This window comes from Mesocricetus auratus, unplaced genomic scaffold, assembly GCF_017639785.1.
Source record: "Mesocricetus auratus isolate SY011 unplaced genomic scaffold, BCM_Maur_2.0 Super-Scaffold_100018, whole genome shotgun sequence".
Taxonomy (NCBI): Eukaryota; Metazoa; Chordata; class Mammalia; order Rodentia; family Cricetidae; genus Mesocricetus; species Mesocricetus auratus.
Genome location: NW_024429199.1, coordinates 29,604,947 through 29,677,035, shown reverse-complemented (window position 1 = coordinate 29,677,035; position 72,089 = coordinate 29,604,947).

Genomic DNA, 72,089 nt, shown 5'->3' with positions numbered 1-72,089 from the left:
CCCTTTGAAGAGTAGGAGAAACATATTTCGTAAAAGGTCTATGTAAACAATCTACCAGGGAAACTGCAGATAAACATATCATAAATGTTTGGAGAACCTAAACAACTGTTTGTGATAGAATTCACCCCTGACTATACATTTTGTGTCCCTTAAGTCATGAAATTTTTGGTGCAAAGATTTTGTAGTGTGAAAGCTATAAAATAATATAACTAAGTATTTTATCTTTAATACTGGCTTCAATGTCACTACAACCAGGGCTTCATATTTCTCAGCAGAACAAGACATTTATGAAATAACACAGATGCCAAAATTTACTTGGTTTTCTATGTTAAGTGATTAACACAGCTATTGTTTATACTCATATGTAACAACATTGAACCAGAATTCATGTTCTTGTGTGTGCATGTCTTTTCTCTTGCTTAGCAAGTAATTTTAAGCAACAGAATTATTTTCTGTCTCCTCGTATTCAACAATAAAACAAGAAATTTGCATTTAATGAAGAATCTGCATGCGTCATGATGATAGAACAAAAAGTCCTTGGCAGTGGTTTATGCCACAGAAGTAGTCTATTTTTATACTGTACATTTAGCAAATAGTATAAATAAAAATTCCATAAACTCCATCTCAAGAACAAAAAGAACAACAACAAAAAAGAAACCCAGAAAAACTTGCAGGCAGAGACCTATGTTTAGTTCTCTTTATTATTGTTCAAGAACAAAAATAGCAGTTGTGATGTCATTGTAATTCCTTTTAAAGGTCAGTGATTTGTGAAGATTTCTTTTACAGGGAAATTTAGAAGAGAAAAAAAATCAATGAAAGGATACTAGCACTGTTTTCTTGATTACTTGATAAATATTGATTTAATGTTTAAAGAAAATCAGAATTCATCTAAGGAACATCTTTAGATAAAGTATTGAGGGGAGAAGAATGTTATATTTACCTTTTTTAAAGTAAAAAAATTAATACATGTTATTATCTCAAAATAGGACATGTGGTAGTGCTGTAATAGAACTGAGAATTTACATTGAATTGCCTTGGTAGAAATTAAGAAATGGCTTAAATTTAGTAATAATCAAAGATTATACTGAATTTAAGAAAAATTATATAATAAGTTGATAAATTATATAAAATGTTGTAGAAAGTAACGAACAGATTCAAATGACAGAACTATGAACAAAAGTCATTTGGTAGCTTCTCAGTGTGATTTCAAGGAGGGTAAATTTACTTATGATTAGATGTTTTACTTCTATTTTTAGATGAAATGACATCAAAAGTCGTACTTCAGTGGTAAAATTAATGTACTGAGCCACACAGTAACAAATCAGAATCACCAGATAAAATATAGAAAACAGGAGTGTATACAGGGCGATCTCTTAAAAATTCTTACTGTAACTTGTGCAAGGAACAGTTAGCTCTGATTCTTTAAAGTTACAATAACTTCATGCTTCTGTCAGACTTCTGTGTAGTTCTACCTACAGCTGCAAGCAGCAAGAAACAAGAATAATAAAGCAAATCTATGACAGCTTGCCTGAAATTGTTCACAGCAGTCATGTGTTGGCCAGTGCTTCACAGGGCATCTGGGCTTTCTAGGATCTAGTGGTGTTACCATGCTCAGCATCAGGAGTCACCACCTCCAAGAAAGTGAGAGATCAGGCCATTTTATTTCTTATCATTATTGTTATCAATGACTAATCTTAGGAAATTATTTTGACATTACAAATCCTTTCATTAGTATCCCATTATTATATTTTATTTATTTAGCCCTGGAATCTAATGCCAACGTAACACTTGTTTGTTGTTTTTTTTAACACCATAATTTTTAAATCTGTGTGCCATTTTTTTATATTCTGTTCTCACCTTATGCATTTCCATTTGGTTTTGTTTAGACACAAGCAGTTTAAACCTATCCTAATGTGACATCCTTTCGATAAGAGTCATACATTGATACCTTCCACCAAATGGTATACTACACATGTCTATGCTAAATACCTAAGCACCCCACCAACAATGAATACAACACATCTGAGCATGTCATTGATAAACATCTCCAGCAGCTGCTCTGCCTATTTTATTTTTAACTATCATATGTTCCAACAAGTATGGTAGCAGATTGGTGATTTTGATTGCACTTCTTCCCCAATGAAGATTATTTTATCTTTTCATTAGCATATATGGTCTTTGCATCTATACTTCTTGTTATATATCCCTTCATACTCTTATGAAATCCAGAGACTAGTCCATTATGTGTTACACCATGGTGTAAGCTGGGTCTTCCTATGTCAGCTAACAATTGAGACACTTTTCCTTCCACACGCCCTTATACCAACCAAATTGTGATAACTCTTTAATTGAAACACTCATTCCAGGAGAAGAGGTTGTGCTAAATTGGCATCAAAAGTCTAAGAAGTTCACGTTATATCACCACTTGATTTTCTAAGTATTTTCCTGTGCTCTTTATCTTTTTTATTTTATAAAGTCCAGTGATTTCATAAAGAACAGCTTCACTATTCAGATTTTTTCTAGGATAAGTGCATTGGTATTTCTGAAAAATGTTATTAATCCAAATCCTGGTCAGCATTTCTCTTCATTATTTTCTTTGAAACATTTCATGAAATACTAGGACATCAAGCATTACTTAAACTGGAACAAAACATACATCCTTGATTTGTTCCTCATTTTTTAAAGAAAACTCTTTAACTTCTCAATTATCAAATATGATATTTATAATGTCTCATGTATAAAATTTTATAATACAATTTGCTTAGATATTAGTCATGCAATCAAGAAATGTGCTTGCACATAATTGCTTAGTTTTTGAAATCTTTTATCATGAATGGGTACTGGATTTTATCTATTTTTATTCGTTTGTAGTATTTCTTCCTTAATCTTTAGAGGAATCTAAAATGTATGAAAGGCACTTAAGAAAGTGGTCAACATCCTTAGCAATTAGGGAAATGCATTTCAAAAAAACTCTGAAATACCATCTCACTTCTGTCAGAATGGCTAAAATCAAAAACACCAATGACAGTTTATGCTAGAAAGTATTTGGAGAAAGGGGAGCACTCCTCCACTGCTGGTAGGAATGCCAACCCCACAGACACTTTGGGAATCAGTGTGGAGGTTTCTCTGGAAAATTGGAATCAGTCTATCAGAAGATCCAGCAATTTCACTCTTAGGAATGTACCCAAAAGATGCACATATATACAACAAGGATGTCTGTTCCACTATGTTCATAGCAGCATTATTTGTAATAGCCAGAACCTGGAAGCAGGCTAGATGCCCCTCAACTCAAGAGTGGATAGAGAAAATGTGATACATTTACATACTGGAGTACTACTCAGCGGATAAAAACCAATGGAATCTTGAAATGCACAGGCAAATGGATGGCACTAGAAGAAACCATCTTTAAGTGAGGTAACCCAGTCACAAAAAGACAAGCATGGTATTTACTCACTCATATGTGGATTTTAGACAAGGATCAGGGTAGTGCCAGCCTACAATCCCACTGCCAGAGAGCCTGGGAAACAGAGAGGACACTGAGAGAGACATGCATGGTACCACGGAGAAGGGGAATGGGACAGGATCTCCTGAGTGAACTGGGAGCATGGGGTAGGGGAGAGGGAGCTGGGAAAAAAGAAGGGGAGAAGGAGAAGGGAAAGAAGGACATGGAGCAGGAAGGTTGAGTCAGGGAAAGAACTGAAGAGAACAAGATGAGAGATACTATAATAGATGAAGTCATTAGAGGTTTGAGGAGAGAACTGGCAATAGTGAGATTTACAGAGATCTACAAGATGACACCAACTGGCAATCTAAGCAATAGTGGAGAGGTTACCTTAAATGCCCTTCCCTAATAATATGATCCTAGAGCCTTCATCCAGTGGCTGATGGAAGCAGAAGCAGACACCCACAGCTAAACACTGAACTAAACTCCTGGAACCCAGACCAGAGAGGGAAGAGTGATGAGCAAAGGGATCAACAACAGGCTGGTGAAACCCACAGGAACAGCTGACCTGAACTGTTGGCTGAGATACCAGCATGGGACTTATCCAGACCCCTAAATTTGGGTGTCAGCGAGGAGGGCTGGGCAATCTATGGGGCCTCAGGTGTTAGATCAGTATTTATCCCTGCCATATAAATTTATTTTGGGAGCCCATTCTACATAGAGGGATGCTCTCTCAGCCTAAGCCCTTCCCTGGATGATATGACATATTTGGAGATCCATCATGGAGGGACTCACCCTCCCTGGGGAGTTGAGGGGGATTGGGTGGTGAGTAGGAGGGGTTGGGAGGCGGGGAGGAGGAGAGGGAAAGGTAACTGGGATTGACATGTGAAGCAAGCTTGCTTCTAATTTAAATTAAAAAAAGAGTAAAAAGAATAAGGTCCATTCAATTAGACAACCAATTGAACGTCGATGGTAAGATAAATCCTTAGAGATTCTAAGATGATAAAATGTTTTCATGAACAAGTATCATCTACGAGATCAACATTTCTGGAGGACAAGATTTTGTATGTTTACTGATTCAATGTTTTTAAAAGCAGCAATTTCCAGTGAAAAGTTTTATAGGCTATAAAATTACCCTTCCTTGTCCAACTTATGTTATTCTGTCAGAACACCATGAATTTTTGGAAGAAGTTGTCGCACCTGCTGTGCGGCCTGCATCTGAGAATGTAGCGAGGTGGTCGGGATAGATGACACAGAGACCGGTCGGTTGCTTTAAGAAAACTTTATGCTTCCCAAGTTAGCTTAGGAGGAGATTTCAAGTCCACTTAGGAGAGAGAAGTCTCAGGAGAAGTCTCCCCAAGAAAAAAGAGCTTCCCTTTTTAAGGACTTCTGCCATCCATTTACATACCATTCTTTCCAGACTTTTCACCCTCCTGGCTGGTGGTTTAATCTCCGGCCTCAGAATCGGGGAGACACCGCGGGGGGGGGACAGGAAGAGGCATCTAGCCTTAGGGGGTGTGAAAGTCATGGTATCTCAGTGAGTGAGCCCTTATCTGAGCCCTATCAAGAGCTTTAAAGCACTGAATTGTTTTCAGTAAACATTACACAGATGCCTGCTCCCAGGCTGAAGGAGAAGTGGGTTTCTGCTCAAGGTCTGGTGTCCCCACAATTTACCCCTTTTTATTTTTAAATGAGGCACTCCTGTCTTAGGTCAAGTAGGGTCACCCTCCCTGGCCCGTCTTTGGGGGACCTTGAACCCCTGTCTTAGGTGGGAGTGGGTCTTCCCCACAGAACAACTCTAGTCAATCTTTGAATTAAAACAAAAGGTTGAAAAAGTCCTGTATGTCCCTCGTCATTTCTTTATTAGAGAAGTTTTGAGCTACACTCAGGGGCTACAGCCATACCCACTCCTTGTAATTCTGTAGATGCAAAGTGGAAAGGCCAGGCTTTTGCGAAAAGTTTTTAGAGATGACTCACAAAATTTAATAACCTACCCTATATAAATGTAACCAAACATTTTTATTTTATATACCTTTGTCTTTTTCTTTACTGAATACTAATACCTCATTTATTAACTGTTATTAGTTTATTTAATTTACCCATCTTAATCTATCTTTTTATTGAGGATGATCCTCCAATCTACCCTCCAACTGAGGGCAACTTCTTATCTTAGGTTTCCTTTCTTTTTTGACCTTTGTTAGGTGAGGGCCTAGACATTTAATCCAATCCACCCTTCAACTGAGGGTTTAATCATGGAGATATTAAATATTTTTAATAAAGTAGAGATTCCCCTTTTAGGAGGGGGAAACTCAGACTCTCGTGTTGGCAGCAGTCACTCCCAATGTATTTATTAGTGCTATAAAGGCGATGAATGGGGAGCTGTAGTGACTAACTGGCATCAAAACGGTGGGAGGGTTTTTTCTCACCAGTGCCCATACTTCCCTTACCTGAGTTTGGCAATGTTTGGATCATTTTTATCATGGCGAGCATTCCTAGTGTCGGGAGCAGAGTCGGGGTCAACATGCCTGATGCACCGTTTGGGGACCCAAATAGGCTTCTCACTTCCTGGAGGGAAAACACAAACAGCCCCTCGGACCCTAGCTAGTAGGGGAGTGGGTGGCTCGCTTTCACAATCTCAGTGGAACCTCCAATTGTCACACCTGCTGTGTGGCCTGCATCCGAGAATGTAACGAGGTGGTCGGGATAGATGACACAGAGACCGGTCGGTTGCTTTAAGAAAACTTTATGCTTCCCAAGTTAGCTTAAGAGGAGATTTCAAGTCTGCTTAGGAGAGAGAAGTCTCAGAAGTCTGACAATACCAGCAAGGGCTAGAGAGTGCTGGCATAGGCCTTTAATCCCAGCACTCGGGAGTCAGAGGCAGGCAGATATCTGTGAGTTCATGGCAAACCAGGGCTCTTACACTGAGAAACCATGTCTGGAAAAACTAAAAAAAGAAAAAAAAAGAAAGAAAAAAAGGTCCCAGCAAGGTCTTTGATCTACATCTCATCTGTGGGATCATAGAATCATAGATGGAAGCAGAATAGTGAGATGATGCTATAAACCAGCAATAGAGACTTGGAGACATGCTGAACTCTTGCCATGAATATCTCTTGTGTAGCTATTTATTCCAGATAGAAACATTATATGCGATGAGGCAATTTCCTGGGGATAACGCTGAATTTTTAAGCTATCTGAAAGGCAGAAGCAGAGAGGTCCAGAGATTACTCTTTTGCAGTTACAATCCATGCTGGGGATGGTTTTTTTTCAGTGATGCACCTGTTTTTGAGTCATTCGTGCTCCTATAAGCAACACCTCACCTAAACTCCTATGTGTGACTTTTGAATCAGTAGTCTGAAGTCTTGTCCCATTATATCTGGGAGAATGTTGGTTCCATAATTGAGATGATTAAATAACCCAATCCCTTCAGGAAAAGTTATATAATACAGATAACATCTGATTAGGAAACAACAGAATCAAAGGAGGGTAGAGGAGGATATTGTCCTTGAAATTCATACTAAAAGGTACAAAAGATGGTTATGCATGTGAGGTTGGAGTGTTCTCAGGAGCAATCCTGTCAGAGATTCACTCCTGAATGTGTTATGGGATGATTCATCTCTGTGTTTTATTTGTGCTTGTATGCTTCCCAAAATGGATGATAGAACATACCATCAAAGCTAAGCCATGTGAGAGCAGGCTTTTCTGGAATCCCACGATGATTATCTTCCTCTACATTGTATTGGTTACCATGGCTCCTTGATGGATGGAGTTCAACATATGAGTAAATGATATCATTGAACTGCTGATAGATTGAATAATATTTCAGTCCTTGAAAATTATATACATGGTAAATGATAATAAGCAGGCTGTGGCATTAGCCATTTAACCTTAGTTATGAAGGAAAGGTATGAACTATAGGGGGAAAAGTACAATCTATAGTAGTAAAAAAAGGAAATTATTCCAGATACTTGCCTGAACAAATGACTCAACAAAACTGTAGATACAATAGTGCTTATTATTAGATTACTAAAGAAGAGTAAGGTACATACACAAAATGTAATATACTGTTTCACCTTACTTTTCATAAAAGATGTCCACATTTTAAATGATAACAGTAGATATATAAACAAATAGTAGAATGCAGTTAGGGATTACACTGCTTTTGTTACAGGTCATCTTCATGTTCTCTGAGATTCATGATTCATAGCCCTGGTTTTGTTTCTAGTATCAGGTATGATGTCCCTCTTAATCAACAAGACTTAAGTACAATAGAGCTGTTGGCTACTGCCAAGGTGTGTGTGCCACTATCCCACCCACAGGTTAATTATGACTTGGGGACTATTGTCACGGTTCTTCATAGCTGGGTAGTACTGTTGGTTACTTCCCTCCATTTAAAGATTGCTAGGTGCCAACCCATATCAAGAAAGTTAATTCATGTGACTAAGACATTCAGATCAGAGAACTTTGGGCCCTATATTTGAAGTGCATGGCATCTTAAACAATAGTGAATTAATTAAGGGCAATCTCAAGGGCAATAACACCAGCCTATGTTTGTAAGTCTTTTGGACAACCTATACCAACAGCTCAAAAGAGGATTTCTCAAAGCTGGTATTGGGTTTTTGATAGATATCTGTGGTTCTTGTGGTATTATTGTCATCCCAGAGGGAAATTTTTATTAAAAGAATATATGTATATTTGTATAGTTCATGTATTATAAGTACATTTTGGTAGATTGTTATTAATAAGACTTTTCTAGGCATCCTTAGTTTTGATTTACTCACCTTCTTGTTATTCTTATTTGTCTGTCCCCTTTGTAATTATAGGCCTCTGTTTTTCAAATTTACCCTTTCAAGTCACGTGTATCTTGCTACCTATCTTTCTATTGCTGCCGTTGAACCCAAGACGTCAACATGTTTTACTTTCCTAGGTTCTTCAGTTACTCAATGCTATGTACTCACATCTAAAGATTTTGAGCTAGAATCCTCAGATGAGTGGGAATATGCAGCAGTTGTCCCCCTGCATCTGAAAGTGCAGTTCTTCCCACATCAAGAAACTCATGCCAACAGACAGAACGAGTAACAGAAAAGCATAACCAACCAAACACAGGGTTGTGGAGCCCAGATACAATTGATACATTTATAACACATTTCTTGCACCTAAGGCTCAGGGTATATTTAAGAAAAATGGAGAGAAAAGCTATAAGAGTTACAGGAACATAGAGTATGTCTCCTAGGAATGCAGAATCTAAGGCTGTAAGTATCATCAGCACAATTGCCTAAACATGAGCTGAACAGGGAAAACATTAAGAGACAGGTTAATGTTGATGGAAGAAAGCTGAGAACACCCCAACTCCACCCAAAGAGCTACATGAAACTAAGGAATCCTGTGTTTAAGAGAAAATGTCTTTCCCAGAGAGGAGCAGGCATATTAGCTAGTCACAATCAGCCTAAAACCACAACAAGTATCATTATACAGACTGAGCAGTTGTACTTATGTATTACACACACATACACCACCACCCCAAAACAATAACAAAAAAAATGCAGGGAGAGAAAGAGAGAGAGAGAGAGAGAGAGAGAGAGAGAGAGAGAGAGAGAGAGAGAGAGAGAGAGAGAGCAAGGAAAGTATATGGGAGGGCTCCGAGACAGAAAGAAGCATGTGACTTATTAAATACAGACCAAAGTATAATGAGCTACAAATTCATGAGTAAAATATTTGACCCAAAGATTTACTCTCACATAATGTATAAAATGTGATGAAGCATGATTATAGCCATGGTAAAGGCAAACATCTTAAGAATACTTTGTAAAATAATCACCAATAGAATGAACCAATTCATCAGTAACCTACCCATCACATGAATGAAACCTATTCATTTCAAATGCAGAAAATATTTTGTGAAGAATATTTCTTTAGTCAAACTGGTCAGGTTTATGTCCATGTTTTATTGTTAGAAATTTTTAATGTTTTATTGTACTTGACAGGGGCAGAAACTATTGTAATTTTCACTATTGTTATTTGACATATTTTAGTAGTGATTGTTGGAGTTTTAATGTAGCAATTGAATTCAGAAGCATATTTGTATAATATAAATGGAATAGCAGAGGCGTTTAATCTATACTATTTTTGGACTAAATTTCCATTGCTATATTGTAGGTGTGTGATGGCTGAATTGTGATTGCTTTATTTCCCCTCCCAAAAGTCCTGAGTTGATGCTATAGTCCCCACTTCTTTCATTAAGAGACACTATATTTAAAAGAAAAGTTTAATTAGAAGAAAATTACTGTTGGAGTGAGCTTAATTCCACTTGACTGGTGTCCTTGGAAGAACAGGGACTTTGGGAGTAAGGATAAATATAAAGTGTTCTGTGGGCCGTACTTGTACATACAGAGTAATGACCATGTAAGGGCATAGAGAAGGCAGCCACACCCAGGCCAAGAAAAGCAGCCTCAGAAAGAAACCAACCCTGCTAAGCCCCTGCCCAGCTTTCAGCCTCCAGACCAGTATGAAATAAATTGCTATTGTTTAAATTATTCAATCTGTGATATAATTTTACAGTAGTGCTAAAAAATTAATAGTGTTGCTCAAATATGTGTTGTTCAAAGTAAATATTTTTTCCAGAAAATATTATGTGTGTAATAACCCCGGCAGGGGTCCTTATCACAAAGCTTGTAGGACCTCAGTTTCCATGTTACTATAGAAGCCACACCTTTTAGAGGAATTCTAAATTATGTGACTTCTATCTCTAATTTCTTTTGCTATGGGGAATTTGTTCAACTATTTATAAATAATTCATTTTTAATGGACTAGGTACAAAATCCAACCAGTTTTTCCATAACCCTAAGAATGGGACCTCAGACTCATTTATCTAAATGTACTAAGGCAAATGTAGGGCATATTCTCCAGGGATTACAAATATAAATATTATTTTTTCTACTACAGAAAGTGGTAGATAAAATATTGATAAAATTAAACAAATGATATGTATATTTGATACCTTAATACAATTTTTACTATAGACAGACACACAACATCAATACCATGGAAACATTTAAATTTCTGTGTCACTCATATACACAAAACTATACACACAGACAAACAAATCTGAAAACATTTAGGTAAATAAAATGGTGGAATTGTTTTCACTTCTTTTACTAATTCAAATCTTGTAGAATCAAATATCTGATAGTAAAGATCTCAAACCTAATTCACCCTTACAATTTAGCTAAACATCTATTCCATGTAGCATGCAGGATTATCTGTAAACTTAAAATACAATGTGGAGTAGACAATTAGTCAATACTGCATAGAAAACAAATAGCTGGGGATAAAGGCAGGCAGAAATGAGAAATCTACATAACTAGATGTATAAAGACATAAAAAAATGAAATAAAAACGTGTAAAATTTCATCGAGTTTAGTCCCGGTGGCTTGTTTTCTGTTGTCGCTGTTCTTCACATGAAAATTTAAGGCTCATCAATTTTATAGTTTAGAAGGTCGCAACCTGAGTAGATATTTGTTCCTAACTGTGGATTACATTCACACTTTTCAGATGTATCCTGTTAACACATGAATTTCCTATAGGAGATACATGTAATTGTTTATGTACTTGAAAAATCTAAGAAATGTCTCAAATGAGTTCACTGAATAGCACTTAAATTAATAACAATAATCCCTTCCCAATAATTATGTTTTGATTTTCTGAGGTTATAATGCAGTGTATTTAATAACCAATAAAATGTCACAGATGAAAAAGAATGTAATGTTTGTGTTCCTGTATATATGTGTTAATGTGTATGCATGTGTCTTGAGCTACTGTTATCAGTCTGCCTATTCTGATGAACCACAGCAGCTTCATGGTTCCTATAAATAGACATCTTGCCAAATCCACCCGATTCTATTATTAGTAATTAGATAGATAACAACTAATCATCACTAGCTTTTCTAATTACACTGCATCTGGTTTCTTGAGAGACCCCTGCTATTTTCTCTTTTATAGAAGAAAAATGTAAAATCTATCTCTTGCATTTTTTGAAATTTTGCCAAAATTATGATTTAATAGTAATAGATTTTGTTTTCTTTTTAACAGATAGGCATTTCCCCAAGTTTTTATCCTAAAGTCACATCAAGGGAACCCAAGTCCATGATGAATGTCTACATTAAAGCTATCATTGTTAATAGTATTCCATATCATTTGTCTTTGGTTCCGTGGGACCAAATTACAATCACCACATGACTGTGGCTTATCTTGTGATTAATGATGGTTTTACTAAGTCACTGACAGCGAAGCTTCTGGGAGGAAAATGTTAATATGGTTTGAAATTTTAAATTGCACATTCAAAAAATCATTACCTACTTCTCTCACAGATGCTTAATTTGTGCAAAATAGGTGGTTAAAAGAAAAATAAAAAGACTAGTACTTTTAACCACAATAGAGAAGAATTTCTAAAGGTAATTATTCAGGTCGTTAAAGGTTGAAAGATACTCTACATAACAAAAGGTTTTGAAAAAAGTCTCAAACATATCTAAGATAATTTACCAAGTTTCCTCAGATGAAAAAACTTCACAGTAATATGAAAAAGGTATGAAGATTCAGAAGGAATCCCTATAGTAGTATTTGGTTGGACAATATGTGGGTGTATTCTGAATGACAGATTACAGATTCAGGAATTTGCTCTGCATCATTTCCTTGAGAGTCATTTGTGCACATCCAAGCCATTAGTAAGGGAATACCATCAGCATCCATTGCTCTTTTGATGCTTCCCTTCTAAATTACCTGTTTCAGAACTAATATGAATTTACATTATTACTACTGAGACTAATTGGCACTGTTTCTGTTTAAGCAAAGAGAGACATTTAAATTCATTTTGCCTTAGGAAATAGGTGGCCAATATCAGGGCATTTATTTTGATTGCAACTTTATCTCTTTTCCTACATGAAATTCAAAATGTATTTTGCAAAAGTACCTTCAGTGAAATTCTATGATAATAGCCTATTTGCAACTCAGATGTACATAAAACAATCTTGAAATTCTAAAGATATGCCACAAATGGCTTTTTGTCCTCTAGTTTGGTAAAAATAGAACAGTTGGATCTGAAACTCCATTTCTAACCCTTTCTCCAAGTCAATTGACCGTAACTTCTATGATTGAAATGGTCAAAATACGTCCATTTTTCAAATGCCCATAATCAACCAAGTAACTGCAATGCTAGCAACAGCAGCTCAGATTGTTATCTGATTTCTGTGCTTTTCATGCTAGGTTAGCTACAGAAAAATATTTTTTGGTAGCATGTTTATCCTCTATACTTGGGCTGAAATATTTCATCTATTGTTAATACGATAATTCCTGTATAATATAAATATCCAAAATTGATATTCCCTTGACATGATTATTTGCTACACAACTGTGGTTTTGGTTATTAGTGAAAGTTATCAAAACGTTGGGGGCTTCATTGAGAAATCTGGGCACGTGATCAAGCCTACTTGTGCTCACTCTGCTGTTAAAGAGACTAATTATTGTAACAATATCCAATGATTTTAATGTGGTAAGAGAGCTTAATGAAGACTGTTAAACATTTATTGCAAACATATTCGCCTCTGTAAACCTCTTAAAGGATATTACTGCATTTTAACAATCCACTTCTTAGTGATGAGGATGACATTAATATGTTCGTGCTTATAAATATGTTTGAGTTTCCTACTACAATCATTTAATGTAGAATTCCAAACAAAGAACATTGAATAAATAATGTAGCTAGTTGGTATGTGGGTGCAAGTATGTGGGTACTGTATTTATGTGAGCAAGGATTTAGGGAAAGACGTTAATTTCACATGTTGTTCCCAAGCGGTCTACCTGATTTTGGAGACAGGGTCTTATTAGCCCTTAAAAGGTTATCAGGTTAGTTTACAGTAGCTTACTGAGAAGTCACATGTATCTATGTACCTCAATGTCCCCAAAATGAGATTAAGAATCTTCTCTCCTTCCTGGATTTTAGGTGGGTGAGAGTTGGGAGGTAAAATTCAGGTCCTCATGCTTGTTGCCAAAGATATTTCTGACTGAGACATCGTCTAGTTTTGGGGTATTAGTGTCCCTCTCCTGCCCCCAGTAAAAGATACTTTTTCTTTTTTTTTTTTATTTTACATACCAATCCTAGTTCCTCCTCCTTCACCTTCTGCTGCTTCCCACCTCCCCCCATCCAGTCCTAAGAGGGGATAAGGCCTCTCCGTTGGGGTGTCAACAAAGTCTTTGAAGCAATTATTTAGAAATGAAATAGTATCCATGAAAGCTAAAATGAGAAAACAAAATTCATCAACTAGAAATATCAAATTTCCGAAGTGTAAATAGACAATGAAAACACATCAGTTTGTGGAAATCTGGCAGCATTCACAAACATTCACTAACACCATGACAGTCTAAGGTATTTGAATTAAGACTGTTCTCTCAATATAATTTCCCAGGTCTGCTGATGGTAAAATCCAATACAGATTCATACAATCAAAATCATGGGTTCCCTTCTCCGAGCTAAAGACCTGCCTTCTAAGAGAACTCATATAATAGTATTTCTCATCTTGTCAGTCATGAAGTTGACTCACTTTTGTGCAAAAGGAGGAGATTTCCTTTTCTTGTGAATGGAATCTCTATTTTGAGTATTCGTACTGAAATACTGGGTATTTGAACATCAGTTGTCATGCTTGCTTGGCAGTTAGCACATCCTCAAGCAATATGCCTCGGAAAGTTGAAGATACTGTATATGCATCCCTTCACCTATCATTCAGTTCTCATAGAGAAGATGTCAAGAAGAAAACTCCCTTGACCAGAAACACTTGACAAAATGTAGTTCACAGACATGCTATTGGCAAGGGAAGGGGCTGAGGAATACGATACAGGAGACAGAAGAAAATCATTGTTTTTAAAACAGTAGCTAATTACATTTGGAATAATTGCAAAGGCAGATACTAAATATGATCTCAGTAACAGAATATGATCTCAGTAACCGTGGGGACAACAATGAAGGGATATTGGGGGGGGGGATTCATGGATCCTAAGATAAAAACTAGAATGATGACTTGTCTGGCTTCTTGAATGGAGACCACATACAAGAGACAACAAGGAATCAGACCTTTTGCTTTCATTCAGGTCAGATCATAATATCCAATATCTATGATTATTTCTTTGATGTATATTGAGTTTGGTTGTTTTAATCTCAAGTAGCCTATACCTCTAAGGATTATTGTAAAAATCACAGAGCAATTAGCAAGCAATTAGTGCACCTCAACAGTAATCTTTCTCACAACCATTTGTTCTAAGTAGGAAAGAAAGAAAACATGTTCTTCAAAGGGTTTGTTCTATTGTAGATTTTGTTCTCTGTTTAACAACTTCAGAGCTTCCTTCTACCACACGTATTAGACTTTCAGTGTGCTTCATGTTACAAATAATTCTGTTATATACACTCAGAACCCATCCATCTGATTGTGTAAATTCCTCAAGCGGTTGTTTATTTTAAAAACAAGTGAGTAGTGATTTGTTTTGTTTATTTTAGTTTTATATTGAATTTTAAGGCCCTTATATATAGATAAATACATTTGTATTTTAATATCCCCATAGAATCATTTTAAAAATAAATCACAGTTTCTTATTTTCATTTTCACTAAATTAATGATGTCTTTGAAATAACAGCAATGCTAAATTGTAGTGAAATCTGATGTATCATTTATAAAAAGAACATTTTTGGTGTTATTTTTATTATCTTGCTTAAGAAAGAAATCTAGGGGAAGGGTCTAGGCCCTGCCCTATATGAAATGACAGACTATGGACACCCCAATGGAGGGCCTCACCCTTCCTGGGGGAATGAGGGGATAACGGGGGGGGGTTGGGGGAAGGGCACGGGAGGAGGGGAGGGAATGGGAGAGGGACCTGGAACTGACTTGTGAAGCAACCTCGTTTCTTATCTAAATTTAAACTGGAAAATAAAATATAAAAAAAAAGAAAGAAATCTAAGATATCACAAAATTAGGTAAACTTTTCTCTTTAGAGCATTCAAAGTTTTACTGCTTCTGGAAATATGTGTGTATACGTGAGTATCCATTCTTATCTTAGTCGTGAGCAGTTTTGGTAGACATCATTTAGTAGAGTGAAAATTATACAAGCAAACAAACAAAAACAAAAAATAAACCAAGACAAAACAAACACACAAAAATTAACACCTGCTATTGATGATGTAGAAATGGTGGGAGTCTTTTTGCCTTAATGCTGATGAGAGTGCAAATAATACAGTTGTTACACTAAGAAATGTAACTGTTCCTCAAATATGAAATATAAACTTGGGTGCCCATCCCAGAATGAGAGATGCTCTCTTAGCCTGGACTCTTGGGGAAGGGCCTAGGCACTACCCTTGATGAAATGACAGACTGTGGCTACCCCCCATGGAGGGCCTCACCCTCCTGTGGAAAGGAATAGGGAATGGGAGAAGGGGAGGGGGGTTGGTGGGCAGGCGTGGGAGGAAGGGAGGGATAGGGAGAGGGACCTGGGATTGTGAAGCAACCTTGCTTCTAATTTAAATTTAAAAATAAATCAATTCATATATATATATATGCCTTCCATTCAACTACTTTCTGCTTAGTGTCCATTTAAAATTATGGAAATTAAGATGCAAAAAATTGTTAGCACTTTTATGTTTAATGAAGCACTAGTCACAAGAGCCAAGATATAGGATCAACCTTCATGTCTATTTCAGATAAATGTGAAAAGACTACTGTGTCCCTATATTTAGAATACTATTCAAAACTTAAAAGCAGGAAATTACAAAATTCAACAGCTTGGATTAACCTTGAGCAAATATTCTAATTATCTAGGCTAGCCACAGAAAAAAATAAATAACTAATTTTACTATATAAAATACAAAAAGCAGTCTAATCATAGAAGAAAATAATAGAATGGTAGTTTCCAGGGAATGGAAGAGGAAAATGAGTTATTGTTAATCAATGGGCACAATGCTTCAATACAGCCAGATGAATAATCTCAATAGATCTATGGTATAACGGTGAATCTGTATAAATGACAATGTTTCTATACAGTTAAAAATAAGGCAGAATTGTTCATGTCAAGTGTTCTTACTGCAATAGGAATTTTTAAAAATCAATTTTCCATTATATGTGGGCATATTTCTGAATTCACTACTCTGTTGAGGTCATCTATTTACCTGTCCTCATGCCAATACCTATTTGTAGTTAATTGGAGCTTAGAAAAAGACCTGAAATAACAGATTGAAACTTGAAGCTCTTTAAATTTTGTCCTGGTGAAGTGCTTATCCACTCTTACACCTCTGAGATTTATTCTCTATTATTTATTGTCGTGTTTTCCTGTTTCATTGCATGCCCAGTTATTTTTGTTTAGGTATGGGATGTACTGAGATTTTGAGTTGGTTCTTATCTAGGACTTGTTCCAAGTTAGTGAATATGGAAATGTATTTATTTAATCATTAAAATTGTTTAATATGCTTGTTTCTTTGCGGATTAGTTTTGCTATTTGTTATAGAAGTCTCAATTAGATATTACTGTTAGTATCCAGGCACCTGTACTGGCCTGTCCTTGGAGTTCTGAAAGGATAAGGCCTCAGGTGCAGTCATTAAGAGTACCACCTATGAGTATTCACTGTGTTCCCTTTTAAAAGGACCCTGTCCACCTCCCACTCCCTCTGTTTTGCTCTCTTTCCTTCTCCCTCCCTCTCCCCTCTCTCTCTCTGTCTCTGTCTCTGTCTCTCTCCCTTTTCCTCTCTCTTTCCCTATTTCCTCTCTCTCCCCTCTCCTCTCTCCTGCTTCTCCTTTATTTGGAAACCAGTCTCTCCCATCCCCTGTCACCTTTTTATGATCCCTTTTCCTAATTAAAAAAAAACCCTCTGCTTGAAAGCTGTCTCATGGCATCTTTCTCCCATGGGCTGCTTTTCGTAAATTACAACAATTACTAGGGAACTAGTATGATTCTAGAAAGATTGCCCAGATAACCTGCATGCATCAGGCAGGTCTATTTACTTGGTGACATTGGTATTCAGTAAGATCTCATTCCTTTGGCTAACAGTATTTCAAATATTTCTCAAATACATGTTTTCTTTGGGATTGTATAGTTTTGTGATATCTGATAGGTTTTCTGGCCCTCCCTGATGTAATTTGACAAGAAATATTAATAACTTTGATTTTCAGTGGGGGATTTAATAACACTTTCTGGTAGAATGTATAGTATTTGAAAAAAGATAATTTGAGGCAGATGGTGGTGGCACACGCCTTTAATCCCAGCACAGATAATAATAATCTGCTCTCATTTGGAATGAACTTTTATGAATTATAGCTATCATAAGACTCTGGTCTGTAACTTCTCATGTTTATGAATTGATTGGTTTCCCCTAACTAAAAAATCTACATAGATTATACAGAAAAAATGACAGGGCCCTTTTTCTTTCCATTCAGAAACCTGTCTATGATCCTTTGTTTAGAAATATTTTCATTTGTTGCTTTCTTTAATTTTTTTTCTACTTGGTAGCTGTAGGAGGACAAATGCAGTACTAGTTACTTAATCATGATCAACAGTGGCACTCTCTCCAATTTATTACACAATAATGTGACAGTGTCAAAGTCAAAACACAGAGCTCTAGAATAAATCACAACTCAGTTTTATTTATGAACAAGAGCAAAGTGATCTTTAATAAATTAGTATCAATTGATTCCAGCTATATATTAAAGAACAATACACTGAAATGAAATGAAAATTATTTCAGGATTTCTATGAAAGATTCAACACTGTGGAAACGTAGAGTCATATGCACAAGTCAAAGAAGAAAATTGTTTTTGTTGCCATAACAGCTCTCAATAAATCTTTGGCATAGAGTTAATAAAAATAAATCTTTTATTTAATAAACCATGTTCATCTCAAATCAAAGTATCATAAATAACAAGTTTTGAGATAACGATAAATAAAAATACAAAGAAGAAAAGAATGCTCAATATCATTACAAATATTTGTCTAGCACTAATTTTACCAAACTTTTCTGAAAACAAATCACAGACACCCCTGGACATCACTAAAAATGTCTTCGTTGATTCACATAAAACATAAATGCTGAAAAAATATAAATGCTATGGCAGACAGTAATGAATTAAACTCAAAGATGGAAACAGTTCTCGAATTAGCACTTTTGAATATTATACCAGGTGCTATTTCACCAACAATATACATATGCATTCTATATATTTCAGATCATTTTTCAGAGTCCAGAGTGCTAACCATTACACCATGGAACCCTACCAGATCATTTCTCTTTTTTATTCTGTTGGACATTTAGCTATTTCTTATCTACTCATTTAGAAATGAGAAATTTGGTTTTGGTCACACTGTAACAAGCGTAAAATTTCAGCAATGTTGAAATCTAGATTATCAAAATTAGTGGTAATTGCATGGCATTCCTTAAGAAAGAAATATATACTTTTCAACAGGTGACTCTGGTGAATAACATGTTTAGATTCATGAGGGAATGAATGGTATTCATGTAATACAAAAACAACACTCAGCTTCATATAAGAGAAAAATAAAATTTGTTATAATAAACACATTCATCACTTTGGGTACTATTCAAAGACAAATTGTTAATAAAGTCAGAAGTGAAACAAGGAGGAATAAAAATAAGGAAAAATACTGACTTTAAAGTTGATTTTTAGACAAAAATGCAAATCTGAAATGCCATAGAGACCATATTAAAGTACAATCTGGGAGAGACACTGGACACACATCTAAAATAAATATGGAACTATATTTAGATATCAGGAAGTCAGTTTAGATGGTATGTGGCAGCTGTATCATGAAGAGAACACTTACTTGAAGTGGACTCTGCTATCAAGTTAGCATTTATCCTGGCTACCCTTTTTTATGACTGAGCTAATACTCCATTTTAAAGGCAACTTACAGAGGAAAGAAATTATTTGACCATCATGTGGGAAACAAAGCAGCAGACAGGCAGGTACAGCACAGTAGCAATATCAGAGATATTTTATCCAAATCCCAAAGTAGGAGGCAGAGAGATCTACCATACATTAAAATCTCAGAGTCTGCCCTAGTGACAAACCTTTAACCTTCCCAAACAAATTCACCAACAGGGGACCAAGTATTTAAACATAGGAGCTTATGGTGTCATTGTCATTGAAACACTCTAAGTTCTCTTCACAAATTTTAGTGAAAATGTAATGAAAGTTACATATTGTGGCAGACAAGTCATCTGATCTCTTCAAAGGAAGATGTAGGAAGATCACGGCAAAGTCAAAGACAGATTGATCAGCAAGGCAAGTTTCAGGCTAATCTGGGCTATACAACTTAAAACAAAAGCAAACATTCCAGTGAAACATTTCGACATTAACAAATTGACTCCAGATTTCATCTGGTGTGAAAACAGAGGTAAAAACAGACAAAATATTTTGAAGAAAATGATTAGTTAGATTTAAATATTTAGGATGCAGTGGAGTGTCTATTTTCAATTCAGCTAATGAAATACTGCTGGCATTTCAACAGAGAAAACTACTAATAAATAAGTAGAAAAAGATTCACCCAATGTATCATAAATTGTAAATTATTTTTAAAACTCAGGTACTGCTGCATGCTGTGTATCAAGACAAGTTTTAGACAAGCATCTAGGTTTTTAAAATCTAAAATGTACACCTGCTGTAATGAAATCAGAAAGCAAATTTGTACAGTATAATCATGAGAGTAGAAGCAAAGATCCAAGCACTAGAGGGGAATCATTTCCTTCTTCCTTCCCTGTCCTTTCCTTCCTCCTCACTTCCTTCTGTTCTCAGCATTGCAAAAGCTGTAAATTATAGAATGTCCATCACATTAAATCATGTCTTAAGTATTTCATGAAACTGGCAATAAGTCATTTTTACTTATCAACCTGGAAAATATTTTACTGTAATAATACTATATTGTATCACTGTAAAAACACCCATGAAGGATGTATATAAGAATCAGTATTATAATTATAATATACTAAGAGAAATTTGCATTTCCAGATGGTTGTCTTAAGATATGATAAAATTGCATTAGTTTTGGCTATAAAAGTGCACGTTGATAGTTATAAGTGATATGAGTTTCTAAACTGTAGATGTGGGATGTGAGGTTAATATCAGTTCTCAGCAACCATTTCTCATATAACTGACTATGTTTTATTTGTTTATTTACCTTAAGGAATAAAAGCTAAATGTGTCTCCCCAAACTCTGCTATCCCATTTGAGTTGGGGGAGGGATGGAATGGGAGAGCAATGAAAGATGTATCTTGACACATCCTGGTGTCAGGAAGAAACATGATGCTAGGGAAGTTTCCAGGAATCCACAAGGATGGCCTCAGCTAAGATTCCTAGCAATAGTGCCTGACTGAATTTTCTCACCAGTTCTGATTGGTGACTATCCTAATTGTCATAATAGAACATTCATCTAGTAATTGATAGAAACAAATGCAGAGATCCACAGCCAAGCATCAAGCCAAACTTTGGGAGTCCAAACAAAGAATGGGAGGAGGGATTATATAAGCAAGGGGGGTTTCAGGTCATGACATGGAAATCCACAGAAATAGCTCATATGAGCACAGGGTCTCTAGACCAACAATTGAGGAGCCTGCATAGGACCAACTAAACTAGGCCCTCTTTACATGTGCTACAGTTGTATAGCTTGGTCTATTTGATGAGGGACCCTTGGCAGTAGGACCAGGATCTATTCCTGGTGCATGAGCTGGCTTTCTCAAACCCATTGCCCAGGCTTGATGCAGGAGGGAGGGGCTTGTTCATGTTTCAACTTAATGTGGCAGGCATTGTTGTCTCACTATTGGAGGCCATACCCTTTCTGACGAGTGGATGGGGCATTGGGGAGGAGTTGGAGGGAGTGGGAAGAGAGGAAGGAGCATGAATTGTGGTTGCTATATAAAATTATTATAAAATTTAAAATAATAAAAAGAAACTAAATGTGACCAATTACCTATTTTTGATCATTATTTCATAAAAGCAGAAACTTAATTTTATCTGGCTTTTATTTGTTGCTAGATTACATGTAAGTCTAGCTCGATTCAAAGAAAAATATTATCATTTTGTCAATGTGAATCCCCTTCTCTGTTTGACTTATTTTTTTACACCAAACTTCCTGTGTTACTAAAAGAATGATGTTTGCATTTTGTATAAATATGTTCTCATTAGCATTTTATACTTTGCTAGTGTTAGTTTTATTAAAAAATTGTTTCTAAGTCTTTTTCTCTCTAGGGTTGAGCATTCTATTGGTACCAATGACGATTTATGCTGTAGAGGATGTGGAGAGAGAAGAACACTTACACTGCTGGTGGGAGTGCCAAATCATACACCCACTTTGGAAATCAGTATGGAGATTCCTCAGGAATATGGGAATCAATCTACCACAAGATCCAGCAATTCTACTCTTAGACATATAGCCAAAAGATGGACATTCATACAACAAGGACATCTGTTCCACTATGTTCGTAGCAGCATTATTTGTAATGGCCAGAACCTGCAAGCAACCTAGATGCCCCTCAAATGAAGAGAGGATAAAGAAAATGTGGTACATTTACACAATGGAGTGCTACTCAGTGGAATAAAAACAATGGAATCTTGAAATTTGCAGGCAAATAGATGGCACTAGAAGAAATCATCCTGAGTGAGGTAACCCAGTCACAAAAAAGACAAAGACGGTATGTACTCACTCATATATGGGTTTTAGACATGGGTAAGGGGAATGGCAGTCTGCAATTCTACTGACAGAGAGTCTAGGAAACAAAAAAGAACCTAAGAGAGATATGCATGGTACCTCATAGAAGAGGAATGAGGCAAGATCTCCTGAATAGATTGGGAACACAGTGGGGGCTGGTGAGGAGTGGGAGCTGGGAATAAGAGAGGGGGAGAAGAGGAAGAGAGAGTAGGTCATGGGGGACCAGGAAGGTTGAGTTGGGGGAAGCATAGGCGGAGAATAGGATGAGAAATACCATAATAGAGGGAGTCATAGGTTTCAAGAGAGATCTGGCACTAGTGAGACTTCTAGTGATCTTCAAGGATGACACCAACTGGCAAGCTAAGCAATAATGGAGAGACTACCTTGAATTCCCATTCTTGATATTGAACTTGACAACTACCTTATATGTCATCCTAGAGCCTTCATCCACTGACTAATGGAGGCAGAACAGACACCCACTGCTAAACACTGAACTGAACCCCTGGAACACAGTGATAGACATAGAGGAGTGATGAACAAATCGGCAAAGCACAGGCTGGCAAAACCAGCAGAGACAACTGACACGAACAAGGGGGAGATCTTAGACTATAGACCGAGAGCTGAGAGGCCAGCATTGGACTGAGCCAGAACTCCTGAGTGTGAGAGTCAGTGAGGAGGCCTGGGCAACCTATGGGGCCCTGTGCAGTAGATCAGTATTTATCCCTGGCATACAAATAGACTTTGTGTGTCCATAACACAAAGAGGGATGCTCTCTCAGCCTGGACTCTAGGGGGAGTGCCTGGATGCTGCCCTGAGTGAAAGGACAGACTCTGGATATCCCCTATGTGGAAGGGAGTGGGGATAGGGTGGGAGAATGGGGGGAATGGTGGGGCTGCAGGAGGAAGGGAGGCAGAGGGAGCTGGGATTGACATGTGAAGCAAGCTCTTTTCTAAAAAATGTGATTAAAAATAAAACAAAACAAGAAAATTAAGAAAAAATGAAAAGAAAACTGTAAAATTTTAGAGTTCAAGTTTCTAAGTGGACATCAACCTAGAGTAAAGATTGTCAGGGTCCCCTACACATGTTTGGCTAGTGTGTGTGTGTGTGTGAGAGAGAGAGAGAGAGAGAGAGAGAGAGAGAGAGAGAGAGAGAGAGAGATAATTTTGCTGCTGCATGTTTTCATCTGTTCTCTCTCTCTCTCTCTCTCTCTCTCTCTCTCTCTCTCTCTCTCTCTTTCTTTCTTTCTCCATCAAAGAATGCATCAAGAGCAGGGCCAACCAGCCCCTGAAATAGGTCATCGGACTTAAAAGGGCAATTAGAATGTCTGAATCCAATAATCACCAATGATAATTTGCACTATTTTCTATTACTTTGTACTTCTCAAAACTAAAAATCATTTTTAAACAAACATTGTCAAAATGAAGCTTTGTTCCTTCAAGTTGATTGTCTTGGTTTTTTTTGTCATAGCAACTCAAAACTGACTAACACGTCTACAGAATATAATTTAATAGTAAACTTTGTTATATGATAACAATAAAAATCATAGGGTGACATATCAAGGTTTAATTAAAATGGAACATATTTACTTTGAAAACTAGGACAAAAATGAAAATAGTACCCATGGTTTTTAAATTAAAGTTTAATATAGCAAAGCATTCTTGTAAAATTAACATATATAAAATAATATACTTAAAATACTTTTAAAAACATCAGTGTTCTTATTTTTTTGATCAGTAATTTTTTCAGTCATCTAAATAATTACTATGCAGGGTTTACACAGCTTTTTTGTTCTCTTTTCTTTCTATTTTTTATATTTATATAAGTTTTCACTATGTAGTCCTGACTAGCCCCCAACTTGCTACTTTGATCAGGATAGCCCTCTACGCACAGAGATCTGCCTGTTTCTGCATCCCGGAGGTGAGGGTTAAACCTTCATGTTTCACCACAAAAAGGTCTCTACTAGTGCAACACATACCAAAATTTAAAGAGCAAATACGGCTCCATTGTCCATTCTAGAATTCAAAGAATTTAACTATTTCAGATAAATGTGACTTTCATCCCATGTCTCCCAGGTTTATCTTATAAATGATAAAATATATGTAGAAAAAAGAGATATAAACAATGTAAATCATGAATGGATTATTGAACATAAATCAAAAATATCTTAGATATTCTGTATTTATGACTATTCATTTGAAAATTTAAAATAATTTCTCTATGATGGAAATCATGCCTGGCAAGCAATCTGCTTATCATTTTTTGCATGGCCCTATGTAAGAACTTGACAAAACATTAGAAGAACCTTTAAAGTTATTAAAACTAGAGCTAGAACATGTCATATAGCAAATAGGAAACTTTATCATAGTAATCAACTTTTTGTTAACTAATAAATTCATAAATCCCAATCATTTACAAATCTTATGTTTTTTTTCTTTCCCAATTTAAACCTTCTTTAATTATTTAATTTGCGTTCAATTTACTTTGGGCTGTGTAACTGTTAGGAAATGACCTAAGTAGATATTTCCTATATAAAACAGTAAAGCTCTTTTTTAAAATTTGGATCTACCTTGAACCATAAATAACATTCAAATATAGTTATTCTTACATGACTTGCACTTTATATTTTTAAAGATAATTTTAGAATTAAGCGTATGAGTTATCAAGAAATAAATATAAAATCGGGTATTAATGCATTTATTCTGTTTATTTCTAGACTTTGCCTTTTTCTTTCTGAGAGTTACATTATTTCAGTAATATTAGAGACTGCTCACAAGTATACTATAGATAGTGTGCAGAGCCCGTTTATAACCATGTTTGGCTGCTTTATTGCACTTCCGGAGGTTTCATTTGCATTGGCCCTAAGAAAAAGGATGAATTACCTCATGGCAAGCTGTACAAATAAAACCTTTACAGACATTTACATAAGGCAGAATCCTGGGGAAATTAAGTCATCAAACAGCATATGGTCTTGGAATTTCACAGAGCTGAACAGAAAGTGCACTGTAGCCACGAACATTGAAATCAAGTCATCAGAAGATGTGTTGTAGAGGTACAATTCCTGTGGGGTTGCTTTGTGTATGCAATAAGGAACTCTAGTACAAACTTTTATTATTATAATTTCATGAATATAATTTTTTGATATTCAGAATTGGCACAAAATGTTAGGATATTTTAAAATATTTTCTAAAAGTCAGTGCTATCGTTTATAATATAAAAGCAGTCACAATGAAAACAATACTAATGTTATTGTATTTCCTTATATTTCAAGGATACTTTTTACAAATTTTGTATTTTTAAATTCTAAATACTACACCGTTTTAAAGTACTTAAATTATATTGGTATATGGAAATTGTAGTATTTTATTTGAAAATGTGTTTGAGTTGAGTTTTAGAGCTACAAAAACTTAGTGCCTTATTTTGTTTATATGTATTTAGGTGATATTGTAAAAATTAATATCACTTACAATTAAAAAGTTTGGATTTCTTTGACTTGAAATGAGTACTTAGGTTAATTGAACTGAAATATTATTTGGAAAGAGAATTATACTTTCATTTTAATTCAATATTAACCAGTTTTCTGTATTTTTTATATCTTACTAATTTTTTCAGTTTTTGTTTTCATTACCAGAATGCCCATAAATGCCCATAAAAGTGACATATTTGTTTTGTTACATATACATACTCACTTAAAAGCAAACTAAGGCAAATCAAACTTTCTTTTCTTTTCAAAAACTTTAAGTACACTCAAGTAACAGGGCACCTGGTTAACATGGGAAGCCAGGACATTAGGTGTCTAAAGGAAATTCAGCACACCGACAAAACAAAAGAAAAGATGCACATCCCACCTGTGCTGTACATGTGCTTCTGAGAATTAAATCAATGTGAAACTCACTGTGTGTTGTTGTGAATGCACTGTAGGTTCAATTTGCTACAGTGGAGCATGACTTTCCTCTACATAGGGTGCCCATAATAATTTTTCTCTGTATCTCTCTTCACAGAGTACATAACTGGTGAGTGACTACTCATGGATATCTCTAGCATAAATATCTCAGTCACTTTAAATATGATTGTGACAAAATATCTGTTTAAAAAGAAAACATATAATAAGTTATTAGGATTTTGTCTCAAAGTTTTGGCTTCTGGAGAGTCATTCTATCCTTGAGAGAAGATGCACAGAGCAGAAAAGTTTATCATAGGGTAGTCAACAAGCAGATGATAGGAATGCCAGTATTCAGCTTGCGTTCCCCATTAATCCCACCACTTTATTCCATGGAATGGTTCCTACCACATTAAGGGCAATTCATTCCATGTCTGTTCATTCTCTGTGGAACTGCCATAATCAACACGTCCAAATGCATGCTTCCCCAATTTCTGTGGTAGTTCTAAATCTAGTCAAGTTGACAATGACAATTAATTAGCACAAAAAACCCAACTTTTCCTCATGTCTTCTGTTCCCTAAGCCATTATTTCATCACAGTCCCACACAGACATGTTACAAAATTTCAAAGAATAAAAGTGACATTCTACTCCAGAAATGCTAACCTAGCATTGTATGTCTGCCCCTCAAATTTAATATCCTTTGCCAGATTCTGATTTTACTTTACTATATCAAAAATGAGCTAATAAAATTTTGTATAGCATGCATACATTTATGTATATATTATCCAAGACTATATTTGTAGCTTATACTGAAACCTCAAAGACTGTACCCAGTGACATACTTTCTCTTACAAGGTCATACCTCTTAATCTACCCAAACAGTTCTACCAACTGGGAACCTACTGGGGTCACTGTCATTCACACCACCACAGTTACACTCCACAGCCTGATGACAACGCCTTGCTTCTGAAGATAACACTTAGATATAATATTGAACATAGAGAAATCAAGCTTGTGCTCAAATTAGAGTCTTCACTATTACTGACATATGTAGGGACAAAAGGTAATATCCATACCACTAGAGGAAAAAAAATCATTTGTCTCACCCAACTATGAATACTTGGAGCTACAGTAGTGAGATGCCGGCAAGATATACCAACTGGTACAGTAGTGCCATCAATGTTATGGGGGTAAGCAAATAGCTTTTAAATGGATTTAAGGTCCTACTGTGTGAGACCCAACTCATACCTGACACTTTTCATGAGGCCATGAACATGAGAATGGATAGGTAATAGAAGCTAGGAGAACACCTACTATTATTATACTGCTCAATGAATACAGTTGTAAAAAGACTCCTAATGATATATTACTGTATACATAGCAGTGCATTGCTCTACCCTCATAAGGGAAAATTCTTATTGCAGTAGATGGTAATTAAAACAAAGATCCAGAATTGGGCATTATGCAGAGTGTGGAAGATAATGCGAACCCTCCTACCCTCAAGGCTCAGGAACCCTGTTGGAAAAATAGACAAAATACTGTGGGAGCCAGAGTCATAGAATACCCTAAGGAAATTGTATTTTCCAGACACAACAGGACTGATACACAAATAAAATCAGAGACTGAAGCAGGTTATACAAGACCTGTACAACTTAAACCAGAAAAATCCCAAACATGATGGAAGGGAGGTGGGAACAAAATCAGATCTCTAATCAAGGAGTTGTTTAAAAACCCTACCCCGGAACAAGAAGCTGTTAGCAATTGATAGCTGCTAGAGCAGGAAAGACAGGATCCATGCTTGGGAGTAGTTGTGGGTCTCTTTGTTAATCACCAACTATTGCAAATAGAATGCTTTATGTCTGTGGACAAGAGATGTATTTATCTATGCACATAATGCTGTGCTATTAGAAGTCAGTTGAATACTATATCCACCTAGCACAATAATAGTAATAGATTTTCTCATAGGCCCACAAATAATTGAGCCATAAGTTCTTGAACTAACAGTGGTGTCAGTTATGGGTTTCATCTGGAGAAGGCAGGACTTTAGTGTCACTAAACAGAAAGTGGTTGGTTACTTCCATGATGCTTGCGCTACCATGCACTAGTAGGGATGTCTTGCCAGGCCAGTAGTTATTAAAGGTGCAGGGTTTGAAGTTGGATAAGATGAATAATTTTCTTCTCCAGTAGCTTGCATTGCATAGCACCTTCCAGCATTACTGATCTTAAGGATGTGCCTCTTGACCCTTGAGAGAAAGATTAGAAAAATAGGCCATTGTTAACCTGAATGAACTTGTTGAAAATGTCTTTTATTAAGAGTTCTCTGTAAGGAGAGCTCTGTTGCCATTCAATTGTCTCATCTATTTCTATACCTCTATTTACTACTTGAACAGACACATAAGACGTACATGCATGTGTCTGGGCCAACATACACAATTTCATAGCAATATCACTACAATATGCAGAACGTCACACTATTTGAAGTCTATTTCGTTAGATGGGATCAGAATGTCATTCTAAATTAAACTCACAGTTGAGTGGCCTGACTGCATTTTTCTCAGGCAATGTTTTGCTACAGTGTAGAGAATCTTACAGCTGTTGTTTAAAAGAAGCCTCAATTTCCCTCATATCCTTATTATGACATTTCAATTTCCTTCCTCAGATTTTCTTCCAAATTCTTGATCCCAACCCCAGAAATTTGCATATAATGTTCCCTGTGCTGCTCGTGTATTGAAACAGCTGTGTGATTACCCCAGCAATCCCTCTTCCACCTTTCAACTCTTGCAACACCTGCACGCTTTCCTCCGTAGGCAGCACTCATTTCATACATTCTTGCAAAGAGCTGTCTGTGGACTAGTCTTATCGCTGCTGCTAAAATTATAAACTATGAGAGGGCCATAACCTCCTTCATGGTTAGCATAGAGAAGGGACTTAAAAATAGTACATAGTTGACAGTTAACTAAATTGTTAAATGAAAGAACTACTTTATCTGTGAAGATTTTTTAATTGTTTGACATTGCTAAAGTAAACATACTGTCTCAGATGTGCTCTGAGCTCCATCAATGGTAGGAAAAGTGAAGTGGGATTCACACATCAAGAAACGAGCCAAAAAAGATATTTGCAAGGACTGGGATCTTTCTCAGGGAGGTTATTGAAAAAGGCATTGTGTTTTGTTTTAGATCTTAAAATAGATTTTGAAGAAAGAACACTTTTATATGCATTAAATAATAAGTATATTCAGGATATTTTTATAGTTTGCATGTCATATATAAAGAATAATATTTGAATGATCATCTAGGTAAAATGCTATTTATGTAGATGCTAAATAAGAGAAAAATAGAGTAAAATAGAGTAAAAAGCAATGGCATAATGCCATCTTGTAGTTTCCTAGTGTTCTCTTAACTCTTATCCTTCTTTGCCCTATTCACTTAGAATTTGTGCTCAGCATTATTTTTGTTTTGCATGTTTCTGCCATACAATTAAGATCTGTTTAGAAAGAATGCCATTTTGTCTTGAATTGTAAATAAAGAAAAGTTTAATATGTGTTCTTCTGAAATTTGCTTTTCCCCCCTCAATCATTGTTTCTAATGTTCAATACAGTACTGTACATCTATAAATCATATATTACTAATATTTCATGAACATTTACATTAATTTAAAAATAGTAATATATGCTACTTAGAATATCCTTCCTCCTACTGTTAGACATTTACAGGGGTGAAATTCTTGGTTTCTGGCTTGTGGGCATCCTCACTTATTTCTCCAAGAAGTGTTTACACAACCATCATTTGAATAGCACACACATGCTCTCCCTGTATTCCACATCTTCAGCAATGTTGATGCTTTTTATTTAATTTATCAATGTTTCACTCCTAAGAATTTTTCACTTAATTCTCCTCCCAACTCTTGGAGGTAGAACTGTTCTCAATCATATTCTGGAGATGAAGAAGCAGATATAGACAGTGATTTGATCCCTTTTATGATAAAGAACAAAGTACCTGAACTTCTCCATACTCTGGGAAGTCCAAGATCAAGCAGCTGGCATGATGGTGAGGACTGCTCTCTGCTTATAACACAGTGTCTTAGACCTGTACCTTTGGTAAGGAAGGATGGCATGTATGCACATGATAGAGAGAAGCAGGGAGACTTGGGCTGAACAGCCTCCATCTGCCCAGATTATTTATAGACACATTAAATTCCATTTGCAGAAAGAGAGATTTTCATGATTCAGTTACTGTCATATCTCTTAAAATGGTTGCATTCTGATTAAATTTCAACTTGAATTGAGAAGGGAAATCTAAGATTCAGCCCACAGAAGATGAGTTCATTATTTTGTTGAAGACTTAGAGACTATAGGTAGTGGAACTGGAAAAAAAAATCAAGATGAGTCAATTTTGAGTTTTATTCTCTTACTTTATACTCTCTTTTATTCCCTTCTTTTTCTTTGCTTTGGTTCCATTTCACTTTTAGTTTTCATGAACTGTTAAAATAGAAACTGATTATTGCCTTAATATTTTATATCATATAAAAATAAATGTTTAATGCTATACAATTTCTTAAGCTCAAATATTCATTTAAAGTAGAAAAGTTTCATGAAGTTCATTTCATGACTAATTGACTTACTAAAACATTGTTAAATAGATTTGGCATATGATATGCTTATTCTAGTATCTATTATGTTACTTAATCCAAAACAAATAAACTAATTAAACTAGTCAAGTTATGTAAATTTAATGTGACAAATGAAGATATTTTAATGAAATCACTGATAATTGTGAGTGTGTAGAGTTAAAGAATCTTAACAATGGAAACGTGCCAATGTCCATATTAAATGGACCCCTGCCATGAAAGGACTCAATTCTTGACACATATTTCTCTTTTTAAAAATTATTTGTACAAGTACACATCAATTAATTTAGCTATAATTTGTTAAGAAAAACATCAGTACTTTAGTTGCCATTAAAATCCTATGTCAGAGCCAAAGAAATAAGCAAACATCATATGAATTAAATGTATAAGTTAATAACTATAAAGTTTAATTGTTAAAAACTTTTCAGATGATTATGATGGCCAAGTATATTCTTTTAAAAAGTACATCTATACAATTTTCATGTTTTGTAGACTATATTTTCATTTTTACCTATGTCCAATTCAACTTTTATTATCAATGAAAAGTATCAGTATTAAAAATTATTCATAATTATTTTAATGAATATCCTTATTGTGCTTAAATACTTCTCTCTCCCCCCTCTCTCTCTTTCTCTTGCATCCCAGCCACAGTTTCCCCTCACCTTTTTCCTCACAGTACCTTCCTGCCACCCCACTCTGTTACCACATCCAGTCCACTCCTCCTAGGTCTCCTGTGACTATCAACAACATGGTATATCAAGTGGCTGTAGGACTAAGCATCTCCCCATGTATTGAAGCTGGGCAATGCAACCAATTATGGGGTGTGGGGTACATAGATCCATATCTGTCACCCTGTACAAACTTCAAGTCCAATTGGATGAAAGACCTCAACATAAATCCAGATACACTGAACCTGATAGAAGAGAAAGTGGGAAATAATTTCGAAAAGCACTAGAAAACAACTTACTGAACAGAATATCAATATCTCAGGCATGAAGATCAACAATCCCTAAATGGGAACCTCATGAAATTGAGAAGGTTTTGTAAGGCAAAGGACACCACAATAGGACAAAACCTCAGCAAAACCTCAGCCTACAAAATGGGAAAAGATGTTCATCAACCCCATATCCTATAAAGAACAGATTTCCAAAATATAGAAAAAAACTCAAGAAATAAGATACAAACAAACCAAATAATCTAATTAAAAATTGGGTACAGATTTAAACAAAGAGTTCTCAACAGAAGAATCTCAAATGTCTAAGAAACACTTAAGGAGATGTCCAATATCCTTAGCCATTAGGGAAATGCAAATAAAAATGACTATGAGATTCCTTCTTACAACTGTCAGAAATGCTAAGATCAAAACCACAAGGGACAGCAACATGAGAGGATGTGGAGCAATGAGAACACTCCTCCATTGCTGGTGGGAGTGCAAACTTGTAGAGACATTTGGAAGTCAGTGTGCCATTTTAACAGAAAACTGAGAATCAATCTACCCCAAGACTCAGCTATACTATAGCACTCTAGGACATATGCCCAAAGGCTTAAACATACCACAAGGACACTTGCTCAGCAATGTCCCTAGCAGCCTTGTTTGTAATAGCCAGAACTTGGAAACAACCTAGATGCCACTCAAACAAGGAATGGATGAAGAAAATGTGGTACCTTTACATAATGGAGAATTACTCAGCTGTTAAAAACAAGGCCACCAGGAATTTTGAAGGCAGATGGGTGGAAATAGAAAAATCATACTGAGTGAGGTGAGGCAGACCAAGAAGGACATAAGTGGATATTAGCTGTAAAATAAAGCATAATTGTGCTACAATCCACAGACCCAGATAGACTGCATTTTCACTGCATTCTTTGCTTTCCAGAAATGAAAATAAATAAGGAAAAGATCAAGAAGCCTGAAAAAACCCTCCAAATAAAGCACAAAGGTCTACAAAAATACCTAAGTTCATTTTGTATTGGTCATCTGCTGCCAGGCATGGGAATTACCCTAAGTGTATTTTATATATTCACTGAGACTCCATGGGTGAAAACTAATTTTTCCTTTGCAGGCAGTTGTCAGTTGGAGGTAGCTTCCTGGTTAGGGATGCCCATTTCAACCTCTCAGTGGTGGGGTCCTTTCTGGCTTGAACATATGAAGGCCTTGCGCATGCTGCCAGTCACGTGAGTTCATACGAGTTGTCAGTCCTATCATGCCTAGAGGACACTATTTCCTTGGAGTCATCCATGCCTTCTTACACTTTCAACCTTGCAGCCTCCTATTCCAAAGAGTTCCCTGAACTACGAGGGGAGGGTTTGATGCCTGCTCACTGATTTTTAAAGGGTTAATAAATGATGTATATGCCAAATGACGTCTTTGGAAATATGTTCAAAATTGTACCTTTGATGAGATGACCTGTTATTATTCTAATCTAAGAAGTTTGTAACAGTTATCAAAGCTAGATTATGCCAGCTTCTAAAACACATGCAAGTGAAAATTCTGCTTTTACCTGAACAAGAACATTGTGAGTTTATTTTTGCCAACATCATTGTGTAACACAAATAATAAAAACCCAGAGTCAGATATTGGGGTTCAAGCTGAAAGAGCTGAGAAGCAAAGCAGCCAGGTCGGGTTCAATACTCAAGGAAATTTTCCTATCATCCCAGTGTTGCTCAAGGGTTTTCCTCTTAATGGTGTTGGTTTCCTTAACAAGCAGAGTCCATTTCTCAGAATAAACCTGGATTTTCACCAATGTTGTAAGTTCATCTACCAAAGAAATTTCCTCATTATTTTAAAATTCAACTTCACTCAAGTTCCTGGAACACAGATGAAGTCATATTTTTGGCCAAAGTATTGTATTACTGGTCCCTAGCCTAGTTTATGGCCCATAGTCCATGTTTCTCTATGAACACTTATAAGCCAATATCCTCACTGCCCACAATTCCTTCAGCATTCTTGTTATCTAAGGTTCCACTAGAATGGCTCATTAACTCTGGTTTTAGCATTTACAATATTTTCTAACCTAAAGTTTGAAACTAGTCCTTGTCTCAGGCATAAAACAATTACATTGGCAACACAGGCTTATTCTAGCAATGGCCCCACTTCTTTTTTTAATTTTAATTTTTTAATTTAAATTTAAATTAAAAACAAGGTTGCTTCACATGTCAATCCCAGGGCCCTCTCCCTTCCCCTCCCCTCCTCCCATGACCTCCCACCAACCTTCCCACAATACTCTCTCATTTTCCCAGGGAGGGTAAGCCCCCCCATGGGGATGCCCATAGTCTGTCAATTCATCCAGGGCAGGGTTTAGACCCTCCCCCAGGGTCCAGGGTGAAAGTGCATCTCTCATTGTGAGATGGGCATCCAAAGTCCATTGGTATGCCAGGGATAAATATTGATCTACTACCCAAGGCTCCATAGATTACCTAGTCCTCCTCACTGACACCCACAACCAGGGGTCTTCATCAGTCCTATGCTGGATTCCCAGCCATCAGTCTGGGATTCAAGAGCTAACTCTTGTCAGGTCAGCTCTTTCTGGGGGTTAAACCAGCCCAGTCTTAAGCCCTTTGCTCATCAGTCCTCCCTCTCTGTCACTGGGTTCCTTTGAGTTAAGCTCATTATTTAGCTGGCCCCACTTCTTAATACCAAGTCTCACCTTGGTTTAAGAGAATGATTTAAAACATTAAATGGTAAAATAAATAATTTTTATAGGAAATATAGCTGTGAGGTTTTATAAGGTCTAAGTTCAACTGTATTCTAAGTAAATGAATTTATCACTTTTTCACCTTTTCTTTGGTAAATACAAAGTAATAAGGTCCAACAGTACTTTTGAAGAAAAAGTTATTTAAAAATCAAATTTTAAGAAGTTTGACAGCAACTGGGGATTGAGATATGTGAGGCCACTTTGGAAGCTATCTGTAAAAATGTCAGAGAATCTTTCTTATTACAAATATTTCTTGAATATATCTCCTAGAGAAATAGATACCTGATTTGTAGAGATTTAATAAATAACATATATAAATAGTTACTATAAATAATAACACTGATTATCTGTGTAATCAAACCCTTCACCTGCTGTGATATGTACTGCATTTATGCAGATCAGCTGTAGGCCTTTCATCCATGAAATTATAGAATGTATAATGTGATGGGCTATGATATACTCAGTGTAATTGCTTATTTATAAAAAGAGCTATCAACAGCCCACTTTAAATAAATTCAGAAATCACCGTAGGGCATTTAGAAATGAATATTTTATATGACATTTTAAAAAGATTATGAGCATTTCCTTGAACAGTAAAATTAATGTCTGTTTGGCTGTTTAAACTTATCCAGTGTAGATTCAGGATAATAACATATAAACTATAATTACTGTATATATATATTTTAATTATGAATAACCATCTACCTGACTAGTAGTGTTAATTTCATACCTAAAATGTGAACAAAAGATAAACAGTTTAATAAGTATAATATTTTCTTATAGGTCTTTGAAAGTATATTTTAGCAGCAAGTGTCAGCATGTCCTCTCTCTGTGACTATACATCATGTATCACCATCTCTTTGGACGTCTACATTTTCTTATCACTGAAGTCTCTATTTCCACATACATATAAAAAATTAACACTCAGAAGTAATAAATATAATAAAAATTTCAAAATGCCATGAGGCAAACCATATTTTGTATCGTTTATCTTTGGTATAAAAGGACTTACATCAGTTTATGATGTATTATAAAGTTGGAATTACTCATCAGAGCCCAAAGTCCCCAAACTCAAGGAGATACATACTAAAAAATAAGAATCTCAGTCTAATATTAACTACATAATATTAAACTACTGATTCAGTCACAATGGTCATTCTCACCATTAATAAGCTGATGTATTGGAAGATGAAATGTAGATGATGTAAATAATTGCCCATGTAAAATCAAGTTCTCAGACATCATTTGTATGGCTTCAGAGGACCTTAGAGTATTCTGGGAACTGCCCTATATTTAAAAATAATTTTTGACTGTTGATTTAGACATTCTTTTCTCCAGTTGCTCATGGGAAATCATACAAACCACACTAGTTTATATATTTTCTGTTGATCTTCTACTTTGCCTGTTACATAAAGGAAATCACTATCATTCATAGCAATGAAGCAAGTGTTATGAAGGGTACACACACAAGTGTGAAAGAAAATGTTTTTAGAATATTATTAGGCAGCAAAAACAAATTCTACAACTATAGAAATTTCAGAATTGGAAGATTCTCTAAAATTTATGTGGGTGATGTATATAATAGTAAGAAAATTACAACAGACTTTTCAAGTTTGTACCATTGTGGAAGGCCAGTAAACAGAAGTTGAAAGTTATTAAGCTGCACCATTTGAATTTTGTTTTTTACCAAATACTGATATCTGAGACTGAGGTTGAAGATAAAGATAAACACAAAGTATAGAAATATGGAGCTAAAACATTTTTTTCTAAGATTCTAAAACAAGAAAATCGGTTATGTGTGTGACATCAGAAACACAGGATGTTACACCCAGTCTGTGGCCTCTTTCTTCAAATTGAAATGCAAATATATTCCAACATGAAGGTGATGGTAGAGCTCTAGAGTTTAAGCCAGTCTATAAATCACATATTAGGAGTAAAACTCAAACTAAAACTGAACAGTCACCAAGACAAAAAGGCAGTCCACAGAATGGGAAAAGATATTCACTAACCCCACATCTGACAGAGGGCTAATCTCCAAAATTTACAAAGAACTCAAGAAGCAAGTCTCCAAAACACCAAAGGATCCAATTAAAAGGTGGGGTACAGAACTAAACAGAGAATTCTCAATAGAGGAGGCTAAAATGGCCAAGAGACACTTAAGAAAGTGCTCAACATCCTTAGCCATCAGGGAAATGCAAATCAAAACAACTTTGAGATACCATCTTACTCCTGTCAGAATGGCTAAAATCAAAAACACCGAAGACAATTTATGCTGGAGAGGATGTGGAGAGAGGGGAACACTCCTCCACTACTGGTGGGAGTACCAACTCGTACAGCCACTTTGGAAATCAGTATGGAGATTCCTCAGGAAAATAGGAATCAATCTACCACAAGACCCAGCAATTCCACTCTTAGGCATATATCCAAAAGAGGCAAATTCATACAACAAGGGCATCTGCTCCACTATGTTCATAGCAGCATTATTTGTAATAGCCAGAACCTGGAAGCAACCTAGATGCCCATCAACTGAAGAGTGGATAGAGAAAATGTGGTACATTTGCACAATGGAATATTACTCAGCAGAAAAAAACAATGGCATCTTGCAATTTGCAGGTAAATGGATAGCAGTGGAAGAAACCATCCTGAGTGAGGTAACCCACTCACAAAAAGACAAACATGGTAGCACTCATTCATATATGGATTTTAGACATGGATCAGGATAGTGCCAGTCTGCACTTCCACTGACAGAGTCTGAGAAACAGGAAAGAACCTAAAAGATATGCATAGTACCCAAGAGAAGAAGAATGAGACAAGATCCTCTGAACAGTTGGGGAACATGGCGAGGGTTGGGGGGGGGAATGGGAGCTGGGAAGAAGAGAGGGGGAGAAGAGGAAGAGAGAGTAGGTCATGGGGGCACAGGAAGGTTGAGTGGGGGAGGTAGAATAGGGGAAAGAGGCAATCATAGGTTAGAAGACAGATCAGGAACCAGCATGACCTCTAGTGATCTAAAGGGATGACACCAATTGGCAAGCTAAGCAATAGTGGAGAGACCACCTCGAATGCCAATTCCTGATAATGAACTTGATGTCTACAACCATCCAGGAACCTTCATCCAGTGACTGATGGAAGCAGAGACAAAAACCCACAGTTAAACACTGAACTGAACCCAAGGAACCCAGTGACAGAGAGAGAGGAGTGATGAGCAAATTGACAAAGAATGGGTTGGCAAAACCAGCAGAGACAGCTGATCTGAACAGAGGAGAGCTCTTGGACCCCAGACCGACAGCTGGGAGGCCAGCATGGGACTGATCCGGACCCCCCGAATGTGAGTGTCAGTGAGGAGGTCTGGGCAATCTATGGGGCCCTGAGCAGTGGATCAGTGTTTATCCCTGGAATACAAACAGTCATCGTGTGTCCATAGCACAAAGAGGAATGTTCTCTCAGCTTAGACTCTGAGGGGAGTGCCTGGACCCTACCCTGAGTGAAATGACAGACTCTAGATATCCCCTATATGGAAGGAATTGGCAATAGGGTAGGGGGCTGGAGGGTGATAATGGGGGGGTGTGGGAGGGAGAGGGAACTGGGATTGACATGTAAAACAAGCTATTTAAAATTAAAATAATAAAAAAATTAAAAAATTGAACACATATAGGTAAATGTGATTGTAGAATTGATTATTTTTCCTTAACAGCAGTTTTGGTTTGCAGCAACATTGATGAAGGTGTAAGGACTTGCCCTCTGTCAATGGTCCCAGATATGCACATCCTCTTTCACCATAGACCTATCCTTCTTGAGTACTGCACATGCTCCAAATTCCAGTTTGCACTAGCCTTCATTGTAGGCATTAGAATTTTTGTGGCTTTTTTGTTCATTTGTCTTTTAGACATGTGCTAACCCTGTAGACCATATTGCCTTGATTGATCAGGGTAACCCCAAACTCACAGATATCCTTCGTTTTGCTTCCTCAGTTGTGGGATTAAAGCCATTCACCATAATGTCTGGACATTCTTTAATTTTGGACAAACATATCAGTATCCATTAACTTTATATCCTACACAGCAGTTTCAATGCCCCCAAACTCCTCATGTTCTGTCCTTTCATACTGTATTCATAATTTTTCTTTATTTCTAGAATATCACATGGTTACAAACTAATAATGTGCATTCTTTTCAGTTTATCTTTAAAGTATGACTTTGACATTAGTCCTTGGGCAAAAGCTGAAACAACACTTCAGTGTGAAGACTTAAGCTGGGATTTGCAAAAAATCTGAAAAAGTTGGTAAGTACTTGGTATCTCTGTTCTCTGACTCACTCTCACTCTATTACCCTTAATGGAGACATGCTACGTTTAGATCTGGCTGAATCTATACATGGAAAATAAAGATAGAAAGCAAATATAATCTGTAAATGGCAACCTCAGTCTTTATATCATCATACTTACTTATTAAAAGTCAACAAGTCATAAGTTCAATAGTTACGACACTATTTCTCATTTTATGCATTAAAGAAACAAACAGTATGAAAAGAATTAATTTAAATGTGCAAAATACGTAATATCATAATGATTCTAAAAATTTAATTTTCCCTGTCTATAATGTAAGAAAAACACTCTTATATTTGAGCCATGTGTATACATGTTAAAATGTTAATTTTTTCATTATAGCTTTTTAGTATGTTCTCCAAAGGTAATGGGATCTGAGAACTGAGTAAACAAGTATTAAGGTACATTTTATGTAGAAATGGATTTGAGATGATAAACATCTTGGGATATTCCCTAATAAATGTAGATATTCAAATTTTATATTGGAATTAATTTCCTGGAAGGCGTCTAAGGAAAGGGATACTTTTAGATATTTCCTTGAGTGATATCATCTAATTATACTTTAAACACTCTGCCTTTTGTTTTACTTCTTACTTGCGTAATGTACCTTGATAATAAAAGTCTATGAAAAAATCATGAGCAGTTATTTTTTAAAGAATATTGCTAGGAGGATCTATACATATCAAATTTTCCTGTTTTACTGTCTGATTTCATTTGCTATTTCTATGTTAGAAGAAAACAAAAGAATATTGTGAGACAGACACATATGAACACAAAGTATTTGATGTAACTAGACAATTTCCATACAAGGAACACAATGTAATTTCCTCTGGCACACAAATTCTAAAGACTGTAGAGTAACTAATAAAATATTAGTCTAATTTTCTTCAAAGAAAATATTTTCTCTTTGGGGAAGACAGAAGAATATTCTAAATGAAATATCAACCCATAAGAACTCAAGAGATATTAATTGAATGCAGAATAAATGTGGAAAAAATTCAGTCATCATCCATGGTGAAGGTTAGTTGTGGCGAAAGGCTTAATTAACATTCCAAATTATGGTAAGTCAGATTTTATAGATATTGGTACAGAAGGTAGATCTTGATATCAACTATGATGAAACACCTTTAATAAGCTCATCCAAAGGTAGAATTTTAGAAGAAGTGCATCCTGGACACTTGTGGGAATACTGTATTATGAGAAATTAAATATTCTTATGTTAACTAGGAGAGGAAAACTCTATGAAGTAGAATTAATGAATAAAACATACTTTATAGTAATGATAGGTTATGATATGCCCAAGAAAGAACTCAGGGACAATCATGATCTGTTTTGCATGAATGACAATAGTGTGAAGGGAGGTTTCACAGGTCAGAATTTCATCAAATGTCACAGAGTTTAGATAAAAAGAAGAAAAAGAAATACGAATAAGATCAATTACTGCAATAATACTGTCAGGAAATACTGGTGCTTTTATCATCAATAGTATACATACTTAAGACTTCCCGATCTGTTATATAGCTCATTATTTCTAAGAACAAAGCAATGGAAGTATAAGGGATGTTTATATTTAATTTTGAGAAGCCCTGGCTCAGTTGATACAGTTTTTATGCCATGAACAGATCTACCTCATGTACTGTCCCTTCCCTACCAATATGGAAGGCATCCCCAGAACCGTCAGCAGAAATTAGTGTCTTCCATCTTCAAAAAGAACCCTGCAACAGAATATTCAGAAAATTATGAGATAAAAAAGATAGAAAATGAGGACAAATGCGAGTATATTTAAAATTCACCCTTTTATAAAATAATAGTACATATCATCTACATAGCATCTATCTATATATATATTTCTTAATGAATTCCCTGCAGTCAATTAATGATTTTCCTTAGAACTTACAAAGAGCTGGGCTATTTGTAAGGCCATAAGTGATTTTCAAATATCTCAGTAAAAGTATTTGTTTGTTCTCAGTAAAAGTATTTGTTCTCTTAGAATCTCTTTATACAAGGGTCACTTCAGGAAAGACTCTGAATAGTTAATTAATTAAAACACTTTTCTCTTACTGCATAAAGCCAATAGTATTTAGGATAGTTTATCTGCCAGTCCAGAAGGATATGAAAAATATGTGTTAGCTTAACTAGTACCACAGTCTAGGCCAGTGGTTCTCAACCTTCCTAATGCTGAGACACTTAAGTACACTTCCTCATGTTGTGGTGATCCCAAGCATAACATTATTTTCATTGCTACCTCATAACTGTAGTTTTACTATGATTATTATGAAAATATTTTGGAGGTAAATGATTGCCAAAGGAGTCATGACCGACTGTTTGAGAACTGTTGGTCTAGATATCATGAAAGAGTGTGTTTCTCATGAATCGCTAATTTAATAGACGAACACTGGAGACTCATTTTTATTTTACAGGTGCATTTTAATTGTAAAACCCTATGAGACTGAAGTGTAATATATTATGTTGCTTATATAAAGGACATTTTTATGTAACGATATCCTTCTTTAAATAAAATTGGGCAGAGTGTTGTTGTCGCATGCCTTTAGTCCCAGCACTCAGGAGGCAGAGGCAGGTGGTTCTCTGTGAGTTCGAGAGTTCAAGGCCAGACTGATCTACAGACCAAGTTCCAGGATAGCCTCCAAAACAATACAGAGAAACCCTGTCTCAAAAAACATAAACAAAAAGTAAAAAAAAAGTTGAAATAAATTGATAGAGATCTGTGTTCTCTGTGTTTTCAAGTCAGCTGAGTAGTAGAATATTACACATATTTATTTATTTTGAAGTATTGGGTTTTTTTTTTAGAAAGGGTGAGACTCTATATGCATACATAAGTTACCTCTAAATATTAGTTTTTAGTAGTTTAAATAAGTAATGTTTATGATATGCTCATGCCTTTAAACAATTGGTCACCTCAGTGGGTAACCTTGTGTGGTCATATTATGAAACCGTCTGGAATTACAGCCTAGTTGGAGGGTGTTTTTGACTGTGGAAGAGCTTTGAAGTTTTATAGCATGGTATCACTTCCTATTCTCTTTTCCCCTGCTTCCTGGGTTAGAAGGCAATGTAATTGTCTGGCCTGGATTCCTGTTTCTGTCTTTCTCTACATGATAAACTGTATCCCCCTGAAACTGTAAGATGAAACAAATTCTTTTTCCCCAAAGTTATATTTTTTGTCAGGTTATTTCATCAAAGACATAGAAAAGAAACTCTGAGGAAAAGTGGAATTTGGTGATCTGATTAAGAATTTTAGGTTGAAGATTATTCAGGATTTATAACATTTCCTGATATCATCATGCATTTTCATAAAATAGAGGCTGGGAAAGGCCTTAGTGAATTTTACACCCTATGAAGAAATGAGAAAATAATCAGGGTGTTAGGTGGTCATGTCCTGGTACATTGATGTAACCCCAAATCAATCAAGGTCAGCAAGGAAAAATGGAGAAAAGGATTTATCCTAACCATCTCCAGGGGGAACCATTGGTTCTGTCAACACCATCATTTTAGCTCAATAAAAAATTGACTTTTGACTCCTACCTTCCAAACCAGTGACAGAATAAAATCTTCTTGCTTTAAATCACCAAATTATGATGATTACTATATTAGCCACATGTAACTGACATACCAGCTATAGTTACTGATATATTTAGAACATATTTAAACTAAATTACCATTTGTTGTAATAAAATTTGAATCCAAAACGGTGTTGCATTATTTCTTAGAGATACTTTTTTTCCTTTATCTTTTGATAAATGTGATGGCTAATATTGGTTGTCTATTTGAACTGATGGGTGTTTGGAAAATTAGTAATATATACTTCTGAGTGTGTCTGCAGGGTGTTTACAGAGAATGGAAGAGAATTCATGGAATAATGTGTAGATAGTCCTCCTTGAACATGCTCAGCATCCCCCAAATTTCAGGTCTGGATGGAGAAAATCAACAGGTGTATAGTCCACTTCTCTTGAGTGGCTCCTTTTCTTCAGCTACAACCTGTGGCCATTACACCTGAGCTTTTCCAGTGTTTAACACAGCTTTATAAGAATGATTGTCCATGGGTTGGGAGGATTGCTTTTATCCCTTCAGCATCAAAGTCAGGGTTATATTATTTGTCTCTTGATTGCCATGAGGATTATGGTTTATTGGACTGACAGCCAAGGCTTTTCTTGGCTTTGCAACCTGCATTTGTTGATTGTGGGTTACACTTATTTTAATCATATAAACTATTGTTATGTGAATTTTCCTGGGTAGACATAAAAAAACATCTTCTCACCCCAGATAGAGTATCAAAGGTAGACAAGTCCAACCCCGGTGTGTGATGGTTAACTATTAGTCCATCGGAGCAGCTTCAAAGCTACTTGCATTACCAGAAGCCCATCCCATGACATCCGCTGTCTTGGAACTATTCACAAACTATAGCCTGCTTCCTGGAAGAGTTTCATCCATTAGCAATAGTTTACTGATATGAAGTTAGGGTGTGTGCTTGTGAACCTTAAAACTTTCTCAGCACCCTGAGCTTGTAAATTAGGTTAGTTTTGATAGCATCACAGCACAATTTCACAAACCCATCGCTAAAATTCTAGATATCCTGTGGGATTTGGAAAATATTAATATAAAAAATATCAGAGTAGTTGGTAGCTATGGACTCAGTACTTGACACTCTTGAAACAGATTAAAATTTAATTGCATCGTAATAATATGATGAGGTAAGACTCTTAGGGATTGATTAGTCCACAGGGCCTCACCCTCACTAGTAATATTCATCCTGATAGTGGTTAATACCTTTAGCTCTTTTTACCTTTCTGCCTGGTCATGAGCAAACACAGACTACTTTTAGCAGATGCTAACCTCTCAATTTTGATTTCCCAGATCCCACACTTCAAAGCTACACATTTCTATTCATTTTGAACCATCCAATTTGAGACCTTCAGTTTCAGCAGTCAAAAAAGACTAAGATATCTGTCTTGTTTTAAGGTTTTGAGACAATCACAAATAGCCCAAGAGGCAAAATTATGTTTCAGCAAGGCAAGACAAACACTGAGTTGCTCACCTTGCATTAACAGCATAAAAAGCATATTCAATTCCCAAAAGCAATTTCAAAGTGAAAGAAATATAACACTAAAATATAGATGTGTGAATGTTCTCCGTCTGCATTTAAATCAGAAGGGATTTGAAAATTCTCTCTTATGCTTTGAAAAAAGGTTGTTTAATAAAAATAAATATTTAGGTCATATTTATTTTAAACAGCTTCTCTACATTGTTTTATGTCATAGTTGGCACATTTTATATAATCTATTAAAATCGTGCCCTTGTCATCTGTAGAAAATTGTATAATTTTCCTCATTCTAGTGTTTATAAAAACTTCTAATGCAGTAGAAATCGGCCATATGTAGAAATGAAATCCATGTCACATTTACAAATGATGAAACTGTGTTTGTTTACATGGTGTGAGTTTTCCTGGGGAGATGCAAGGAGACACCTTTTCACTTTAGAAAGTCCCCAAAGGAAAGATTTTCCTGTAGTTCAGCTTGGTGAACAAATGGCTGCCCCAGAAGGAGATGCCTCTAAGTACCCAGTCAGGCTTCCACATCCCAAGTCATTTAGCATCTTTCTCTGGACATCAGGAGTGTTACAGCTTACTCAGGCGAGAGTCTGCTCACTTTGCCCGACATTCTCTCAATGGAAGGGAGGAAGATCTCACCGATATTAGCACAAGCCTAACTACTACATGCTTCGTGAATTTTGATCTCCATGATTTCAGGCCCTTCGAAGGTCTCCAGGACAGTTTTGTTCCATGATGGCAACAGTCCGATCAAGATCGTATATTCTGCTCTCTTCCCTTTGAGGAATTATTTTTAGTCCTATAAATTAGCCAAGATTTCTAGCTCTAGTTTGATACTTAGGTTACATGCAAATTTTGCAGCCTCAGTATTTGGAATCCCTTTTTGAGGATTATAAAACTCAAATATTCTGTCACACATCTAGTATTATTATATATAAAACAACGATGGAGGCAAGATAAGAAGAGAAAACTAAGTGGACACAGCAAAGTAAAGAGCTCTTCTTCCATGAGTCGGCCTGGAGTCTCTAATCATCATAAAAGTAAAGTTTCAGCATAAAATTTGCCATGATCTCTGCTTAGAAACCACATTCTGTTTCATTATTTTAAATAGGAAATCTAAATACAACGAACCATGTGTAAGGCCATAAAGGAAATAACTTTGAATTTAATCTCACTGTTTTTCCATTTGTAAGCCTGTAACTCTAAGAGTACCACAAAGATTGGAGTTTGTTTACAGTCAAATCATACCCTAACTCTTTTTTAATGATGTATGTTAAGAGGTCCTTCCACTCCAGTGACCTATGGCTTTAACTTGTAATCAATCTGTTTTTCTAACTACTGCACCTCAGTAACCACCATATGGCCCCATTTACAAAAACATGGAAAATTATCCATAAAAGCTTTCTAAAGCTCTGCTGCCTCAAAAGCCAGCAGAACCCTTTCTGTGTCTCATGTTACAATGCTCAAGGAGTTTTGTCCCATGAGAAGTCTGTTCTCATGCCTTAGGTATGTACTATCCTTTCCCTAACTGTGTCTCTCTCACTTACTCTCCATGTGTAAATCTGTATTTCAGATGTTTCTTAATAGATTTCAGCCTTGCTTCACAGTAGCGTGCCCTGAAATTTTTTTCTGTGACTTGATCAAGGATCTATCTAGACTTCAAAGAGTGGAGATCCCACACAGGACTCCTAAGGCTGCTAAAGTTGGCATCATTGTTTTATTTGTTCTGCTCCCCAACCCTACCTCCACTTCTGCTGTGGCTAACAATGATCACATGGCATTTTGAGTGGAGTTTGATATTACAACGTGATTTTGAAAACTGGGTGCTGTTTTGAAGAAATGCAATACCACTCCTCGACAACTTTCTCAGAAATATGGTACCAAGAATAGTTATCTAGAAACCTTTCCACCTTGGAATGGATTTTCACTGATAAAAGGAAAAAAAACAAATTTACCTAAAAATCTCATAGCACAGTACTAAAGTGCATTTTAAGTTTTACTGCATAATGGTGTCAGGTTACAGCAAATGCTTTCATTAACTTAATGGATAATGTGCAATTATTTTTTTGTTTTCCTGAACTAACAGCAAAATAGCACTAGACAAAACCACCTGTTCCTTCTTCTGGAATGAACATTTCTAGATAATATCATGGGGAGGGGTCTTCTCCTTCTCCCAGGAATTTATGACAATGTATATATCCTCAAGGAAACTTATTTTGTTCTCATCTAAGATAAATACTACATCCTTGAAACAGCATCCCCATTTTTGTCACAAAACACTCTGTATTCTACTTATCCATTTGTACGGCACAATGCTAACAGTCATTTAAGGGGTTGAACTTTTCAAAGACGTATGCTTAAATAGTTTAATTCTTTTCTTGTTTTACTAACTATCCAACTTCTTCAATAGTTCACCCACAAAAACACACAAAGAAATATACATAAATGAACACATAAGTGAATAAATGAAGAGTTGTGCATTTAAGAATTAATGTTAAATATCCAGACAAATGTTTTATATTCTACACATACATAAAGATATATTAAATCTATAGTATACTTACATGTCAATACTTCAAGGTAAGGGTAGATTTCTACACAAACTTGGCTACCTTTAATGATTGTAATTTCTATACAAACAATGAAATACTAACTGATTTGAAGGTCATTGAGGATAATCTTCTCTTCCAAATCTTGAAGTTTTGCAAACCAGTAAAGAAACTTTAAGGTTTTCATTATTGGTAAAAAACAAATAGGATTTGAGTTGTATATCTGGTCCTAATGAAGCCATAGCATCATAAACTGCCTAACCTAAAAGGTCAAAACATGATTGCCTAGCTAGTATTGTATTGATAAAGAACAAAGTAATACCATTGTCCTTCCCTTAATATTTTACACAAATTGACTTGTCAAATATTTGGACAAGAAAAAGTGTCTCAAGATACTTCCTGGTCCAACCTTAAGAACTAGTTTGACGGTAACCTAAAAATGTAATTTGGCATAGTGTCCCATTATCCACTCTCATCTCTTGACAGGATGCCCTACACAGTGGTCTCTCAGGATATAATCTTATTCTTGAGAGTGACACACCTTACCATGGATATCAATCCTACCTGTCTTGCACCCTACCCTCTGTCCTACAGTTTTTCTTTCAATGGAGATCGCAAAGACCAGGAAGCTAAAGCTAAGGAGAGGTCAAAGGATCACAGTAACACAAAACTCATTTATTTTGCTTCATAATTGTAAAATAAACTTTATCTATAAAGAAGATAATACACTGTGTCTGTGAGAAGTCTTTCTCATTTACTTAATATATATTGAAAGAATAAATTTATTTACATGTAAGTGACACAGACAAAAAGTGAGTACTGAGTCCTTTAGCTCCTCCTTGTTCTACAATTACCCTTTCAGCACCATAGATCAAAATCCAACTTAATCTGTTAAATCAAGAATAATGATTCTTTTTGGTCAGTAGTTATAATGTAAAACCATTTCTTCCAAATAAGAAGTTCTTAATGTTTCTCTTTGATTTATGCTTCCACAGATATTTATTTATACTCTTATTTAAGAGTATTCATATTTATTGTTTGCATGCATGATATGCCTTTCCCCATTTAGACTATAAGATCCAGTAAATACTAAGAGGATTCAGAATAATATAGAATACAGGTGGAAGAGCTGTTGGCATGGAAAACATGTGGAAAGAGGTCGAAACAATAAGGCACAGACAGCTAATTGATAGGGTTCATTCAGCACTGAAATGGGCTGAACTAGACAGCTTGAGAAAAACCAGAATGCGTAAGATTTTTACTATGTAGACAAATACTAAAGAAAGAAGACAGGGCAAGATAATTTTAGGGTTCTAGGTTATGTGTAGCGTTTATTTGTGGTATAATTTACATGTGCTTGTGCACATGTCACACATCTATGCATGTTATTTGTGTGTGTTAGAACATGTGTACATATGCATATGTATGCATATGATATGGAAACCCAAACTTGATGTCAGGTGTCTTCATTCATCATTCTCTATTTTATCTTTCGAGGCAGTCTCCCTTGAAGAAGCAGATTTGTGAGTTAGTCAGTCTAAGATGCTTGTTTTGCAGATGCCCTGAGTATGCTTCCTGAAAGCTGAAATTCCAGGCAGCTGCCATGGCTTCCTGGCTTTTCCATGTGTTTTAAGGATGTGAACCCTGGTACTCATTCTTTCATAGCAAATAATTTATCCACTGAGCTGTTTCTGCTGCCCCATATGTAACTTCTTAATCTAAGAATAGCAGACTCGATGGCAAACACTTTGAGGATTATCTTTTTCTAGTATGTATAGTGACATTAGTTCAGGAAAGTGTGATACTGTCATACAATGATAAAACAACCAGTACTTTTAAGCTACATCAATATATCACAGGCACAATTATGAATGAAATAAGAAAATACAAACAACGATATGCTAATATCTTTAGAATATTAAATATGGAATTTTATTTAGGAACACCTAAGAAGGCATAATTTTTAAGTGACCGAATATCAATAGAGAACTTATAGTAGAGATGACCTCACAGTGGAAAAGTAACAAGATAGAATGGAAAGAAGTTTAGCATCCACTGAATGGTTAATATTATAGGTCTCAGGAAGGTATGTAATATTATCAATACATTTGATATACTTACTACTACTAATTTATTTCTATCCCACTTATATATTTATATCCAAATGTTGTGTGATAATACAACCTGCAGAAAAACATCTCTTGAGACTCAAAAGAAATTGAAATCTTGGAAGCTTTTAGATTTGAGAATATCATAAAATAGGAATTAAATATGCCAGTGTAGTACATGATATTTCATTTCTATATTGTGTAGAAGAGATAATGGAAGGATACACAGTGGACTAATTATCTGAGCCATGACAGACAACACAAAGACTACAAAATGAAGACTTGTGTAAAGTGAGAAAATAGGAAGGAAATTTCATCTTAAAATTAAGGGAATATACATAGAACCACCTAAAACAAAAAAAGAGACAGGCAACAAGTTTGAAAATTGAACTTTGATTTATTCATTTCTATTTGTCTCTTGGGAATAATGGCTATAGCAAGTCTGAAGACTAGTAAGAAATTGGAACAACTCCTATCCATGAAGATAAAAATTGATGGCTGAGGTATTTTTGCTAGCAACAAACCAGGCAGCTAAAAATAAATAAAAAGAAATTTATTTCTCAAAGTTCTGGGCATTTCAAATTCAACATTATGACTTCATCATGAAGAGTTTCTCCTGAGAACTGTCTCTCCTGATTCTATAGAGTTGTACTTGAAACCTGGTATGGCCCTTGGCTGTATATGAAACTGGTGTCTATGTTGAGATTAATCTCTTCTTATACAAGTCCATCCCAATAGCTTCATTTTAATATGATTTCTTGAGTAATTTATAGGGCATCTCCAAAATTAGTCACATGATAGGAGCCAGGGTTCACAATATTGACACAAATATTTTAGAGGTACACAGTTCACTCCTTAACAGTGATCTTGTTTGGATATGTTCAGATAGCTCAGAAGATGTGTAGTCAGCAACAGCATGCTCATTAACCCATTTTTATCAGATAATTGTAACTTTCTTAACTACTATTCTGCCCTAATTATATTTATGGCTGAACAGAAGATCCATCTAATTCCCATCACTGTAAAAATTAGATTAACTGGGTCTCTGAAATGATTTTTAAAGAAATTTCATATCTCTACAACACCTCACAAGATGGACAAAATAATCAAGACCCATAAAGGGCACATTCATAAAGATTCTATACTTCTGTGTAATTTTCCAGAACAGTCTGTCAACCCCTCTCCTATACTTGATATTTTTGTTTCTGAAATATGAGCAACATTTGGTTCATGCATTTTTTTTGGTTTTACGAGACTTTTTTTGTTTTGTTTTGTTTTGTTTTGGAGGCTGTCAGTCCAGCCTGCCTCTGCCTCCCGAGTGCTGGGATTAAAGGCGCGCCACCAACGCCCGGCCCGTGCATTATTTTCTTAAGGGTTACGTTTGCTAGTGTGAAAGTTTAAATGTAATGGCCCACATAAGCTCAAAGGGAGAGGCACTTTTAGGAGGTATTGACCTTGTAGAGTAGGTATGGTGTTTTTGGAGGACGGATGTCACTGTTGGGCAGGTTTTGAGTTCTTCTATGCACAGTTCACTTCCTGTTGACTGCAAATCAAGATGTAGGACTCTAACCTCCTTCTACAGCACCATGTCTACCTGTATATCATGTCCCACCATGATGACAATGGAGTAGACCTCTGTACCTGTAAGCCGAACTCCATTAAATGTTTTCTTTTATAATTGTTGCCATGGTCATGGTGTCTCTTCACAGCAAGAGCAACCCGAGCTAAGACAACAAGTAACTTATTTTTTATAGTATCATCTTCATTGAGAGGCTTCCATAGGATGGCTTAGGAGCTTCATATGTGGAAGCAATCACTGCATGCCACAATAGTGTAAGTTCAGAGTCGAAATATATCATAAATGAATCAAGTAAACTTTCTATTACTATCTAAAATAATGTATAATTACAGCAAAATAACACTATTAATAGAAAGAGTATTGTATTAGTTTTACTCAGAATATGTTGAAATTTTAGGTTTAGAAACTGGATAGTGAAATAAATGTGATTAGTGAATAATGTGAATCTGTAGGTATTGCTTTAATGGATCCAGGAGAGAGAAAATTCTGATAGATACCTGAAAAATATACAATAATCATTTAAGTACACCAGAATTCAGGTATTTGAGCCTGTGGAGAGTCTTTTCTTAATGTATTTGCTTTGTGAAGATTAGTGTGAAGATTATTAGTGCTTATTATACACCATGATTTATTTGTTGTCATATGCAGGTTTCTAAAAAGGAAATAACATGTGGAGAAGGCTTGGTTCTGAAGCTAAGCCACACTGATGGAGAAAGCTAGTAAAGTGAAATGATATATACAGATAGCATATATGCTAAATTATGTTAACTTTTTGCATAGGAAGCCTCCTTTGGGATTGTCTTCCTCAAACAATAACCATTTCCCTCTGTCATTCTTTATAGCATTTGTTCTACTTTGAAAAGTAATGCTGACCACATGACAATGCATGAGGTTCCAAGGACTGAGGATGTAACAATCAGTGATGTTCTCTATCCCACTCCTCTATTCTTCCCAATAATGTTTCTTTTTTATCTTTTGTAAAGATTTTTTTCTTTAATCATATGTGTATGTATGGTTGGATGTGTGCATGTATGCACAAGGGATTTTGGGGGTTAGAAGTATCAAAACACCAGGAGCTATAATTACTGTTGGGTTGATTGTGAGTGACTTGCCATAGATGATGGAAACAAAATCCCAGTACTTTTCACGAGAATTAAGAGCGCTGAACTGCTGAGCCCCTCTTTGTGGGTTTTCATTGTTATCTTAAACATTTTACTTAACACTTAATCAACTGTCCTATATTCTCAAGTTTCTCATAGTGTTACCAATCATTTTCATATTTTATCATATATGACAATATGGAAAAATTAACAGAAAATAAGAGTATAGTTGTCACACTTTGTATAAGAAGTTTATTTTACAAAAGAGGAAACCACATTGCTATTTGTTTGTTTTGTGTGTTTGTTTGTTTGTGGCCTCACTGTGCAATGTATTCTGAGGTCTGCAATTTCTTTTTTTCTCAAGGCAGAAGAATCTTCCAAATTAAATTTGATCATTTCAATTCTTGAAAGTACCATCAATTTAAAAAAAATCACACTGCCAGAATAGTTCTATCTGTGACAAGCAAATGAACAATTTTGGCCATTTTCTCTTGACTGGATAGATTTTACTGTTTTCTGTAAGCCTCATTGTGTACTATCCCGACAATGAATTAAAATACTGGGCAAAAGTTATTTACCTAAAGTAATAAATCCTACATTTCAGTTCTTTAAAATACAGCTAACCTGATACAAATCAGCCTACACTCTGTACTTTAAATTCTCATAGACTGTAGAAAGAAATCTTATCTTTATTTGCAAAGGAAAAAAGGAACATTTTGAGTCCAAATGTTTGTCATTGTGTGTTTATCTTAACTGAGTGTGCGTTTCTAGAAAACATAACACTGCATACTTAGTTTTGTATTCCTAGTGCCTAGAAGAGGGTTACAATTCTCTAAAAATATTTTATGATCGATTAAGCATTGATAGGAAGTTGAAAGACAAGACAAAACTTGAGTAGGTGAAGTGATGGTAGTGTTTCTATAATAATAGTTTCCAAAGTCTTTAATTCCCATTCCTAGAGCTGTTGTGTTAGATGCAAAATCACTCTCTCATCTCATTTCAACCAGTGATGCTTCTTGTTTACAACACAAACATCTTTCAAAGAAAGGGCAGCTTTGACTCTGAGGAACAAAGCTTGCTGCCATGCTTTCCTAAGAACAGGGTCTAAGGATACTGAACATGATACAGGCTCACCCATGCCAGGACTAATGCAGCAGAGAGGGAAGGGTGCAAAGTCATAGGGATGAGGAAATAGAAGTCCCGGTCTTTACAGAAGTTAAATCCGGGGCTTTGTTTTTGTTGCTTCAGCATATTAGAAGACTCAGATGGCTCCCTTTCCTAGCCTTATATAGCCATGTCACAGTTTCAAAAATAGCCTGTGCTTTTTTTAGACCTTTAAAGACATCATCCATCATTGTCTTCTATGGTAATGCCTCAATTACCCAGGAGGAACAAAAATACAGTAGCCATGGAAGTGACATCCTGATGTGCAGAAAATCCCAACTACAAAAGGGCAGTGTTTGCATGTTAGCAATGCAAGCAGTGCAGGGCTGTGATGAACCATTAATAAGCCTCTCGCACTCCCTAAGTATTCATGAATTGTGCTGCCTGACAGGCCAGATCTTTATAGGATTAGCTTAATGGTTTGTCACTTTCTGCATTGCTTACTGCCCTTCTGCCTTTTTCATACTAAATACTATCTCTCTGAGTGTTCTGTGTGGTCATGCAAGCCTGCTGTTCACCACGATAAGCATCCCTGTTCTAAGCACTTGCTCTCTAAGTGTCATCCTTACAAAAATGAAACTCAAGAGCCAGTACCCTTCCAACAAATCATGGTTAGAGTTTTCTAACTATCAAGGTGGTTTCAAGCTGGCCACTCCCAAGGGATAAGGCAGAATAACAAGAGGACTATGGTCTTAACTCCATATCATTTATATCTATGGGAAACTAACACATGCAACATCGGCCTGGAGCACCTCCCAATTGTGCCTTTCTTCAATTCAGCCAGAGCCAGGCTCCCAGATGGCAGTCAAGAAGGCAGGGCATGTGGGGGTGGGTGGGAGGGGAAAAAAACAGAGGACATAGAAATTTTTTCCCACATTGAGGTGCTTGTGTAATCCTGATTCAGCAAAGAAATATATGCATGATTATCATTAAAATAAGCAATTTGTCTGCAGCTCCTTATGTGAACAAAACCTGCTCAGTGTCTGCACTAACAGGTTCATTGTGGTTTGGAATTGACAGCAAATGTGAAATGTTGAGGACAGCATTCATCCATTAATATGGTTATTGAGACATTTAAGTATACCTACTAAGTATACACAGTGTCACTATTTTCAATTTGAGAGATTTTATATTGAAGTAACTCTATAATTACATTTCCTAGAATTTCATCCGTGACTATCTTTGGATAAGCACACATCTCCTTGAATCACTGGAGATGCATTGGCTTGCATCACTGATTTTATGCAGGTTTGTAATCTGTGATAGCATCAAATTTTATTTTAACTTGCTTTATATACCATGCAAAACACTAATAGAAACTTCCACAAATATCACATTACTTCCTTGCTGGTGAGCTCTCTCTTTCTCTCTACCTCTCTCCCTCTTTCCCTCTCTCATTATTTATAACCCTACAAGGACATTTTTCCTAATTATTTTCATTTCTTTCAGCGACTGTTAACAGAATAAAGAGCTCTGTCACCTATGAACTTAGTTTGAGTCTATAGTGCTTGGTTTTGGACTGATGTCTGCCATCTACTTTCTATCGAAACTGCCTATATTGTAAACTTCAGTTTGAAAATCATGAGAATAATTTTTTTTGTAGTAACATTTTGACCTTTAATGGTTGGATGGAGAATGGCACAACCATAATTAACACAGTTTTAGCACTTGACAATTTTCTTTAAATTACAAAGTTAGAGCAAGAAACAATAAACCCTGATTCTATTAGAATGAATATCATCAAAATAGTTTGACTAAACAAATTTCAAGTCTATATGGGGGCACAGTTCATTACTGAGAATAAAACACCATGTCTTGGCTAGATATGGATTAACACTCAAAGGGGCTCATATTAGTTCACGTGGTACGTCTACAAAGCACCATAAGATCCAAGTGTAAAGTAGCAGGTGTAAGGCATTCACAATGGAATCAAAATAACACACAGACACAATGATGCATGTATTATTTATATACAGATTGTATATGTTATATATACATATGCATTTTATATGTGTCCATACATTTGTGAATTTTATGTATTAACAAAGATCAGCCACTGAATGAAGTTTCTGTTTCCCAGACTCTCTGGCCATGGGATTGTAGGCTGGCACTCCCTAGATCTATGTCTAAAATCCATATATGAGAGTACATGCCATGTTTCTCTTTTTGTGACTGTGTTACCTCACTCAGGATGGTTTCTTCTAGTGTCATCCATTTGCCTGCAAATCTCAGGATTCCATTGTTTTTTTCTGCTGAATAGTACTCCATTGTGTAAATATACTACATTTTCTCTATCTACTCTTCGGTTGAGGGGCATCTAGGTTTCTTCCAAGTTCTGGCTATTACAAATAATGCTGCTTGAATATAGTGGAACAGACATCCTTGTTGTATGAATGGGCATCTTTTGGATATATGCCTAAGAGTGGAGTTGCTGGGTCTTGTGGTAGGTTTATTACCACTTTTCTGAGGAATCTCCATTCTGATTTCCAAAGTGGCTGAACAAGTTGTCACTCCCACCAGCAATGGAGGAGTCTTCCCCTTTCACCACATCCTCTCCAGCATAAATTGTCATTGGTGTTTTTGATTTTAGCCATTCTGACAGGAGTGAGATGGTATCTCAGAGTTGTTTTGATTTGCATTTCCCGGATGGCTAAGGATGTTGAGCACTTTCTCAAGTGCCTCTCAGCCATTTTAGACTCATCTATTGAAAATTCTCTATTTAGTTCTGCAGCCCACTTTTTAATTGGATCCTTTGGTGTTTTGGAGACTTGCTTCTTGAGTTCTTTGTAAATTTTGGAGATTAACCCTCTGTCAGATGTGGGATTAGTGAATATTTTTCCCATTCTGTGGGCTGCCTTTTTGTCTTGCTGACTGTGTCCTTTGCCTTACAGAAGCTTCTCAGTTTCAGGAGGTCCCATTTATTAATTGTTGATCTCACTGTCTGTGCTAGTGGTGTTATGCTCAGGAAGCTGTCTCCTGTACCAATTCATTCAAGAGTACCACCTACTTTCTCTTCTAAGAGGTTCAGTGTGGCTGGATTTATGTTGAGGTCTTTGATCCATTTGGACCTAAGTTTTGTGCATGGCGATACACATGGATCTATCCGCATTCTTCTACATGCCAGCCTCCAGTTATGCCAGCACCATTTGTTGAAGATGCTTTCTTTATTCCATTGCATATTTTTAACTTCTTTGTCAAAGATCCGATGTTCATACGTGTGTGGGTTAATATCCGGGTTTTCAGTTAGATCCATTGGTCTACCTGTCTATTTTTGTGCCAATACCAAGCTGTTTTCAGGACTATAGCTCTATTATAGAGCTAGAGGTCAGGGATGGTGATGCCTCCGGACGTTGCCTAGTTGTTGTTGTTCTTCCATACAAAATTGATTATTGATCTTTCAAGGTCTGTGAAGAATTGTGCTGGGATTTTAATAGGGATTGCATTGAATCTGTAGATTGCTTTTGGCAGGATTGCCATTTTTACTACATTGATCCTACCTATCCAAGATCATGGGAGATCTTTCCATTTTCTGAGGGCTTCTTTAATTTCTTTCTTTAAAGATTTAAAGTTCCTGCAATATGGGTCTTTCACTTGTTTGGTTAGTGTTACCCCATGGTATTTTATGTTGTTTGTGGCAATTGTAAAGGGTGATGTTTCTCTGATTTCTTTCTCAGCCCTTTTATCATCTGTATATAGTAGAGCTACTGATTTTCTTGAGTTGATCTTGTAGCCTGCCACTTTGCTGAAGGTGTTAATCAGCTGTAAGAGTTCCCTGGTAGAGTACTTTGGGTCATTGATGTAAACTATCATATCATCTGCAAACAGTGAAAGTTTGACCTCTTCCTTCCCAATTTGTATCCCCTTGATCCCCCTTTGTTGTTGTATGGCAATGGCTAGAACTTCAAGTACTATGTTGAAAAGATATGGAGAGAGTGGACAGCCTTGTTTTGTTCCTGATTTTAGAAGAATTGCATTGAGTTTCTGCCCATTTAGTTTGATGTTGGCTGTTGGTTTATTGTATGTAGCTTTTATTATGTTTAAGTATGTCCCTGTTATCCCAGATCTCTCCAAGACCTTTATCATGAAGGGGTGTTGGATTTTTTAAAGGCTTTTTCAGCATCTAGTGAGATGATCATGTGATTTTTGTTTCTCAGCTTGTTTATATGGTGGATTACGTTGATAGATTTTCTTATGTTGAACCATCCCTGCATCCCTGGGATGAACCCTACTTGATCATGGTGAATGATTGTTTTGATGTGTTCTTGGATCCGATTTGCCTCTCTGATAATTTCTTAACTCTTTTATTAAATCAAGAGAAAGGACATCCTCAGACTGGATTCATAACAATAGCTTCAAATCACTCATTTAAGAATTCCAGCTAAATAATTTTGCCTTAAACATTTCTCAAAACAGAACTATATCTCTGAAACACAAGACTTGCTACCTCCATGGTCTTTTTGCTCAAAATGTTTCTTCCTCAACCAATACTGGTCTACTAAGCAAGAAAATGTTTGCATAGAAAAATAACATAGAGTTAATTAATATTGACATTAAAAAGTACAAAAACTGTTGCTGAGATAGGGCACACCTGGAAGGTGATTTACCAAATAGCAACAGTGTCCATCCTATTTAATTAATAAGAAACTAAGAACGTGCCCAGATGGGTCTCAGTGGGAAAGAACTCTGATTCAGTGCTCCGGATGTTTCCTTCATGAGTCTCTGGCATGGAGACAAGACTTTCATTCAAAGAAGGACTGCTTCACTCTGAGAGAGTGTGGGGATAAACTCATCGGAACCTTCCAGTTAGTAGATGATGAGCTAGATGTTCTTTGTAACCACTGATGGGTAGGGATGTGATTTAGTAAAAATTGAACACAGCAAGAAGATGAAGATCAAGCATCAGAAACCCTAAAGTCTCATAACAGATTGACAGGGACTCAATTCAGGCAGACCATGACTCATGGTTAGCAAACAAATATACTTTTCAGGTATTTAGATATAACTTTCTCAGTACTGAAGTCTATTTACTTTGCATTAACATTAATCATTTCCAAATAAGTATTTTGAAGAAGTGAGCATAACAGAAGCATCCTTTTAACAAGTGTGCATGTAAGCAATACATTTACTACAGTACATACATTAATGCATGCACATACACACACAATGACGTCAGCTTCAATCCCACATTTTTCCCATTTGTGACTAGGTAAGATTTCTATAATTAGTGGTTTGAGAAAATGCTAAGCATGCCTCTACCAAATTCTTCAGTATCAAAACTAAGGATTTATGAGAGCATGTCTACTTCCTTCCGGTGTTTAACTGGCATGAAAATTTGATGGCTTATTTTATAAAAGGAAGGAATGTAAAATTGAATAAATTCTATTAAAATGAATTTTCAGGATAATAACTATGAGTAAAATTTATAATATTGAATAGTTTTAAAACCAAAAGCAAAAATAATTTATTTGCTATTAAGGAAGAAAGGCTTTTCTCCTGTGTGAGGCATCTGGGAAAACTTACTAAATGTTTAGGATATATATGTTTAGGTCTATTCCTACCCTGAGTGGTTGTGAGTTGTTAGATAACAAATGATTTCTTGGGATTAATTGCTTAGTTTGCTTGAATTGTTTTCATAATTACTTGTTGATCATAGAGGCAATTAGATATGTTTCCTAGTTCTCAATATTATCTGTCTTCCCAAGTATCTGTTTGACTCCACCTACAAATGTTTCTTTCTACATAGATAGAATATGATCAATTTCTGCAGCAATTGTCCCAAACTCCTTTCATCTGTTTCCATGATTTTTTATTACACAATCCATGCCAGTAGGTGCCTTGTATATCAGAGGATCTAAAGAGAACAGTGTACAGCTTATGACATCCAGAAGGAACAAGCATATTCCAAACATTGTAGGGCTTAGCTTTTTCTCCTTAAAAAATGTGGAAATGTTGTCCACAGAAGAACTTATATGTGAAGTGTTTAAAATGAAAAGATGTTAGTATTTTTACTATTTAACAATGATCCTTTAAGTTTTGAAAAGTTAAAACTAAGGGAAAAATTACTTAATAGGATATATATATATATATATATATATATATATGAAATTTTTAGTGAGGAAAGGATATTGTAGAAATTATGTTGTTGATTTTATCCAAATATTAGAAATTTCTTCTTTGCTCCAGCTTTTCTCCTGAGCCTGTGAGCCAGCTAAGTGTACCTCTTCTATCATTCTTTATTGTCTTTTCACCCACCCATGCTCTGTCGATCAACTTTCTATCAACAAAACCAACCCAGAAATGTTCTCTAGCTAAAACTGACTTTATAGCTGAAAATCTGTCTCTCAAGATTTCATGTTCATAAAAGCTCTCATAAACTAAGAGAAAGTTCTTTTAGCTTAATTGACAAAGAAAGCACAAAAATGGTACCAGATACAATGTTATACTGCTAAAATTTACATATTCTAATTTCCCCTTTAAAGCCCTTGAAAAGTGATCTATCTATGGTAGATACAAAAATTATTCTTCAGTATTTTATTTGAAGAACCAGCCTGTCATATTGTATAGCAATGTTCGAGTAGATAGTTGCTATTTATTGTACAGAATGACATATCTATGTATAATACTATTATGATTATGAGAAACAAAAGTTGTTGTGTTTCAACATAATAAAATCTTTACATTATATTAAGTTATGAGTTCCCAGAGGCTACACTGAACAAAATAACTTGAATAAAAGCTATTATTCATAACAATTTGTTTTTCTGTTTTCATTATGAATATATAGAATACAATATGAAATTATAAATGTGAGTCTAAGATTCAGCAAGTCTTCAACTTCTGATAAGAGTGAGATTATTTATAGATTTAAATAATATGATCTGGTTGTATTATTGGCACATTTTTAGAGTCTATCCTGTTCCTTCTTTCTATAGTATTAAGAATTCAAAGAAATATTTAATAAAATCAGTGAAGAATTTATATTTTCTCATTAACTGAGCACAATAAACCATAAGTCTACTCTTTCACCTGAGAGGAAACAATTCCAGAGTTTCCAATATAAATTAGTAGTACCATTACCCATACTCTGAAGCCTGTTTCCAGATGCATTAATCAACTTCTGACCAGAGAATGTTACTATGAATTTACTTTCACAAGTGTCAAGAGGGGAAGCATCATCAGTCAGTTATGAAAATAGTCAATCTGTTGAAACATTGATGTGGTTAAGAATATAGATAATGGACCCACACAGGAAAGACATCAGCCCCTCCAAGACCCCAACCCCAGCGAGTCCAGCTTCAGGTGAGATTGGGTCTCCAGCGGGGACCGCCCACCCTTCCCCCATCCCCCTTGATCTTCGGGGCCGCCCGGCATCCAGAAGACCCGCACACACAGGAAAGACATCAGCCCCTCCAAGACCCCAACCCCAGCGAGTCCAGCTTCAGGAAAGACATAAACCCCTCCAAGACCCCAATCCCAGCGAGTCCAGCTTCAGGAAAGACATCAGCCCCTCCAAGACCCCAACCCCAGCGAGTCCAGCTTCAGGAAAGACATCAGCCCTTCCAAGACCCCAACCCCAGTGAGTCCAGCTTCAGGAAAGACATCAGCCCTTCCAAGACCCCAACCCCAGCGAGTACAGCTTCAGGAGATCTGCCCACACAGCAAAGAAGTCAACAATTCCAAGACCCCAACCCCAGTGAGACCAGCTTCAGGAAAGTCATCAGCCCTACCAGGACCCTAACTCCGTGTCAGCATCCCCAGCTTCAGCTGCAGGAAGGAAGGAGACCAGTGGAGATGGAAAGACCCCACCAGCACCCACTGAAAGAAGAGATGGGAAGAAGACAGAATAAGAGATCACTCAGCAATAGAAACACCAACATGACCCCACCAGAATCCAGGGATCCAACACCAGCAAGACCCGAAAAGCACTACATAGATGAAGAAGAGGAGACAGACCTTAAAAATTATTTCATGAAGATGATGGAGACCCTCAAAGAAGAAACGAGGAAATCCCTTAAAGAAATAGAAGAAAAAACAAACAAAAAATCCATGAAATGGGGGAAAAATTCAAGAAATAAACAAATCTCCCAAAGAATGTAAATAGCACCAAGAAAGAACAACCAAAAAAAATGAAGGAAACAGCTCAAACAGTTGAAGGATTGAAAGCTGAAATAGAAACGATAAAGAAAACACAGAATGAAGGGATGCTGGAAATAGAAAAGCTGGGTAAATGAACAGGAACTACAGATGCAAGTATCACCAATAGAATACAAGAGATAGAAGAGAGAATCTCAGGTGTTGAAGACTCATTAGAGGATATAGAGTCGTCAACCAAAGAAAATCTCAAAACCAACAAATCCTTAACACAAAATATCCAGGAAATATGGGACACCGTGAAGAAGCCAAACCTGAGAATAATAGGTATAGAAGGAGGTGAAGAAATTCAACTTAAAGGTACAGAAAACATATTCAACAAAATCATAGAAGAAAACTTCCCTAACCTAAAGAAAGATATGCCTATGAAAGTACAAGAATCTTACAGAACACCAAATAGGCTGGACCAGAAAAAGAAGTCACCTCGCCATATAATAATCAAAACATCAAACCTACAGAGTAAAGAGAAAATATTAAGAGCAGCTAAAGAAAAAGGCCAAGTAACATACAAAGGCAGACCTATCCGAATTACACCTGACTTCTCAATGGAAACGATGAAAGCCAGAAGATCCTGGACAGATGTCCTACAAACGCTAAGGGAACAAGGATGCCAGCCCAGACTACTATATCCAGCAAAACTCTCAATTACCATAGATGGAGAAAACAAAATATTCCTTGACAAAGCCAGATTTAAATAATACGTATCCATGAATCCAGCTCTACAGAAAATGCTAGAAGGAAAACTTAGAGCCAAGGAAGATAACTACATCCACAAAGACACAGGCAATATATAATGACACTTTACAAAACACCAAAAGAAAAAGGGAGGAGAAACTACACAAAATAACTTCACTAACAATAAATCAAGCACAAGCAAGGATCACCAATCAATGGTCATTAATATCCCTCAATGTCAACGGCCTTAACTTGCCTATAAAAAGACACAGACTAGCAGAATGGATACTAAGACAGAACCCTTCCTTCTGCTGCATACAAGAAACACATCTCAACATCAAAGACAGACGTTATCTCAGAGTAAAGGGTTGGGAAAAGATCTTCCAATCAAACGGTCCCAAGAAACAAGCGGGTGTAGCAATCCTAATATCTAACAAATTAGACTTCAAATTAAAATCAATCAAAAGAGATGAAGAAGGACACTTCATATTCATCAAAGGAAAAATACATCAAGACGAAGTCTCAATTTTAAACATCTACGCCCCAAATACAAAGGCACCTACATTCGTGAAAGAAACATTACTAAAGCTCAAAATGCACATAAAATCTCACACACTAATAGTAGGAGAATTCAACACTCTGCTCTCACCGTTAGACAGGACCTCCAGACAGAAACTTAACAAAGAAACAAAAGAACTAATAGAAGTTATGACCCAACTGGGTTTAACAGACATCTATAGAACATTCCACCCAAATACAAAGGGATATACCTTCTGCTCGGCACCACATGGAACCTTCTCTAAAATTGACCACATAATAGGAAACATAGCAAATCTCCACAGATACAAAAAAATTGGAATAACGCCCTGTATCTTATCAGACCACCATGCATTAACATTAGAATTCAACAATAACACAAAATGCAGAAACCCTACAAACTCATGGAGATTGAACAATGCACAATTGCACCATCCCTGGGTAAAGGAACAAATAAAAAAAGAAATTAAAGACTTCCTCGACTTCAATGAGAATGAAGACACAACATACACAAACTTATGGGACACTTTGAAAGCAGTTCTGAGAGGAAAGTTTATAGCACTAAGTGCCCACATGAAAAAACTGGAGAACAGTCATACTAGAGAATTAATAGCACAGCTGAATGTTCTAGAACAAAAAGAAGCAAACTCCCCCCAGGAGGAGCAGACGCCAGGAACTCATCAAATTGAGGGCTGAAATCAATCAAGTAGAAACCAGACAAACACTGAGAAGAATCAAGGAAACAAAGAGTTGGTTCTTTGAGAAAATCAACAAAATAGATAAACCTCTGTCCAAACTAACCAAAAGACAGGGAGAGCATGCTAATTAACAAAATCAGGGATGAAAAAGGGGACATAACAACAGACTCAGAAGAAATCCAGAGAATCATCAGGGCATACTTTGAAAATCTGTACTCCACAAAATTTGAAAATTTAAAGGAAATTGACAATTTCCTGGATAGATATCACTTGCCAAAACTAAATCAAGAACAGATAAACAATCTAAACAGACCTATAAACCCTAATGAAATAGAAGCAGTCATCAAAAGTCTCCCAAATAAAAAAAGCCCAGGCCCAGATGGCTTCAGTGCAGAATTCTACCAGAAATTCAAAGAAGAGCTAATTCCAATACTCCTCAAAGTATTCCACACAATAGAAGCAGGAGGCTCACTGCCAAACTCTTTCTACGAGGCTACAATTACCTTGATACCCAAGCCACACAAAGACACAACTAAGAAAGAGAACTATAGACCAATTTCCCTCATGAACATTGATGCAAAAATACTCAATAAAATACTCGCAAACCAGATTCAAGAACACATCACAAAAATGATCCACCATGATCAAGTAGGCTTCATCCCAAGAATGCAGGGATGGTTCAACATTAGAAAATCTATCAATGTAATCCACCATATTAACAATCTGCGAAAGAAAAACTACATGATCATCTCACTAGATGCTGAAAAAGCCTTTGACAAAATTCAGCACCCCTTCCTGATAAAGGTCCTAGAGTGATCAGGGATAACAGGAATGTACCTGAATATAATAAAAACAATATACAGTAAACCAACAGCTAACATCAAACTAAATGGAGAGAAACTCAAAGCAATTCCTCTAAAATCAGGAACAAGACAAGGCTGTCCACTCTCTCCATATCTCTTCAATATTGTACTTGAAGTTCTAGCTACAGCAATAAGACAACAAAAGGAGATCAAGGGGATACAAATAGGAAAAGAAGAAGTCAAACTTTCACTATTTGCAGATGATATGATAGTTTACATAATGACCCAAAAAACTCCGCAAGGTTACTCCTAGAGCTGATAAACACCTTCAGCAATGTGGCAGGATACAAGGTAAACTCAAAAAAATCAGTGGCTCTATTATATACAGATGATGAAGTGACTGAGAAAGAAATCAGAGAAACATCACCCTTTACAATAGCCAAAAACAGCATCAAATATCTGGGGATAATGTTAATCAAGGAAATTATAGACCTGTATATCAAGAATTATGTGTCTTTAAAGAAAGAAATCAAAGAAGATACCAGAAAATGGAAAGATCTCCCATGCTCTTGGTTGGTAGGATCAACATAATAAAAATGGCAATCTTGCCAAAAGCAGTCTACAGATTCAATGCAATCCCTATCAAAATTCCATCACAATTCTTCAAGGACCTGGAAAGAACATTAATCAACTTTATATGGAAAAACAGAAGGCCCAGGATAGCTAAAACATCCCTATACAATAAAGGAACTTCAGGAGGCATCACCATACCTGACTTCAAGCTCTATTATAGAGCTATAGTCCTGAAAACAGCTTGGTATTGGCACAAAAATAGGCAGGTAGACCAAAGGAACCGAACTGAAAGCTCTAATTTTAACCCACATACCTATGAACACTTGATTTTTGACAAAGAAGCTAAAACTGTACAATGGAAAAAAGAAAGCATCTTCAACAAATGGTGCTGGCATAACTGGGTACTGGTATGCAGAAGACTGCAGATAGATCCATGTTTATCGCCTTGTACAAAACTTAAGTCCAAATGGATCAAAGATCTCAACATAAATCCAGCCACACTGAAACTTTTAGAAGAGAAAGTGGGAGATACTTTTCAACGAGTTGGTACAGGAGACCACTTCCTAAACATAACACCAGTGGCACAGGCACTGAGATCGACAATTAACAAATGGGACCTTCTGAAACTAAAAAGCTTCTGTAAGGCAAAGGACACAGTCAAAAAGACAAAAAGGCAGGCCACAGAATGGGAAAAGATATTCACTAACCCTACATCTGACAGAGGGCTAATCTCCAAAATTTACAAAGAACTCAAGAAACAAGTCTCCAAAACACCAAAGGATCCAATTAAAAGGTGGGGTACAGAACTAAATAGAGAATTCTCAGTAGAGGAGGCTAAAATGGCCAAGAGACACTTAAGAAAGTGCTCAACATCCTTAGCCATCAGGGAAATGCAAATCAAAACAACTCTGAGATACCATCTTACTCCTGTCAGAATGGCTAAAATCAAAAACACCGAAGACAATTTTTGCTGGAGAGGATGTGGAGAGAGAGGAACATTCCTCCACTGCTGGTGGGAGTGCCGATTCATACAGCCTCTTTGGAGATCAGTATGGAGATTCCTCAGGAAAATGGGAATTAATCTACCACAAGACCCAGCAATTCCACTCTTAGGCATATATCCAACTGAGGCAAGTTCATACAACAAGGGCATCTGCTCCACTATGTTCATAGCAGCATTATTTGTAATAGCCAGAACCTGGAAGCAACCTAGATGCCCCTCAACTGAATAGTGGATAGAGAAAATGTGGTACATTTACACAATGGAGTATTACTTAGCAGAAAAAAATAATGGAATCTTGAAATTCGCAGGGAAATGGATAGCACTGGAAGAAACCATCCTGAGTGAGGTAACCCAGTCGCAAAAAGACAAACATGGTATGTACTCACTCATATATGGATTTTAGACATGGATCAGGATAGTGCCAGTTTGCACTTCCACTGATAGAGAGTCTGGGAAACAGGAAAGAACCTAAAAAATATGCATATATGCATAGTACCCAAGAGAAGAGGATGGAGACAAGATCCTCTGAATGGATGGGGAACACGGCGAGGAGTGGGGGGGGGAGTGGGACCTGGGAAGAAGAGAGGGGGTGAAAAGGAAGAGAGTTGGCCATGGGGGAAGTTGAGGGGGTGGGGGTAGAATAGGGGGAAGAGGGAATCATAGGATCGAATACAGATCAGGCACCAGAGCGACCTTGAGTGATCTAAAGGGATAACACCAATTGGCAAGCTAAGCAATAGTGGAGAGACCACCTCGAATGCCCATTCCTGATAATGAACTTGATGTCTATAACCATCCGGGAGCGTTCATCCTGTGAATGATGGAAGCAGAGGAAAACACACAATTAATCACTGAACGGAACCCAAGGAACCCAGTGACAGAGAGAGAGGAGTGATGAGCAAATTGGCCAAGAATGGGCTGGCAAAACCAGCAGAGACAGCTGATCTGAACAGGGGAGAGCTCTTGGATCCCAGACTGACAGTGAGGAGGCCAGTATGGGACTGATCTGGACCCCCCAAATGTGAGTGTCAGCGAGAAGGCCTGGGCAACCTATGGGGCCCTGAGCTGTGGATCAGTGTCTATACCTGATATACAAAGTCTTTGTGTGCCTATAGCACAAAGAGGGATGCTCTCTCAGCCTGGACTCTTAGGGGAGTGCCTGGACCCTATGCAGAGTAAAATGACAGACTCTGATATCCTCTATGTGGAAGGATTTGGCAATAGGGTGGGAGGGTGGGGGGAAAGGGGAGTGGGGGAGGAGGGGAAGGAGAGGGAACTGGGATTGACATGTAAAACAAGCTATTTAAAATGAAAAAAATTAAAAAAAAGAATATAGATAATGGTGTTTACAACTTTTAGTTACTTAAAGTAAACCGTAAAACACGGAATAAAATAAACACTGGTAAGGAAGTTATTTATCACTTCCTGTGACTTATAATTAGAAAACCTAAACCATAGATCAAGTAAATAATTTCCACAGCAATGAAGGCACAAATTTTCTTTTGAAGAATTCAAAACAAATTTATCTGGCATGAAAATGTTTTTACAGTATATACACATTTTCTTTTTAAATTTAAATTTAAATTATAAACAAGGTTGCTTCACATGTCAATCCCAGGTCCCTCTCCTTTTCACTCCCCTCCTCCCATGTCCTTCCCCTAACCCCCCCACAGTATCCCCTCCTTTCCCCAGGGAGGGTGAGAACCTCCATAGGGGTGTCCATAGTCTGTCATTTCATCCAGGGCAGGGCCTAGACCCTCACCTAAGAATCCAGGGTGAGGTGGATCTCTCATTGCGGGATGGGCACCCAAAGTTCATTTGTATGGTAGGGATAAATACTGATCTACCACCCAAGGTTAAGACTGGGCTGGTTTAACCCCCAGAAACAGCTGACCAGAACAAGGTGTAGCTCTTGAATCCCAGACTAATGGCTGGAAATCCAGCATGGAACTGATCAAGACCCCCTGAATGTGGGTGTCAGTGAGGATGCCTACACATTTTCTTTTATTTATTTATTTATTTATTTATTTAAATTAGCAACAAGCTTGCTTCACCTGTCAATACTAGCTGCCTCTCCCTCCCCACTTCCCCTGCCTTCCCAACTGCCTCCCACCCAATCCCCACTCCATTCCCAGGGAGGGTGAGGTCCTCATTGAGAATATCCAGAGTCTTTCATTTCATTCATGGTAGGGCCTAGGACATTCCCCAAGAGTCCAGGCTGAAAGAGCATCCCCAAACACGACAAACCATCTATTAATTTGTGTTTCAATTATTTTTATTTTTGAAATTGTTATTTAATTACATTTCTCCCTTCCATTTCCTCCCTTCAAAACCTCTCATATACACCTCCCTGATCTCTTTAAAATACATGGCTTCTGTGTTTGATTAATTGTATATACATACATAAATGCATTTGAATGTACATATATCTTCCTAAAATGAACTTGTTGAATCCATATAATGCTAATTTTATGTATGTTTTCTCGGATGACTGTTTGGCATTGGGCAGCCAATTGGTTTCCTCTTCCCTAGGAAGGATCACTTCTCCCACAGTAAGTTTTACTCAGTTTCCTGTGCTTCTTTGTGTAGGGTTGAGGTCTCATGATATTTTCCCTATAAAGGTTGTCATGTCCATTGGTATCATCTTTTTCAGTTCACATTTGGGCCATTTTGTTGATGAGATTATATATGTATTGATTTTTAGAAGCTTTTGTCAAGTTAGTGCACAATTGAATTAGTGGAGTTGTATGATGGGATTGAAACAACTCATTTTACACCTTCACTGCAAGACAAGTAGAAAGCCAAAGATGCTTAAACGCAATGCTGACTATGAGATGGTGATTATAAATCATTTGGGACATTTGTGGAGCCAGTGGTTAGGACTTTTCTAAAATAATTTCTGAAAATTTCAAAGTCATGAACTTGAAGATATTCAACTAAGAAAATTTTAAGATTTTCATATTATAAATATGAAATTTTCAGAAATTATTTTAGAAAAGTCCATCTCATTGGTCAAAGAAACAGACATGAGAAATCTGATGGACAGTTGCAACTCCTGGTAGACATTAGTGTCTTACAGCATGCACTAATCTGAGGTGCCAGGTAAATATGATTGTTTTTCTCTCTCTTCCATGTACAGGAAAATGTATATATGACCCCTTCCTATAGGTATGTGTGTCTTTCTTCTCCTATGAATGTGTATGTGTGTTCTGTACAGTATTATGCAGTTCAGTTTAACTGAGCATTTTATTTCTATTTTCAGACAGTAAATAGAGATATACATAGTGAAAATGTAGTACATTTTCACAGTGGAGTACTATTCAGTGGAAAAAAAATAGAATCTTGAAATTTTCAGGCAAATGAATGACACTAGAAGAAACCATCCTGAGTGAGGTAACCCAGTCACAAAAAGAGAAACATGGTACGTACTCACTCATTTATGGATTTTAGACATGAATTAGGGGAGTGGCAGCATATAACCCCATTGACAGAGGTTTGGGAAACAGAACCTTCATCCAATGACTGATGAAATCAGAAGCAGACACCCACAGCTAAACACTGAACTGAACTCCTGGAATCTAGTGTCAGAAAGAGAGAACTGATGAGCAAAGAAGTTAAGACTGGGCTGATTTAAACCATAGAATCAGTTGACCTGAACAAGGGGGAGATCTTGGACTCCAGATTGATGGCTGTGTGGAACGCATCAGACTGACCCAGACCCTCTGAATGTGGGTGTCAGTGAAGAGGCCTAGGTAATCTATGGAGCCTTGGGTAGTATTTATCCCTGGGGTACAAATAGATGTTGAGTGCCCATCCCACAATGAGGGATGCTCTCTTAGCCTGGACTCTTGAAAGAGGGCCTAGGCCCTGCAATGGATGAAATGACAGTCACTGGAGATCCACCATGGAGGGCATCACCCTCCCTGGGGATGGGAGTGGAGATTTGGTGGGGTACCAGGGGCCTGTGGGGAAGGATGAGGAGGAGGAGAGTGAGAGGGAGCTGGGATTGACATGTGAAACAAGCTTGTTTCTAACTTAGATTTTAAAAAAAAGGAAAAAATAGTTAAAAATATGGACAAGATTAGAGCAACTTATTTTGTATCAATTCATCTGCTTTTCTACCCTACTAAATTTGACTAAACTGAATTGTATTCTTGGATTTTCTCTGTGGATGGTAGTTTTGAGCTACTTAGTTAAAATTTACAATTGATAGTAATTGAGGTGATACTAAGTGTGATACTGGCAAAAAACATCTGATTGCTCATGTAAGGTAATTGAATACTTTTCAAGGAAAAAACAAATGAAAATTTAACCTTACATCATAACTTGCCAACAATGTAATTTAGTATATTGAAAGATAAGACTCAAATGTTTTTAATAAGTACAGGGATCTAATAAATGAAATTTTATGATTTATAATACCTGAGTCTAAATCAAGGTTATGAAATACATCAAGGTTGTTCAGAAATGATCCAGTTATTGTCTAATTTACAAGAAAATTATGGGAAATTTGCAGGAAGTTATAAAATATTTACTGCAAGTGTATCAAATCTAGAATTTGTCTTACATCTATTAGATAAGAGACAATAGTAGTAAGCTTAATTAATCTAATGAGAAATAGTATTGCTAATCTATGAAATGAAACTCCACATCATACCATGAGTTTTCTTGATTTACGGTAACTTTATCTGTTAATCAGATCTTACAAGCTATAGGAACAATTTGTTTAAAAGTCAAGTAAGTTTGATAATTCCAATGAGATCTCTGTGTTATTTTTAAATGCTTTATTAGCACTTCAAATGAACATGTAAAGAAGCCACAGTTTTCTGGTGAGTACTTTAGGCAATAAATCCCTTAATGATTATTTTAATTTTATGTAACAATGTCCAGATCCAATTAAATAGCACAAAGTAGTAAATTGTGATACTTTCCTCTAAAATTAAATACTTTATAAAATTAAAAATTATAAAGGCAGTCTACTTTGAAGCCCTCTAGAGTATTGAATGACCTCAACTCTATCAAAATCCTCACAAGGACAGCTGCTGATTCAAAAACAAAAGTCAGTTATCCAATGTGATACTTGCATGAGAAAACTTTATCAACATAAATATGCCCGTGATTTCAGATTTCAGTAAAAGGACCAATAATCTTGTTAATATTTATACTATTCACAAATTACAGATAAACTTTTACCAAATACTTATAATGCATTTAAGTGATGGGTTCCAAAGATAATTATGCTTTCTTCCATTTAGATGCCTTTAATTGCTATAGTGAATTAACCACAACCTTTGGTTTCAGTACCAGGAGAGTTCATATATATTTAGGGTACTTACACAAAATCTCTGCTGTGGAATACAATATGGAAGTTCAGAAGATTCTAGAAGAAAATGTAACTGAGATTTAAAAATTGCTAAAAATACATAAAGCAACTTCATCAAATAAATATAATAAAGAAAAATAAATGGGACTATATGACTTTGGAAATTATTATTCTAATATCAGCTATGAACTGTGGGTAAGCTTGTTGCTATGTTGACAGGAATTAAGTAGATTGACAGGTAATTAATAATTGAAATTGAAGGTTATAGATAAGCAAGTTTTAAGGTTACATTGTTCCCTGTAGAGGTAGCTTTGAATTACCTCGATAAACAAGTTATGACATATGTATATTATGAGTACATGAACAAATATATATATAAATATTTTCCTCATCTGTCAAATAATGGAGCACTGAAGCCTTAAGATTCTACATATGTGAACATCCTTAATGAACAGATGTTGGTCCTAATAATATGCCCCAATTTAAGAAAAAAATAAAAAGACAGAGAGATTGTAGGGTACGCAGTTAAATGAAATATTGGCGGAAGGAGTAAAATTATACAGCTGATTATGGATTTTTTTTGTATTTAAAAGAAATAAAGTCCAAAAAGCTTGCACAGACACACTAACAAAGCTATGTCAAAAGAAAAACTATAGACACTAGTCATTGGTCACAGCTACTTCCAGCATCTCAGAATTTTTTGTGGCTATCATCCGAAGTCTCTTACTTTCTCTTGGGCCAATATCTAACTGTGGTTATCTGGGTCAATTACCAACTACCACCTGCTTCAAGAAGAACCTTCTCTGATGAAGGTGGAAAGAAGCACTGATCTATGGATATAATAATAACATTAGGAGTCATATTATTGCTATGTTCATCTAGCAAATTAGTAATAGTGGGAATTTTGCCTATCAATTAATCCAATTTGGGCAGCTCACCACCCCCAGTAACTCCAACTACAGTAGACCAAATTCATTCTTATAGCTCCTATGAACACTACATTAATATGCATGATTTTTATACACACACGTAATTGAAGATAGAATAAAAATTTAAAGAACAATAGCACATGTAAATATCAAAAATAAAAGCAGAACATTTTAGCAAAAATATTGACATCAAATATAACCCATAAAACAAAATTTTATTACCAGATTTCACTAAAACATTATGAGCTCTTGGACCCTAGACCAACAGCTGGGAGGCCAGCATGGGACTGAGGAGGCCTGGGCAAACTATGGAGCCCTGGGCAGAGATCAGTGTTTATCCCTGGCATACAAATGGACTTCGTGTGTCCATAACACAAAGAGGGATGCTCTCTCAGCCTGGATTCTTAGGGAGTGCCTCTGCATATCCCCTATGTGGAAGGAAGTAGGGATAGGGTGGGAGGCTGGGGGGGGGATGGTGGGAGGTAACAGGAGGAGGAGAGGGAGAGTGAATTGGGATTGACATGTGAAGCCAGCTATTTAAAATTAAACTAATTTAAAAAATTTAAAAAAATATTATGAGGTTCAAAGTCAAACTATTGACTGAAGAAAGCATGTCAAGCTGCATGTACAGAAAAGGACCACTAATATAAACATGAAAAGAACTCCAGTGTTCAACCATGAGAATTGAAGAAGTCAATAAGAAATTTGTTAAAACATTAGCAGACAAACCGGAGAGATGCAGAAGGAACACAGTAAACAAAGTGATATTAACCATTAGGTAAATACAAAGCAAAATTGTAACTTTGCTTAACTCTGTATCTAACTTCATTTTTAAGTGAAATATAATGAATCAAATTAATGTGCAAGAAATTTTGTCACTCAAACGATGTGAAGGATGGTGTAGAATAATCTAGTATTCTGAAAAGCAGTTTGGCAATATCTTAATAAACAGCACATTCTCTGGAACTCTTGGCATTTTTCCCTGGAGAGATGAAAAAAATCACGTCAAAACCCTAGGACACATATGTTCATATTCTGTTTTTTTGTAGTAAGCTCAAACTAAAAATAACTCATGCTTTTTCAATGAGTGCTTAGATATAAGCTATATATTCATGTCTTATCTATCAATAAAATGAGAA